General features: G+C 41.9%; 3 protein-coding genes and 1 long non-coding RNA gene across 7 annotated transcripts in view; 2 read left to right on the top strand and 2 right to left on the bottom strand.

Annotated features, from left to right (window-relative positions):
- Positions 1-13,947: 13,947 nt before the first annotated feature.
- Positions 13,948-43,023, top strand: hs3st1l2 (heparan sulfate (glucosamine) 3-O-sulfotransferase 1-like 2). 3 transcript variants are annotated; one of them, XM_040154417.1, is made up of 3 exons: positions 13,948-14,289; positions 37,267-37,667; positions 38,925-43,023. In XM_040154417.1, exons 2-3 carry the CDS (start codon positions 37,410-37,412, stop codon positions 39,588-39,590), a joined length of 924 nt encoding a protein of 307 aa, XP_040010351.1. In that variant the 5' UTR covers positions 13,948-14,289; positions 37,267-37,409; the 3' UTR covers positions 39,591-43,023. The 3 variants fall into 3 exon arrangements, with proteins under 3 accessions (XP_040010351.1, XP_040010353.1, XP_040010352.1); XM_040154419.1 differs by lacking the exon at positions 13,948-14,289 and adding an exon at positions 24,190-24,211; XM_040154418.1 differs by lacking the exon at positions 13,948-14,289 and adding an exon at positions 35,680-35,776.
- A 3,476-nt stretch (positions 43,024-46,499) lies between these two features.
- Positions 46,500-48,908, bottom strand: LOC120805670 (histone H2A.V). The gene is made up of 5 exons (XM_040156123.1): positions 48,757-48,908; positions 47,643-47,720; positions 47,408-47,521; positions 47,159-47,288; positions 46,500-46,940 (listed from the first exon to the last, which is right to left on the bottom strand). Exons 1-5 carry the CDS (start codon positions 48,757-48,759, stop codon positions 46,879-46,881), a joined length of 387 nt encoding a protein of 128 aa, XP_040012057.1. The 5' UTR covers positions 48,760-48,908; the 3' UTR covers positions 46,500-46,878.
- Positions 48,909-49,500: 592 nt separating this feature from the next.
- LOC120804746 (transcriptional activator protein Pur-beta) lies at positions 49,501-50,740 on the top strand. The gene has a single exon (XM_040154334.1). It carries the CDS (start codon positions 49,524-49,526, stop codon positions 50,433-50,435), a length of 912 nt encoding a protein of 303 aa, XP_040010268.1. The 5' UTR covers positions 49,501-49,523; the 3' UTR covers positions 50,436-50,740.
- Positions 50,741-67,587: 16,847 nt separating this feature from the next.
- LOC120805471 overlaps positions 67,588-72,089 on the bottom strand; it is a 6,105-nt gene continuing 1,603 nt past the window's right edge. Inside the window, exons 3-5 of one of the 2 annotated variants that reach the window (XR_005709553.1) lie at positions 72,005-72,089; positions 71,056-71,253; positions 67,588-69,121 (exon numbers count right to left, since the gene is read on the bottom strand). The exon at positions 72,005-72,089 is cut by the window's right edge and continues 28 nt beyond it. This is a non-coding gene — a long non-coding RNA (uncharacterized LOC120805471). The remainder of the gene's footprint in view (positions 69,122-71,055; positions 71,254-72,004) is intronic. The other variant, XR_005709554.1, reaches the window with a different exon arrangement.

Here is a 72,089-nt window from a genome sequence, read left to right as displayed (position 1 = left end):
ATTCTCGCACACACGAGGATGCACACGCATGAGCACGTGCACACGGGCATCGCGATACACATTCCTGACGCCACTGCACGCAGTTCCACGTTTGGACAGCTGGTGGTGGTAAAGCGCACAGAGGTGAGTCCGAAAAGACGACGAAGAAGACCGCAAGCTAGCGACTGACGATGTTAGGTATTCAGAAAACACAGCTTAGCAAGTGTCCTGTGAGTAAGGAAACACATCCAAGCACGTTTGTTAGATGTAAATGGTACACAGAGGTACTTTTTAAGTCTCGGTGTCAGCTTGTTGGTGGGCAGGAATTTCTTTTTCGATTTAGCCACCAGGCGGCACCAAAGGCAGAAATTTAAGTAAAACATTTCACAAGTTTTTTTTTTTTTTTTTGTCTTCAGGGCAAGATGAAATTATCAACGTGCAAAATGTGAGAGTGAAACCTATGAAGAAAAAAAGGAAAATAGTTGTATACATACAATTTTTCTCTTAAAACGCATTTACCTCTGTAGTGTAGCGAAGCAGGCCTACTGTGTTTGATTAAACTCAGGATAAAGAGGAGCACCACTGCGAAAAAGAAGCTGCAAGCAGCTGTTCAGCATTTAATCTCAGTCTCTGGTCGGCCGCTAGTGGATCAGCTCCAGATTCGCTCCATGAGGACGTCACGGAGCGTATTCTCATCCGTTTCATTTCCAGATTCGAGAGTGAGTGATCCTTGTTCACAAATATTGATTAAAACCAAACAGTTTTAATCCAAAGTGTTGAATATCAACAATGGGCACAAATCTGAAGCTCGTCGTTCAGCCCGATTTTGAGAATAGAAAGGCCACAGTTCCTTATCAGAGGAGTAGCTGCAGAGAAGGTCCAGCAGAGGAAAGTCATGTTTTTGGAGTCCATGTCGTAAGAGCTGGGTAGGTCTCTGTTCATGAAATAAGTGCTTGATCTTCTGTGCGCCTGGTTCAGAGAAAACACTGCAGGAATGCAAAAATAACAGTTCACGTGGCAGTAAAATGTTGGCTTAAATATTTCAAACGTTTTATTGGCCGCCTATTTTATCTGAAATCTCTGTAAAAACATGAATTGACTTGGGACTGGCTTGAGACATTTCAGACTCAGACCAGAAAACACATCGGTGCTGGATAAATACTGACCCAAAATAAAGGTTGAGAGGATGTTCTCAGCTGAAATTACGTGCTAGTTAGAATGTTTTTTAAAATCGAAACGTCTTTTCGACACAAGTTTAAAACATTTTCTGGGGTTGTCATAAATGTTGATCAAAAACCATTAAAAACACATTAATGAGCCACACGTTTCTTCATTACAATGAACCACTGTAGTTTACATTGAATCAATCCCACATACACCGTCCTGCTATTATTATTATGATTGTTATTATATTACTCAGCAGAGGACCAAGTTAGGACAAATCTGTGGCTGGAAACAGTCCCCAACCAATGCACCATTTATTCCTGTTAGAGTAACGCTTGCTAAGAACTACAGTAGCCAACTGTCTGAAGAAAGTTGAAAAAATGGCTAATCAATATATTTAAAAAATATATTAGTGATCTGTTTTTAAAGATTTACATCTCCCAATGGGAACCAATGGGCTCGAGTGTCACAGGCTTTGGTTAGGATTTGGACAAGAAACACATTGTTGGTTTTGGTCTTTTAATGGAATTTTCTGACAAGAACAAAAATACAGAATGTCGCCAATCTTATCCTGTAAAAATTTATTACACCACTGTCTCAGCGCACAGTTGGGTCTGAGGCCGGAGGATGTGTTTTTCAACCGCCCTCATGCAGTTGGATTCGGGTGTTATCCGGTTAGAAATTCAAGCAGACCACAGCGTTTCTTTACCAGCTTTTTGCTTTTAGGAGCCGTGGTACAGGTACGATATTCCATGACAACATGTGGAAAACGTGACTGGATTTTGTGCAAGGATAGTTTATAGCGATGTTCAGTGATTTTGTCCAGTGTGTCTAACATTCATCCATTCATACTGGCTTCTACCAAAGAAATTGCCCGATAAGCAGAACGAAATTCTTTTACCGTGTGGTCTGTGAGATCATCCAGAATTACTGGGGTAAAGTTTCATAGCACTGAGCACCACAAACAAAGTTCCTACCACCAACGTTTTTATCAAGGAGGAGGCAGACATCTCAGTGGCAGATGTTACAAGACCTCAAACAAAACAAAACAAAAAAAACATAAACTCATAATGACTTCATGGCCACATACCAGTGAGTATAAGAGAGAAAACATGTTTTAAGATTAAACTTCAAATTGTTTTTAACCTGCTACCCGCTTATCGCTCGACAGTTATAAAAAATATATATAAATAAATTATTTCTGTTAAACTAAACTTGAAATTAATAAAGACATTTTAAAAAGCTGACATGGATGACAAACTCTGTAAAGCAACATGTTTTAGGGGATTATCTTTCAGTGGGAATGTCAGTTTCACAGTTTTTGCACGTTAGTTTTGGTATGAAAACACACATCTGGTGCACTGACACAGACAGAAACTTGTTCAGTCCAAAATTAAGGCGTCATATTTAATCCCAACGGAAAGAGAAGCAAATGGACCTTCCTCCATCAAATACAAAAAGGGAATCTAAAAATGATGAAATAGTCTAAAGAAAAAAGGAAAAGCTGCAAATTTACAGTGCTGGATTTATAAATCTCAGATCATTTTCATATTTTTGAAATAAATTTCCACACTAAAAAACAACACCCCCCCCCCAACATCTGCAACTACACTGACTGAGAGCAAAGCTTAACAAAACCCCATAATAAATCATTTCAGTCTTTGTTTCCAGAATATGTGAGGTTGAACCCATGTGCTCAACAAAAACCAAGCAGCCGTATTTTCCCCTTTAATGGACCAGGTTTTCAATCAGTCTCTTCATTTAAATATGAACCACTCTGCCACAAATCTCTTTCTGTGGTTTACTTTTTCCATTACCACACAGATGTTGCTGCTTCCTGTTTTTCCACCGTGAATTATGAGTTTGTAATTCATACCAGTTTAAACAGATTAAAAGATTAAACTCCTGTCATCTTTTAAAAGATCTGAAAAGGGCCAAAGGGGACCAGGTTTGACCTGTACCATGGGTTTGCTGAAGCTTTAATGCCCGGCATATTATGGTACTTGTAATTGTGCTGTGGTTAATGTTGAAACCCGGCGGAGCAAAGTCCTGAGTGGAGTGAGCGAGTGAGTATTCCCCGTTCAGGTGTTTGAATTCACGAACTGAGAAAGTGCATGAGAACAGGTGGCCAGAAACTTCCCGAAGACAAAACAAAACACCCTACGGACAATCTGGCAGAGGAGCATTTACACACCGGTGCTAATGAGTCACGGTAAACAGGTGTGTCGGCAGGTGAGGTTAGCTAAACATGAAATGAGCGGGAGAAAATGAGTCAGAGATTGATAAGATGGAACATGAAAAAGTTGGACAACTTTCACAGGCGAGGGATTTTATCTTAGCTGTGCGGTATTATTCACCAACACCGACGTGTTATCCTTTATGTCTCCTACCTCTCTCTCCTCCATCCCCGCTCCTGTCTTTCCTCATTTTGGTCTCGCTAACTTAAACTCACCGACAGGCCGCCAAGACCCGGCGTGTGATGTGTGTGTATGCAGCGAAGCCTGAGCGGCTACAGTCACACAGCAGGCCTTCGTGCTCAGTTCTGAATGGCTGCTTGTATCAGATTTTTTTTTTTGGATGACAGTTCATATCTATTCTAGGATGTAGCATGTATACCCTACCAGCATGCACTGACAGCTATGTCAAGAAGACGTGTGTGTGTGTGTGTGTGTGTGTGTGTGAGAGTGTGTGCGCACGAGCGCGCGCGCCGAGTCTGTGTAGCAAAAGATGTCATGGCTGATTTCGTACCTACACCTCTGCTGCTTGTTTTCATACATATTTTTAGTTAAGGAGCCAAACGCACTCGCCAGCCTTGACTGAGCTGAGGTGTCTCCGCAGAGACAAATCCATACCAGTCACAAATCAACCTGGAAAACATATCCATGCACATTTCTCTTCTTTTTGCCGATTAAACAAGAGGACAAAGTAAGAATTGGGATTTTCAGCTGCAGTGAGTCAAGCAGGCTCCGCTGACTGATGGTGGGAGTCGGAGGTTTGTGAATTGTCCGCTGTGCCGACGTCCCAGGCCACTTCAACACAATCGGAGTATGTGTAACCTGTTCGCTGCCAAAAATGTCTCTTCCACTCTCCTGGGAAGCCATCGTGGCAGGTAATTAGCCTTAGACTCTGAGACTTCATTACCTTTGTGCACAGACAAGCTTACATTAACCCTGCTGCTGAGGTCTTATTTAACATGTATCTAGTCAACAGCTGGTTTAAAAAAACAAAAACAAATCGCAGGCAGTTGCAGATTTCTGTCTTATGTCACTTGAGGCCACAGGGAGCAAGGGGAAATACTGCTAATTCAGAAGGTCGATTTTCCTGCGGGCCCAGCCACACCAGCGTTGATGACAGTGAGATGTTCAGACTCACAACATCCACCTGATCCATTTTAATGAAACTGTGTCAATCGGTGGATTTGCTCACGAAGCCAAGCGAATTGGTCAGAGTTCAGTTTTGCTGAAGTCTGATGCAGGAATTCATGCCTCTGACCACTTGTCAGCGCAGACTTTTGAAGGACAGCACAAAGTTATTCAGAATAGAGGAAGCCATCTCATTATTTAGCTGTGTCGCACCACCAATAAAGCTCTGCTCTTACTCTGGGAACACCAAAGAATTTGGCTGTGCTACAGGTGTGACCAGAACTTTGACACTTGTGCGTATCCACGGGTTTGTTATAAGCCAACTTGAGCGTAAGGACTGAGAGGGATCTCCAGAATCCCGAATGGAATCGCATTCCAAACCATTTCCAAATGTGGTTTCGATCGTTTTTTTGCTGTCCAGATTTTTTAAAAAGCGGATTTGGGCTGGCAGTCTCAACAAGGCCTTAGCTGTGCCCTGCTCTCCACTCCCACACAGGTGTTATCAGTTATTCGGGCTGATTTGACCTCCTCCTAGAGGTTTCTCCAACCTGAACAGCAGAGTGAGGGATTTGTCAGTTAAGGACAGTCTGTACAGGTCCACAGTCCAGAGAGGAAGTCTAATCAGCCGAAGTAATGACTTGCATGAGTTTGCAGTGGATGTGCAGGGACTTTAAAGTGAGTGATTCTTGCTCTCCATAGTTTTAATCATACTTTTTCCCTTTGTACAAAGAGCCCTACACACAAACAGCACCAGTTTATGGCATAGTGGCCACAGCTGGAACTGCAGATCACATGAGGTGCTCTGGCCCAAAGAGACACTGTTTCATTTCAGTAATCTTTTGCCAAGCCTTTGCCTTGGATTTGATATTACATAGCATAATATTTAATGCCAGTTGCAAGAGCATTTAAAATGGAGCACAATACTATTATACTATGCAAATACTATTCAATGATAAACTGATTATTGTCATGCCTAAGTAATGTCAACGAGGGCACTGGATTTTCAGTAAATTATTGTAATGTGTGATCAACAGGTAAGTTCATTAGTGTCTTCAATAGCCGTCAAAATAAATAAGTGTATATGGCACATTTCTGAATGAATAAAACCAAGCCATCAGCACATTTAACACGAAAGTCTCTCCTGTGCGGCAGTCAGTTCTCAATTTTTTCACATTGCTGGAGACCTCCTAAAGCAGAGACCTGAAGGAGTGAGAGCCGAGGTCTGAATTCCATCAGAACCTCTCCTGGGACCTTTTCTCTACAGTCACGGCTCCTCTACTTTCTTGGCCTAGACACAAAGACTGCACACATCAAGAGTGCAAAGGTTTTGACGTCCCAGCTTGCAACTGTTGGCTAATTAGCCTGTGTTCTAGTTTGGCCTGTTGCAGCTAAATGTCTCATCAGCGGCAAATGAACGCCATCCTGCAGCTTCCAAAGGGAACTGAGAGTTGTGCTGGCCAACACAAAGAGAGTGTGGTGGCTCCAGGTGTGACCAAATGTTCATGGAGTGGGCTTTCTGCGCAGAGAGTGAGCAGCTGTTTATCTCACTACTTCAAAAAGATGTTTCTGAAATGCATATTATGTCGCTACAAATTAAATGAAGAAAATGTGAGTAGACAGTGCTCTGGTAATTTTCATGGCAACACATTATGCCCGTAAAACTTGCAATAACTTGACCTTTAAATATTGTTTTGATATCAGCATGAACATCATGAGTAAGCATGGCTTTAAAGCAGCTATAAGTGGTGGGGCAGTTTTTTCTCTACTAGGGGTTTGTGGGCCCCCTTTTGTTTCTTGCTGGGAAAAATGTTAGCCACGCTAACGGCATGGTTCGGTGAATGGCAATGTCGGTTCAACCGGTCCACTACTTTGGTGTAGACTGAAATACAATCTACAACTAGTGGATCAATTGCCATGAAATTTTCGTCCATGTATGAATCCTACTGACTTTGATAATCCCCATGAATTATCATCTAGTGCCACTAGCAAGTCAGAGTTTTTCGCTTATCCTGCAAAATCTCAACATCTACTAGACGGATTGGCGCAAGTTCTATCAATGAGGGTAGGCCAAGTAACAGAAACATCTTTCTGCGTAATGCAATGCAATTCAACGCCACCACAAACTACATCCTCTGAAATAATCATACAGGTGAATCAAACACCTCGCTAAGACAGTTTAAAAAAACTGAGCAGGATTTATTGCAGGACTGTCTCATTGGACTTAAACACGTGGTTCATGTTGTGGAATGGTCATAGATAATAGAAACAACAATGACTACGGGAAGCAAACAGTGGCCTCCCATGTGAAAGTCCTGTGTTTTGTCAACTCCCAACCTCCTTCTGATGTCCTCTGCCAGTGTGTACACCGGACACAGTACTGATGTGCAGTCAGGAGAGTTTTGACTCATAGCCCAATACACAATCAAAGGGAAAACAGACCTAATCTGGAAAAATACACTTTGGGTTGCAGTTCGACGAGAGAAATGCGAGCCGCCCCGCAGGTTTTGATTAAAGCCGAAGCTGCTCCTAAACACAGCTGATCAATGGGCAAAGTTTGGTGGAAAAAAAGCTCTTTTTACTCCCTCAGCACGTCCGTCTTCACGCGGCAAAGTTGAAGAACCACAATCGGCTGCCCTGTTGAGTTTATATTCCCGACGCTTTCAATGGAGGCAGAGGAGACAGTGACTGAATATTTTTCAATTTTAGAAAAATGAAAGACGTAACTTGTCCAGGTAAGAAATATCCGTCCACTGCTGTCAACTCAGTACTCCACCCCAAATCTGCCTGTTGAGTGTCAACCACTAAGCTCCTGTCTGTGGTCAGTTAGAGTTAATTTGGTTAATATTAATCCTGATAATTACAGATTTTTTAAAAGAAAAAAGTATCCAAACAACCATCGAAACACAAGAATATGGCTAAATTTGCTGCTAATGATAGAGCTTCAGAACATTGCGGAGGGGAAAAGCATGATACAGAGGAATGACCTTGATCCGGAAATGTGACCGTAGAAACGTCTTAAAAGGTGTGTTTTACCTTAAAGATTAGGTAGGTAGAAAGATGAATAGTAGAAATTTACCAATCATTTCTGTTGTGCTAGGATGAGTCATAAAAGCTTTCTGTTTCAGCTCTTTCTGTGTATCAGTTTATCCAAAGGAACAAAACAGTCAGTGGAGCAATAATAATAAAAATAAAAATGTCTTCTTCTTACCAGTGGTACAAAATGCTCTGAAGTACAATGAGCAAAACAATCACATTCACAAAAACAATGCAGAGAGACTTCGTCCTCCCGGCTACATAAACTCTCACACGGCGGAGCAAAAGACACATCAAAGTATTGTCATTACGATATGAATTTGCACACAAATAATATCACCATAAGCAAGAGTCCAATCAAAGGCGCAATCAGAGTACGCAATCAAACAGGAAACCAAGAAGGCAGCTGATAAAAAGGTGGAGCCCCTTTTGAGAGAAACCCAAAAGAAACAGAACGTGATCTGATATTGAAACAGCATAAAGGGTGGCGGCGGTCGAGGTACTGATTTCACCAAGAGAGGGTTCACACACAGTGTTCAACCAGTGTACTCAACTGAAAAACATGAAAAAGAGAAGGTGATATTGGTCACAAAGTTCTATGAACTCCTTCTATGAACTTTAGCCATATTCATAACCAGCTTTTCAATGGTCAAACTAGAAGGAATGATCAGAAATACTTCAGAGCTCCTTTTGTGAGCCAAGGTAAAATTAAAAAAATCAAGCTTCCATTCCCACAAACTGTCTTTTTACTAAGTTGGGAACTGTTTGTTTCCCTAGAACTCGTCTTGTCTGGCAGCACCGGCCCCTCAAGCTGTGTGCTGTGCCGACCAAGCTTCTTTTCTAATCCAATATCTAAAGTTTACCATTTGATTTATGGAGCTTGTTGATAGTGCTATACAGGGTATAATAAATTACCTTATGGCCTCCATTCAAACACGCATTAACTGTTTGGTTTTTTTGGGGAGGGGGGGCAATCTTGGGCAGTGGAAACAAATTATGAACACACCACAGACCTATTATGACCTTTTATGTCGATACGGTACATTTTTTTACCAAACAGTTGCCTATTTACACATCCAGAGAGCAACATTGTCATTGATTTGGAGTCGCGTTTGTGCCATCCAGCGAATGCAAGTCCAGTTTTCACCTTCCCTTAGCTTTGTTTTTGGTCTTTACTAACTCTCGAAGAAAATATCTAGCTCTCTAGCTGGTAAATGCCGCTGCAAAATCGGGGGACATTTCTCTGGGGGTTCAACACTACGAGTGACCCCCTTAATTGTTACCCAGTTTTTATATTAAAATGCTGATTATGGCTGCTCTACGGAGAAGAGTGAAGTGACAGCTACAGGAATGCCCACAAACAACAGTCTTGATAGTTTCCGAAACTCATTTCAACTCTCAACCTCACTTATTACACATTTTCATCCTCAGTGATTTCTTTAAACAGTTTCAGTCTTCAACAGCTTTCAAAATTGCATCTCAATTTATCTCAAATTAATGCAAAAATTGTTTCAAAACCTCACAATTTCTTCGACAATCGGGAGCAAATTCAGTGATTTTTGTGACGAGCATGATTGAACAAAAATCGGATTCATTTTACATCACTTCACAGTACACTATCCACTAGACATAGAAACAGTTGTCTCACAGGTTGAGCCTGTTTCACCACATTTTCAGATGCCGTTTAGCCAGGTTTTTTTCTCCCCATGCACACACCTCTCCAGCTCTCCTGCCGGTCCTTGACGGGTTATGTAGCTCGCAGCGGAGACGCAGAGTCGGAGTGCACGGCTCTGTAGTCGGAGGGGCTGCTTCCCTGTCCTGCATTATTAATACCTGATGTTCACAGTTGACCTGGCGCTCACACACTTGCCTCACCGGCCTTGAGTGGAGGAGTCTCTGCTTGTGTGTGTAGCAGAGAGAAAGAGAAATTATACCAGTGCTACAACCTCCAGATTGGACACACCACGTCCAGTTCATCGCGTGGAATGTCTCCTTTTGGAAGCAAATTGCTCATAAATGGCTTAATCCTTATCAGTGTCTCATAGGCCGGGTGTGTGAGTTGCTACACTGCTAATAGCTGTTAGTTTTGTACAATAAGCTTTGCAATTTGTTCTCGATAATCTGCCTTAGTTCAGCCAGAATTGTCAGTTCATTACTTCCTTAAATGAGACCAGTTTTATCCAAATACTCAGCCACCGGAGAAACCGGAATGTAATAAAGATAATTTTCCCTGAAAAGGAACAAACAGAGCAGAGTGGGGCTGAGCGATCCGTCACAAAGCCCTGTGAGAAAACTTCACTGACAACCATATAATGAGCCTCTGTGAGGATCTCCCACCATTTTATTGTGTCTTTATCTCCTCTCTCTAAACTGGGAGGGTGAAAAGAAGAAGAAAAAAAAAATAAGGGGCTGCAGGTTCGAAGCAAATTACCCATGCTTATTTATTCAGAGATGTCGCCTCATAGAGCAACCAGCCCCCTGGGTTTTCTCACAGGCCCGAGCAAGCGCCAAATCACTTTGCTGCTTGGAAGGAGAGAAAAATGACAAGGAATGAAAAGGGTAGAGGAGAAGAAAGAAAGAAAAGGGTAACGTTTTCCGAGAAGTTGTATAAAGAAGAGGGTTCATGTGACAGATAAGAGGAGGGAGATTACAGGTCATGGTGAGGGAGCAGGTCAAGAGACGGCAAGAGAGGAGAAGGGGTAGAGAGACAAGAGACGAAGCTCTGAACACAAAGGGAAGATTACAAAAAGGAAGGGAAAATTGTTTTTTGGGGGGAAAGCGATCAGAGCAGCAAATCAGAACGCAAGTTAACTCGAGCCTCGGAGAAAGGGAAATGAGAGGAGGGAGATTTGGGGGGAGGGTGGGGGTGGTGGAAACTAGCAAAGGAGGGGTTGGAGGGCTGGTTGAGCGTCTCCCAGGGGTCTCAGAGGGAGAGGAAGATGGCTCGGCGAGTGCACCCCCTGCGGAGAAACTCAGCAGGGGGTCAGCTTTTTGTTTTGGAGAGAAAAAAAGAAAACCTCTTCACCACCCTCGACAGCAACATGGTGATAACAGAGGCTCGTACACGCCATACTTCAGCTGGTGGAGGAGCTTTGTTCCGAGAGATGGGGGGCTCCAGCTAATTCGGTCACTCATCTCCCACCCCCACAGTCACACACACAAACACACACACACACACACACACACACACACACACACACACACACACACACACACACACACACACACACACACACACATACACTCCCTGCCCACACAATCCACACACATTCACTCACACAAATATAAATATACTCTCTGTAGGTATTGTTACGGTGACATGTTTCCCATTGTTTTGGCTCTGTACTCCAGCACGTTGGGAACAATACGAGCGTATCAGTCCACCTGTCTTTATGGGCGTTTTTAAAATGCAACTGCACATAAAGAAGAAAAAAAAAACTGTGGGTGGAAATGCCAGAAATTGGAAAAATGTTTTTATGCTTTGCTGAGGTAGAAAAAGTTGGTGTTTCGGTAAAAACGAAATGTGACAAAGTGAAATGAAAACATTTGCTTCCAATGAGGAGACGGAAACATCAGATCTGAGTCGAGGAATGAGGAGACCGTAACATCGCTCAAATAAATTCATGAAACAAACATAAATGTCGTATTTCCATCAGGTTTTCCACATCGCTTTCTATTCTAGTCTATGCGGAAATTATTTAACGAATGACTATGCCAACCCTACCTGTTAATGCAAGGAAATATAATACATGCTAGAAATTCGTCTTGTGTAAATATGTTGAGGATATGAGGATCATTTCCAAATCCTGGAAGCGTGAGCTCCTTAATACTGCACTGAAGCAACAAGGACGAGGTCGGGGTTATCGATTTGGTGTACAAGGTGCGGGACTTTGACAGCAGGGACTGGGGCAACTTTAGACAACTTTAGAAAGATCACAGTTTTGGTGGGAGATGGAAGAAGAACCTCGGCAATCTCATGCTCCAACCCTCATTTTCAATATTTAACCAGGACCATTAACCTTTATTTTTAAGCGTAATGTATATGTCTGGTGGTATATATTCTATTTTTTTCCTTATTGTCAACAAATCCTGTGATATAGATGATAACAAGTATTGTCTGTGCATCCGAAGCCCTATATATCTGACACCTCTCTGCCGTAGCGCTCCGATGTTGTCCAAGAACTATTTAAAACATATTAATGAGCCTCACCCTGGCTCTGGGTGACATGTTCCTTCATTTCCATAAACACACACACACCCGCTGCAGGAAATACTCACTAGAGCAAATGTGGGCTAATCACCAAAAAATGCACTTCTCCTCCTGCTTGAGCAACATTTGATAAGAACTACAGTGCCGCGCTGTGTTAGGGAACTAATTACCCTTTTGAGAAATGGAAACTATATATTTTTGATCTATTTTAAAAGATTTACATCTTCCGAACGTAAGACGTCTTATGAAACCAAGAGGCCACAGATGGGCTAGGGAAGTCATAAAGTATTGAAAGACAGACTAGAAGACTGAGAAAACGAGGAAATAAAAAGAAATATAGAATATCTCCAGCCTTGTCCTTTAACCAAGCGCTTCGAGTTGCCTAAACTTAACCAAAAAAATATTGAATCATGCTTTAGTTGAAAGCAGCAGATACCGTGGGGAAAACAAATGACACACGTCAACAATGAACAGTTTGCTCGTACATTTGATACGAATGTTTTCCCGTTATGTCGATAAAGAAAAAATGTAATCTGGAAGACAGTCGCTGATGCTGTCGAAATGAACTGCTTGGTGATGGGGTTGAATATGAGGATACAGTACTAATTAAAGGGTGTTAGAGATTGTTTACACCCACATTTGGTGAACACTAGGACTCGGAGCCCTTCTTGCCCTTCGGGGTGTTATGCACAGAAATGGTCCACAATCCCCAGACGCATGAGGTTGTGAACGCCCTCAAATTAACGCTGAACGTCTGCGCGTGAACCTCCTTCCCAATGTCTGATTTCAAGTACAATGGAACTGGAGCGCACACCCAAAACCACAAATACTCCAGGAGACTGTGCTCTACGCTATGTTCACGCACACCCACAAAAACACCCTCGCTGCTCAGCCTCCTGAGGAGCAGTTTAATGTGGATCTAGAGCGGATTAGCGGGATAAAGCTAAATTCTGTAATCGCTGTGATGGTCTTAAACAAAACTGAGTAAGGGTCTCCTCAAGGTTAAACCGATTGCTTCGTTTTTCAATTACCTGTCAGTATTCAATCAGGCGGTCATCTTTTTTCTCTTGCCTCCTGTTTTATTGCAAGATGTTCAGGTATTGATTTGGACGGCAACTTTGGCAAACTCTAGTGACCTATTTTTAAAAAAAATCTGTGACAGAGTCCTTACAGTTTTGTTTTTAAGGAACGAGGGAAAGTGAGAGTATTTTATCCTGTATTTCAAACAAATTGTCTCGAGCAGTCTACTATATTAAATTCACTAATTGTTTTCTTGATTCTAGTGCAGCAATCTGACCTATCGTGTCTTGTTTCGAGATGCAGTTTCTCATTTCTGAGAAATTCTTGATTGCAGGTTGATTTTACTGCGCTGGCATATTTTTTTGCCCTTGTTTTAAGAAAAAAGGGTTTTTTGGGATTCTTAATAGACAGAAATGACTTGATCAGATGGTGGTTTTTTTCTATATTTAACTGAAATGTTTGTGGATAAATCAAAAAAACAAAACAAAAACCAGGTGCTTGTAAGTTACATTCGACAACCATTAATAAGCAGTTTGTCCCTGAAATGATTTGAAAAATGAAAGGACTCATTATCCAATTAAATATCTTTGTGTATTCAGAGGCAGGAAAAACGTGGAAATGGAAAAATATTTTTTCACTGATATGAAGTCAAAAAAACACAACAGCTTACTAAGAGAAACCCTCTGGAGATATTTGGGTTTTTTTGTTGCCTTTGCGCCGTTTTGTGCCATCTCTCTGTAACTTATTTATGATTCAGCAGACTCACAGCGGCAAAACTTAAGGGGGAATACGAGGAGGAAAGACAACAAAAGAGAAGGTTAAAAACTGATCGGCAGGAGTCAAAATGGAGCAGAGAGGGAGGAGTGGAAAGGTTTTACTCCTTGAGTCCTTCAAGGTGATCGGATGAAAGAAAAGACCTGATGGGATGGAAATAAAAAAGACAAGAAGGAAAAAAGGAAGAGGGAGGAAGGAGGAGAGGGAGAGGGGTGTTTCCCTGAAGCAGAGATGTGTTTGTGTGTGAACTAATCTCTCTCGCTCTCTCTCTCTCTCTCTCACAAACACACACACACACACACACACACACACACACACACACACACACACACACACACACACACACACACACACACACTCCCTCTCTCCCAGTCACTCAGTCAGTTGCAACAACACGCTCACCGAGGTCGGCAGCACAAAGCAGAACCACTCTCTTACCAGCTTGCACACACACGCGCGCACTAACACAGACCTCACCACACCACACACACACACACACACACACACACACACACACACTGTAGCACACACACATACACACACACAAGCTCAGACAGTCGACACACACATCCTCAGCGACGCCCGAGAAGCTGAAGCAAAGCTGGAGGAAGGAAGGAAGGGGGAAAGAGGAGAAGGACACCAGGGAAAAGAAGAAAAGAGAAGAAGTAGTAAACGAGGAAGGAGAGAAAAAGCCTGGTGCAGATCCTGAGAGGAAATAAAGACACATTTTGGGAAAACATTACTCAGGTAAGACCTCATTTCATCTTCCCCATCCCCTCTCTGCTTATCTGTTTCTTAATAATAGCACAAAGAATCTGAGAAAACTGCTGCATAGTTTACATATCGGCCAATATTCACACAAAATGCAACATGTACTCCTTCGTTAAAAAAAACGTTAAAATCCAACTCCATGCTATGCAGGTTGACTGTACCTGCACAGCACGGGTGGGCAGAGTTAACCTCATTTACCCTCGCTCTCTAGGAGTTCGCAACCTCTCCTCGCTCCACATTGCAAGTTCACAAAATCACCAGTTTTTGGAGGCTTGTTTGTTTACTTTTTTTTTTTACCTGTGAGGGAGTACAGTTAAGGCGTGGAAGTGAACTTTGAGTTGCTTTAGTTGCTCTGAAGTCATAAACGGTGAACTATTTTTTTGTGACATAGAGAAAGACATGGTGCGAATGAAGATGAGCCCATGCTTTTTCGTGTGTGCTCTCAAACATCTTCTGGTTGGATACACGATGAGGGACAGTGTGTTATGAGGGAAGTGAAAGCAGAAGGAAACGTGTTTGAAAGGGAAGTTTTTTTGAACTCTAACCAAAGAGTTCCTGAGACTCTCAAAGACTACGGGACTCTTGCCCATCAGACAAGAGCTAGTGCCGATTACTAGTGTTAGGAAAGGTTTAACGCCAACATGGGCACTTGTTCGTTTTTGCTCTGTGGTGCCAGGAAATCAGAATGAGTAACTTTTACACATTGAAAAACCAACGTTATCTCGAGAAGAAGCCGAATGTACTCATGCGTTCAAACTGAGACTGTTTTCCTCTCGACAGAAACTACAGCGTCAGTCATTCGAGCCTAATGCCCCAAAACATTTGTTTTACTTTTAAGTGACAAAGACCTCTAGCGGCCGTAATGTTCCTTCCAACGTCGGTTTCTTTTAACCATGACCAGACGCGTTCTCTAACCTTAGCTGAGTGGTTATTATTGTAACCATGATGCTGAAGCTCTGCTAACCTCAACAAAGTAGTAATTTTAGCCCAAACCATGACGTCTGTCGACCCCTAACCAGGTCGTGTTTATGCCCAAGTCTCACCGAAACGTAACCATATCTTTGTCAGGTCATAAAAAGGACTTCCGGTTTTCCACGGCGCACAAACAATGCGTCCTATCTATAGGGGTGTCAGATCAAAAAATGCTTAAAAAAAAAAAAGGTCCATACCTTCTAAAATGTGTCATTCCAGAAGGCATGGACAACCGGCGTATTGTGTTGCTTAATTTGGAGGACGTGTTGCAAAGTCCAAAACAGAGATAAGTCTTTGTCATATATTTTATAGCGCTGTCCTTGACATTTTACTGTGTTTGGTCTAATGTGTCTCTTCTAATAATGTCAACTAAACTAAGCCAAGCTGTCTACATGCCTGCATCGTGACTTATCCAAACTGTGAACACATGGCGGCCAAAGCAAGGCAGTGATTCACTGCCAGCGCCACTTATCATGACACTCCCACATGATTAATTGGTCAGGTGAGCCTGCACCTTGAAGAACAATACCTGCTCTGGAATGTCTGAAGAATACGAACGGACTGTAAAAAAAAAAAAGGATGAAAAAAACCGGAGCAGATCCAGGTCAGAGAGGCTGCAGAGGGACAGAGGTGGTGTGTGTTGTGTTTTTGACCTTCAGTGTGTTCATGGAGAGTTGATGTGAGCAGAGGAGAGAGAGGAAGGGGAAGAGAGAGACAGGAGAGAGACGGAGACAGCAAAGGAATGAAAGGAGTTATTGTCTGGTTTGTCTGTGTGTGGGGGCCGTGTTTTGTGTGTCACAGAACAAACTGTGAGCAATCAGTGTCATGTGAGAGGTTAATGTTACACCAGCGCGTCTTGTAACAAAGAGATCACGTTAAATACCTGCGTAACGCCGCGATAATAACCATCCATGAACCATTCATGTGAATACATGCTGTTTTTTTTTTTTTTTTTGCAACTTTAGCTCTGATGCTGTGTCACAGAAAATTCAGGACTTACTGAGAAAAATCATGTGTTCACAGGCAGTCATGTGTTTTACATTACCTTTTGAAGAAGTAGAGGAGGCCCTGGATAGTTAGCATGAGCAGTGACTGGGCCGTGTTTTGCTGACTTTAAAGGTCGGACCCGAAGAAACGCACACGTCAACAGAAAATCCACGAGAGATGACGTCACGGTACTGACTTCTCCAAAAGAAATATACAAATCGAATATTGGGCATGTAGCGCCAAAGCCGTCATCAACAGCAAAAACAGAGATAATCTACCGTTATTGGTGACTGATTATCGGTCTCATGGAATTGTTTAGCAAGGTATGTATAAAACAGGTAATTAACTTTCAAAATGTGTCTCTGGTATCAATAACTTGGGGGCAGCAGAAAACAAGTTGTGAACACAACATTGACATATCGTGACCCTTTAAGTTGATGCGCTGAACTTTTTATCAAACAGCTGCTTATTTGCTCATCCAGCAGACACGGAGAGACTTAAGTATTCGTGTGGAATCATGTTTGTAGCCACACTGAGAAATATAAATTCAATATTCACTCTCCCTTTAGCTCTGTTTTGGTTTCCACCCACTCCCGAGCGAAATATCATATCTGGCTCTTCGGCTGCTTCACTTCCCTTCACCAGCCATTCGCTAACTTTGTCTGCTCTTTGGCGCTTGGAGTGTTTTTGCTGCAACAGTTTCCTTTCTACTGTTGAAAGCAACGTAGAGCTGAGGGGAACCACAGAGTCAGGGGGTTGATCCCTACGGACGAGTGACCCCTTTCGCATACATTCATTTTCAAATATAAAAAATACCGATTGCAGCAGCTTTGACTTATCGTTGTAAGCCACAGGCGTTGAAGCAGCCACAAACAAACACAAAGCGAAGGAAAGTAACATCGTTTTGTGGTGGAAATCCACGTCAAGTTTTTCCTGCAGAAAATTAACATCATCCCACCGAGACTTTTAGAGTCATCAAACAAAACCTGAAAATCCCTTCTCTGCCTCCATACAGAAATGTCCTTTTTCACACCCAAAAAATGATGTAAAACAGTGCACAAAGGCGCAATAAGACATCACTGTTGATATGACAACACAAGTGCAATAAATTTAAAAGCCTCATAAACCAATCGGGTCCACTTTAAGTGATTTCTGTTCTGAACGATTCAAATGATTAAAACGAAAGACACCAAGTTCAAGAAAGCAGCCCTTTAAGTGTCTCCTGAAAAAAAAGAAAATCGAAAAATGCCTCACGAACGCATTATGTATTACAACAGCAAAAAAAATTGTAAACTTGAGTTATATTAGACTTCAGAAAAGTTAAAGTGTTCCACTAAGACCAAAACAAAACAGGATCACAAACCGCCAAAGCAATTAAAACCACAGACTGTAAACAGGCAAATCAATTACAAAGTGATTAGAACATAAAACACCGTCAATAAAAGGCAGACAAGCAAAGCAGTAGCAATAAGCATTCCACCTTAAACCAATTTTATGGTTTTTCATTTATTTGCCCAAAACTGTTTCCTGTATACCACTGAATTGAATCAATTTGATTTCCCCAAAAAACTGATTAAGATTACATACTTCGGAAGCTTCGCTGCCAGAGCTTCATTGCTACAAATCCTTGCTCAGACAAAATCCTAATTCTGCAGAGAGCTGACAGCCCCTGGCCCTGAAGAGGGGAAGAACAGCAGGCTTTTCAACATTTGTGCCTCGGATACATTTTCTTTTAAAAAAACAAAGAGAAAGAGACAGTACAGAGAAGCATGGGGGAGGAGTGGCGAATGGAGAACGGAGAATGGAGGGTGGAGAATTAGGGACAAATCAAGCAAAGTTCGATGGAAATACGGCGAGACAGCGTGAGCAGGAGCAATTTGGATCAAAAGTAAAATGGATTTTTTTTTTTTTTTTTTAGAAAATTAGGAACACGGGACGATTTGAGAGCATGATAAGAGCCTGAGAGCAACACTGAAAAAAAAAAACAGTGTGTCAAATCTAGGGGCCACAGGTTTGACGTCTCTGTGTGTGTGTGTGTGTGTGTGTGTGTGTGTGTGTGTGTGTGTGTGTGTGTGTGTGTGTGTGTGTGTGTGTGTGTGTGTGTGTGTGCGCGCGTGTGTGTGCGTGTGTGTGAGGGGGGTCTCTGCCACCTTAGTAGCAGAGTACATTATGGCTGTTTGGGCACATTAAGGGGCATTAGCTGGTGGAGCAGCCCTGAATAATGCATGGCCTTTATTTATGAGCAGAGTGCATACGTCCTCTGAAGCGCACTGAACCGGGGCGCACACTCAGAGAAAGTCCTGCCTTTTTTCCCTCACTCTGTCACATGCTCATAAACTCACGAAATCTGGCAACCTCGCGACGTGCATATGCATATATTTGTGTGTGTAAATCATCGGACGTGTGTGACCAACTATGTCTGTCAGGCACCTCCAAATTCCCACATCGCGACATAAAAAAAGTGAGCAGCAGATGGTTGGTGCGCTCTGCTGAATGGTCCTCAAGTCTAGCAGGGCAGCCAATGAGCCCATTTAAATCTCCCAGAAAACCCCTTGCACACACTTACACACAAACTCATCCTATGCACCTACGAGAGAGAGTCATATTCCGGTGACTTCCGGCGATCAAAACTTTTAGGTGTAGTTTTTCCAGTTGCCTCGTCCGAGGGCTTTATCACGGTGTGCTGAATTTTTCCAGCCTCACCCGTAACTCAACAGTCTTGCTCCAAAGCGAGTTATCGTTTGACGTCTGCTCTCCCAGAAATGACCGCAGGCAGGAAAGCCAGAGCCGCATCAGATGCGTCATCAGCATGAGTTTATTTTAAACGTCGTAAAGGTGATTTAAGGCGGATTGGGGGAGGCTCCACTTATATATTACGGAGAGATTAATATGAAGTAAGCTTACATCTACTTTTTGTCAATCAAAATCTACAAATATCAACTTTTTAACATTGTCGTTGTGAAAAGCATAATGTCCATGTGCTCACAACTTGTGAGTTGACTTAATGTAGAGCTTTATTTGAATAATCTTTGAATCGTAGGCGACATTCTGTACTTTGAAGTCCTGCACCAAGAGGAAAGACTAAAAATGCTAAAAAGAAATACCATAAGAGTAGCAGGACGAATAGCTTGGGGAATTACACGACTGTTCGGTTGCTTTAGTGTTTGGGGTTATGTCTATGTGAGGCGCGTCGAATTTTGAAGCCCAACGTCCAATGGAAAAGAGTTCAAATCTTTAAGAAAAAGAGCTCAAATGTCTCTGTTCTCACACCTCAGGGAGTTAGAGGACAACTGTGCGGTTTCGAGGTCGAGGATTCAATCTTCAGGATCTGCAGGAAATGTGGGGGGGGTTGAACCTTATGAGGCTCTGTAAATTTTGAAGCCCGACGCCGAAGGTGAAAACTGAAAAAACCACTCAGAGAGAAGCTCCCGGTGCCAAGGGGACTTTGTTTGCATGGTGGGTTTGTTCAAGACCATTAGGCGCCACCGATGCGGGTCTGGTTCAAATCCTGCCAGTTTTCGGTACCTCGAGCATCAAAACCAATCCCGCTGGTGAGGGAGGCTGTCACAGGGAGAGGAAACAATGGGGGGCTAACGTTTTACTGCAACATGAAAGTGAAAGACTTGTGTATATAATTTGTTTTTACTATATATTTATTTATTTATTTTACTACGCAACAGCTGGGGACTGCATCGGTCCTGGCGCTGCATGCTTATCAATATATAAAATAAATAGATTCAATTTATCTGATGGTTAGAAATAGAGAATAACTCCGTGCAGCTGCAGTCACAATCATCAAGGAATAAAAGGCACAATTCCATTGTGGTCCTGCAACACACACACACACACACACAGCACAATAAAAACGTAAAACCATAACACGAATAGAGACAAAAGACATACCTTCAGTGGCACAGCCGAAATGTTCTCTTCAGGCCACTTTGAAAGATACACTTTGATATCATCCGTTTTAGACTTGATCTGCAATGCTGGAGGAACCTTGTGTGAAGATAGTTTGGTCCACTAAAGTTTCCTGCAGATCCTGTGGTTAAATTTTCAGACCTGTTTGCCAACACAGTGTACTGTATTTCAGCTCTGTTAATTACTTGATACCGCATTGATCCCTGGAGGGAATTTTCCTTTTGTTTTGCTCTCCTGCACATGAAGCTCGGAGGTCAGCTACGGAGCAGCCGTCCTGCGCCTGGCAGGGTTTCAGAGTCTTAGCTCAAGGGCACATCGGCATAACGAGACGTCAGTAAACACGCTGGGCTCAAGCCAACGTTTTTAGGCTGAAGGATGATCGCCCCACTCGCCGTGAACGAGTACGCCGCTCCCGCCACCTGAGTGGAATACAGATGCAGACACACCTAGAATAAGTAAATACAGTGTACTTGGAAATCTCAGAGAGTTGGAAGGCGTGTCGTTATTTATTATTTTTAGATCTTACTAAAAAATCCTGCCAGTGTTGTCTATCTATGACGTCTGTCTGCTATCTTTTTTTTTTTTTTTGGTGGTCTTCGTGGTGCGCTTTGATGTTTCACACGCTTTTCTAAACTGCCAAAAATCTGAGTAACGGCTGAAACACAAAATATCTCTAATTCCTGTCACTTTGTTCATGACAGAGGTCACATTTTAACAACAGTGATCGGTGGCAGCCCGGAAACTCTCACCAACATCTGTCGAACCCTTGTCGCGTCCTAATGATAGACGGCACCTCCTCTGCCCTCCTGCCTCCTGGTGTCCTGCCAATTAAAATCAATCAGCCCAATCTCCCACGTATCGACCTGCTCTGTACAGTAACAAAATCATTAGACTCGAATCCTGGCCAGCTCCCAAAATTTAAGAAAAAGGTATCAAAGCAAAAACAAAACAGAAAGACGCCAGAGGGAGGAACTTTGCTAGCCAACCTTGATGGATTGGATGGATTGAAGGGAGCTCAAATCAAAACAAAATGGGTGGCGCGCGGCGCGCGCGTGTGTGTGTCTCAAAAAAGAAAGAAAAGAGAGGAGCAGAGGACGCTTTTTTTTTTTTGCGGCATTGATGGATTGGAGAGAAAGTAGAAGGAGAGGAAATCAACAAACATGGCGGCGCGGCGGCGCGCGTGTGTGTCTGTCTGCGTCTGTGTGTGTGTAGTTAGTGATGGCTCTCATTAATTTACAGTTGAAGAGACGGCCTGAGGACTGTGTGTGTGTGTGTGTGTGTGTGTGTGTTGTGGTGTGACAGGGAGGAAGGAGGTAGGTTGTGTGCGGGGGTTAGTTGGAAGGAAATAAAGCCATTTAAGAGTCATAAAGTGCTTGGTCAATCAAAACCGCCCCCTGCTAGGCACCTCATGTCCTCCTCTTTGTGTGTGTGTGTATGTGTGCTTGTGAATGTGATGGTGTGTGTACACTGCGTGTGCATATGTGTGTGTGAATGTGAGAAAAAAAGAGCGACAGAGTGCACGTACGTGTTTCTGTGAATGCGGGAGAATGGGTCTGTGCATCCGCAGGTGGTTCTGCGTGTGAAAGTGTGCACGTGTTTCATCGCGTGTGAACGTGTGTCATTTGTGTGTGTGTGTGTGTGTGTGTGTGTGTGTCTGTGTGTGTGTCGAGGTGATGAGTGAGCCGGTCTGTAAAGCCAGTGGGATACTGTGCTCAAAGAGAGAAAGAAAGGGAGAAATGAAGAAAGGATGCGCCACCAGTGGAGAGCTGTGAAAATAGCAACAGAGCAGATGCAGGGATTAGAGTGTAATTTGTCCGGCAACATCACAGTCTGTTTGTGTGTAAACACATGTGCTTGCATTTGCACCTACGTCTATGCCTCTGCGTCAGAATTTCTGCCTAATTTGTAGTCGCTGCTGGACTCTGTCCTTTATATCCTTCCTGTTCTGCTTTCAGATACACTTTTTTGCAACTGCTTCCACTGTCAAATTCAAGAACGTTAAACTGAGCAAACAGCACCTTATCACACCGTTACGTCTGAACGCTCACGTATCCTCACGATCCACAGAACTTTCTTCCCTCATCTGTTGACTTTCGTCCTTTTAACACACTTTAAAGGTGTCATTTGTGAATGTATAATTGTTTGCCAAAGCATAAAGATGCAGAAATGATACCAATAGAGAGGAAAAAGAATGAGCATCAACAGTGAGAATGAGAATGTGATCAACCGAATCAAGAAAACACATTTTTAGCATGATGTGTCCTACAGTTTCACGTATATGTTGGACATATTCTTTGGAGCACGTTTGTACGAATATGTTAATGTAGAAAACCCAGAGACTGCACGTTGAAATTTTATTAACCCTAACATTTCATATACCAAACATACAAAATATGTAAAGCTAAAGCTAAAGTCACTTTTAGCAGCTAAGGGGCAGAAAAACACCAAAACTAGTCGACAGATACACGACCACCATCCCCTCCTCGACTTACATGGCTACAAAGTCGTTTAACATTAGTCTACTTACAAATCCAGCAGATGCAGGAAACGTTCCTTTAAGCCAAAAAACTTTGCTAAAAGAGGCTAAAAAGTTCAAGAGAGCTGCAGGGAACAGCAATAATTTGCCGTCAACTATTTAAGCTGCTCTTTTAAATTAAAAAGACCCATTTAACTCAGTGATAATTTCAAAATGTTGATTGATGCAGGTGCAAGTGCCTACCGGGAAACTTTATCTATTTACCAATAAACCGTTCACTGCACATTTCTGAAAACTATCCCAACACAAAGTTGTGTTTGTGCTCCACAATGAAAAAAACCACAAAAGACGGAAAAAATCGAAAGCTGATTCCAGCCTTCTCCGATGAGTCAGGACTCACCCATTGCTGCTTGTAATTTAACATTAAAGCTCAAGTAGGGAATTTTGACATGAACGCGCTAGCATGCAGCTAACAGCTGGGAGCGAGGTCGCCCGGCTGCAGGGTCCGTCTCTCCCGCGTAACCATCGGATTTTCCACCGAAGGCAAAGAGCAGTGCAATGATACCAGTGCTGTGTCATGTTATTTCACTCTTTTCTGATTTGCTGAATTCATGCAAAATGTCAGCTTGTAAAACTTGCCAGTATTACACATCAGAACTATATTCGGGGGAAACACCATAGGGATTTAGGACGTAAGGGACGTTTTGGCATCCTGACCAATGAGACTGGCGTGTTTTAGAAAAAGATCTTGACCTGTCAACAAGTCCTCCAACTTAAACAACCATATAGGTCACTTGTCCCTACCCTAAGGAGGAGCTTGACCCAGAGGAACGACAGCGACAGCTTACCGGACCTTTGTCGTCATAGTAACGATAATAAACATTGGTGAGGTTGTGGAACAGTCAAAGCTTGGCTGAGAACTACTTTAACTCAGTTTCACACAGGAAACAAACAATGGCCTCCTTATGTGAAAGTTCTGTGTTTTGTCGACCCGTCCGTCCATCCATCCATCCGTGTTGCTCTATATCTATACTACGCTGGACGTTGCCTTGCGATAAAACGTAACCATGGGTTGTAAAAACCTGCCTGCACAGACGACCCATGGGCTCGTTTTTTTTCCAGGAGGAGAGCCTCTGACTGGTCCAGCTTTCAAAAAGCCCAAACGTAGCTGCTACCCAAGGTATCTGCCCCTCTGTGTGTCTGTGTTGACTTCATGGCCCGAACAGTTGAGACACCGCTCAGACTAATCATCCATTTTGGACAACAAAGCCCCCAGCAGCCAATTTGGCTTATTACTGGCGCCATAGGGCACCGTTTGGCTGTAACACCACACCAACTGTGACATCATCTGTAGCCACCACCACCCTCCCTCCATCCCCCGATTCTCTCATCTTCTCTTTCTCTCTTTTTCCTTCCTTCCCAACCTCCTCACTTTAATAATCCTCAGCCCCTGGGGTCTTCTGCCCAGGTGAGAGGGATCTAAACAATCGTTGCCATGGTAAGCCGCCAGCAGGAGCCCAAACACACCTGATGATGCATCAGGTACATAATTTCTCTCTCTATTTCTCCCTTTGTTATCTCTTCGTCTGTCTTCTTTCTCCGACCCTCAAATCCTCCTCTTTTACATAAACTCCGTCTGATTTTTCCTCTCTTTCATTCTCTGATTTGTTTTTGTTTTCCATCTGCCTGTACAGTATGTAACCCAGTAACCCTGTAACGCAGTTCAGGACCCAGATAATATTTGGGCTCACTGGCCCGTGACGATATTGACCAGACACAACTTGCCCGCCCCCATCTGTCAGCTCGCCCTTGTTCCAGACACCCATATGTACACAAGCGTGACATTCACACGTACAGTGAACGACACTGAATTCACCCGAAAAAAAAAAGAAAAAAAAAAAGTTAATGGTGTCGGCTGCCCCTGAGCGTCTGACCTTGCCAATGTGCGACGAGGGGCGCACCCAAATCCTCCCATTGCTCATCCCCCAAATACCAAACACACACAATTGTCCTTCGGCCCCCGAGTCACCCCCTTTGCCACAGTGACGGTTGGGTTAAATCCACTCTGACGGGTCAGGCTCCTCTCACTGTCAGGCCAAGCTGTCGGGGCTACTGTCGCTGCGACAGAGACCACATATGTTGCGTCTGTAACTGTGTGTTTGTGTGTGTGTGAGCATGGGAACAAGGATGTTGGCAGTGGGATGGGGACGGGGGTTTGAATTAAGCAGGATGTGTGTCTTCTGTGACCCTGTGGTAAATGAAATCATTTGTTATCCCTTAGAAGAGTGATCATCATAAGGCGATCATCCACCAGCTCCGACCAAATTCACCTCCGCTGCATTAACTGTCCATATTTTTCCAGACTGTATGTTTGTTTTTTTATTTGTTTGTGTTTTTGATATTTATTATCAAGGTATCTAAAAACTAACATTACTGCTTTACAGCTTTCATTGAATCTTGGTAGAGGGTTAGGCCATGGATCAAGTAAAAGGCCAATGAGTTTTTTGGTGTAGATCACTCCTCTTATAAAGCAGTTAACATCTTTCCTTATAACTCGTACAATGTGAAACACAGAAGGAAAACATTTGCCTGGATTCTTCCCTTCCAGACAACTCTACTGGTTAAGCCACAATCATTCCCACCTGAACAGATTTTTTAAAATTTTTGCAGCCATTTTTGCTTTTTGCAAAAAGCCCCTTTATGACTCCTCCTTCAGATTTTAATCCAGTATTCACTAAATCTGGACACTCATATTCATGACATTACATGACATATTGTTTCACTGTAATTGGTTGCGATATCCTTTGGTTGTCTGCATTAAAAACAACTCAGTGGTCACAGATTTAACCCAATGTTCCATAAAAAATTTAGGTATTCTCAAAACTCAACATCATCCATCAATATATCGACTTTAATCTAGAGCTGGATCAACAAGCAGAATGAAAATTCTGAACTACTACAAAATGCACTGCATGGCCAAAAGTATGTGGACACATGAAAATTACACACATATGCCCTTCATGAAAATCTCATTCTGAAACTACGGGCATTAAGCTGCAGCTGCAACAGCCTCCACATTTCGGGGGAAGAAGCTAGTGTATTGGGCCACTATTGGACGATGAGGCTCGGCTCGCAGTCAGTGTTCCTGACTCAACCCAAAGATGTTGGATGTGGTTGAGGTCAGGGCCCTGTGCCGGCCAGCCAAGTTCTTCCGCACCACACTGGGAAAACCACCTGGCTTTGTGCACGTGGGCATTATCCTGTTGAATCAGAAAAGGACCCAGCCCCAAACTGTGGCAACAAAGCTGGTAGCACTCTATTGTCTACATTTTTTTGTACGCTAGTAGCATTCAAATTTCCTTTCACTGAAAGAAGCAGACCTAGACCAAAAGTACACAAAAATGTAATGACAAGAGCAAATAACGCTACTTGATGCTACTGTTTAAGTGGGATATTATGTCATTATGACTAAGAGGGCTGAACCCAAAAGTGCCGGGTGTGTAAACGTTTGTGAAACAGAAAGAAGACGATGGCTCATCATGTACCTGACTCAGGGGATGACCAAGCACAGCCAGGCAGGCAAACTCTCTCCTACACCTCTCTAAATCAAAATGCCATGTGTCGGGCACTCTGCCAGGTGGGCCATGTAAACACACACACACACACACACACACACAGACACACGTGCACAGGCAAACACCCCAGACACGCAGACATAATTGTGGAGTGTATGCCAGAAGCGATGCCCAGACATTCATGCCAAAGGCCCTTTTAATTACAACATCTCTCTCTCTCTCTCTCTCTCTCTCTCTCTCTCTCTCTCTCACACACACACACACACACACACACACACACACACACACACACACAGACACACGCACACACACACAAACACAGTGATAAAAGTGCATTTCCTAATCAGACTCCCCCCTGCGCACTTTGTGATAAAAAAAACAACAGTAAACCCCCACTTTTTCTTCTTGACACACACACACACACACACACACACACACACACACACACACACACACACACACACACACACACAAAAACACTAGGAGATACACTCGTGTGCAGTATTCGTGCTCCAAACACACACAGTGAACAGCCACTAGAGAGGAGAGGGAGAAGGAGCAGGCGCGTTTTGGTGTTTGATACGGTTGACCCAGATCTTGGAACATGCTCGGCCTAAGATGCAAAAGGGGGGGGGGGGTTGGAGGACAGGGGAGTTATCTGGGTGTTATGCATGTGTGAGTGAATACTAGATGAGGGGGCCAAAGGGTGGTGGATGGGTGTGGGCCGCTGGGCTGCTCAGAGAGTTTTTCTTCCAAAGAGTATAATTTGAAAACCAGCGGGGGGCTGTTGGGCAAAAGACGGACAGACCTCGGCAAAGGTCGGAGCGAGCCAGAGACTAGCGGAGAGAGAAACAGAGAGAGATAGATATAAACCGGCAAGTCAAGATCAAATCACATGACGTGAGGACAGGCTTTCGGCATGGCGTTCGGCGAGGTGTCTTCCTACTGTTTCTTACTACTGTATTTGTAAACTCGCCACATTGATGGCTCGGTGGGATTGAAAGGAGACGGTTACATTTATATGCTACTATTAACAGGATACTAAACTAATCACTAATACTCGGCACGTAAACTTGGCAGGAGGCTAGCAACCTGTATTTTTCACTTCCGTACTAGATAAACAATTGGTTTTCACTGCTAATGCTCACGTACAGTATTTTGGCAGCTAGTAGAAAAGAGATGAACGCGCATTGCTGTTCTGTACTAGCAAAAAATGATTAATTCTGGGTTCTGGGGTCACCTGAACTGTGACCGCAGGTGAAAGCTGACATGCAGTGAATAGGAATTTATATTTATTTATATTTGTTTGTTATCAAAGCTGATATTGGCACTATTGTACCACTGATTGAAATTTTTCATTATCCTGTGGGACAACAACAGTGTCCTGCTCCCCTAAAAACATCCTGGCGTGTGTGTACTTAATTTTGTCCTTTTTCTGCTGTAAATTTGAATGAAGTTGTCACGTCTAGGGGGAATTGATTAACGACAAGCCTTGTGGCAGCACCAGCTACTTACAAGACATAACATACACTGAGCGGCCTCGGTTGCCGACGCCTAAGAAAGGATGTGACCCGACCTGAACCTCGGCGAATTTGACTCGTCGCTTGCGACTCTGCAGCACTCCAACTCTCTCGCGTTTGTATTTTTTCTTACTCCGTCTTTTTCAGCGTCTGCCTCTGACTGGCTCATATTAGATAAAACCTGCCTTCTTGATGTTCAGCAACCAGTGGGACGGATGACGACCGTGTGACCGTGACGTGGAGAAACTGTTAAATACCTGTAGCATGGAACGGGATACAGTCACGTCGTTAACATTTCTGATTGACTGAGTGGCTACATGTATCTTGTTATTGAGCAGGCTAATCATAGCGTGGGGTTAACTGGGATACAGTAGGGATATTATGGGCAGTTGCTTGTGCGGGAGAGCCGTAGTAGTTGCAAGTAATCAATTATTTTTGCTAAAATAACTTGCAGCCAATGTGGCTAGCAAACAACAATGAAAACTTTAGTTTTTTTTATCATATTTGACACAATTAGCAAAGTAAGTGTGAAAAAATAAATATTGAACAGTCAAATACAACACTGTTGCACAATCATTTGCTTTGTGGACTTGATTTTTGCTGATCTTGGTGGATCATAGACTGTCTGTCAAGAAAGATGACAAAATCAGTTGTTTTCTACAAACAGTCAACATTGGTCTCTTTTAACCATGACCACGACTGCTGCTTAACCTCTGTCACTTAACCCTGACGTCGAAGTTTCCCTAATTTTAACTAGGCTCTTATTTTAACCCAAACCGTGCTCTTTCCCTCACCCTAACCAAACCTTAACTATAGTGGTGTCACACCATACAACAGTTATTTTTCAACAGGGGTTTGTAACAGACAAATGATATCGTCTTCCCAATGGGGGCGTTAGATTAGAACACGCCAACGTAGTGCGTCATTTGGAGCGCTTTTTGGTTCGAGAATATTTCTGTGTGCATGTCTACTAATGCTAAGTGTTGTACTTTTGCACATGATATTGTTAATAATGTCCAAATGAGCTTTGGCAGCACAAACAAAACTTCTGAGAGAGACGCAAAGAGAGAGGAAAAGGCTAATGTCAGACCTACTTGGACAGTCCTGTCTTCTTCTTTACTCTGAACCTCTCGGGAGAAGATCAAACCTTCCACTGTGGCTGGCGGCTTAAACATCTCTCTCCTCGGGCTCAGTACCTGGTGCAGGGTGCCTCGAACTCTTCACACAAATAGAGTGCCTGGAAGAGGCGAAGCTCCTTGACTTCAATAGAGACGGGAGGGTTCTTTTCACTCTCTCATTCATATCTTATGTGCCTTTCATCTCATCTATGAACTCTGAAAGACCTGGCAGCAGATAGGTCACTTTGTTGGGCTTAAAAGGATTTTTGTAATATACTGAGATGGGTAAAGAATGAAGCGTTGACTTGAGGTTCGGCTCAATCTCATGAGTATCTTTTCATTATTCATATGTTGTAAAAGATCACAAAACACCGTCAAATTCTGTTCATTCACTGTTCACTGCCCTCCATCTTTTCTGTGCGATAGTTGAGGAACACAGGGAAGAAGACCCGCGGTCGGTCCGATCCGGAAGCATGACCAATTCCCATCTCTTTCAGATGGCTTCATCTATTTTGATTAGAAGACCCCCCTCCGAGTGTTGGCCATCTCCTCTCCGGGCGGTCAATGCGAACGAGATGGGAAATAGGACCAGCCTTGTTTAATTTCCTTTGTTATTCTGAAAGGCAATCATCTCCGTGGCTGTGATGTATGTGTGCTGTAGTCAGCAAGCGTGATTGGTCGAGGGGGAGCGGGGTTCAAGAAGGTATAAGGAGGCAAACAGAACACAGAGAAACTGCGGCCGAAGTGGAAGTTTGGAGGTAAAGAAAGACAAATGACTGAGCAATTGAAGGTGGGAGCCGGCAAATAAAGAAAAAGGAAGGAGACCGGAGTGGGAAAGAGAGATGGATGAGGGGGGGACTGAATGGAAGACGAAAGAAAGGGAGGAGGACAGAGAGAGTTTTATCAGACTCTCGCAGCCTTGGTGATATGACAGGCTTGGCAGTCCAAAGCGTTTTCACCATGCCACCCCCTACCAGGGACAATTTTCCTTGCTGCCTTACACACACACCCTCCTGCAGAGCACACACACACACACACACACACACACACACACACACACACACCAACTGTACCTCAGCCCCATCCCGCCTCCCTACCGCCTGTCTCCTCCCTCCCTGCCACCCTGCGTCTCTCTGTACAGGATAATCCTTCCCCCACCCCCCAAATACCATCGCTCAGTAAAAAGATATTTCCAAGGGCCTGGATCGCAGGCAGTCGCATGCTGCGTACTTTCACAAAAGGCGCTGCATACATGCAGATGAGACAAGATACACACACAAACACACACACACCAAAAATTATAAGACATGGGGACTCTCCCAAAACGCAGATGACAGCATCTGCCTTTCACAGATAATTACACTCCACCCCCCCCCTTTTTTTTTCTCTCCATCTCTATCTTCCCCGGCTTGGCAAGATACTTGTGTTTGTCAATATGGAAAATTCACGCATCATTGGCAGTCCTGGCCCTGTTGTTGTTGTTGTTGTTTTCTCTCCCTATCCATGCTGGCTAATGTGAATCACAAGAAGCGATGAGCGGGAAAGACAAGGACTTGCAATGACTCATGTGAGCCTCATTGAGCAGCGCTAAGAGGCTAACTTAGAGCTCATATGGTGCCGATAATAACAGCCGTCCAGCCATTAAGTGGTGCTGATGGAGTCAGCCATTTTGTTTAGAATTTGTGTCTTTTACACCAACAATGCCGAGTATGAGGTATCTTAAAATCCTTTACAATCCTTAAGTATGGCTAATTTTAACCTGATTACAGACAATCGAGTTGTTTTTAGAGCAACATCTCTCCGCAAATCAAAGTCAAGCTATTCATAGTGCTGAAACTGTAGAAAATAAATATAAAACATAGGTATAGACAGAAAACACATACACATACCATAGTCATGTTTCCGTATAATTGTCAAGCGAATTTGAAAAACAAAGAAAAGAAAATGCAAAATAGGCACGTTAGTTCGGTGTTAATAAACTAGGCTCTGAAGGTGGCGGTATAGGCTATGCTATGCATGGCTGTAAAATTCTTCTTCTACGTCTCTAGAAGTGGCAACAGCTTATCAGTCATGTGAGTTGAATATTCGCTAGGTCAGAACTTGTTCGGAAAAGGTGTCTCCATTTCCCATTAGGCACATTGACTCTTTGTTCGGAGAAGGCAAAAACCACCTCAAGAAGGCACAAAAACACGTGCATAAAAATACGTTGCTGGAAGCACAGTGCGTGACAATAATGTGTATCCAAGTTTTTGGTTTATAAAATGTCTTTTTCCAAATTCAGTTGTCTTTTTTTTTTTTTGTTAAAATAAGTGCATATGTTTTTCAGACAATTTTCAACAAAATCTACTGTGCTGCACAAGTGCAAAATAGGTATTTGTGAATTTTACTGACATGTACAATATAAATATTATAACATAATGAAATGTTTTTGAATCAAAATGTTTTAGAAAACAGTAAAGGAAACTAAATATCCTTTTATCTCCTTGAAAAAGTTTCCGCTACATGTACACAGAGCTGCTTCTCATTTCCAATTCTTAAAGATTAAAAGTTTATTGACTCAAAAATATTTCAGGGCGAAAAGGTGTGCTTCTGTTTTATTTATGAGCAGCTAAGAGGATGCTGCGGGGCATCCCCATTAGCAGGGCGCTGGGGTTTGTTAGCAGATTCATACAGAGGGACGGATTCAACCGGCTCACGAAGAGTTACGGAACAGGCTGAGGAAACAGGGAACGAAGGTGAGGGTTAAAGGGGACGAGGGAAGGTGGAAGGGAAGGTGGGAGGAGGCGGAGGAGAGAGAGGAAGGTCATGAGGTGAGGTGGAAGCGGGGCGGCTGGACAGCGGGCAAATATGCCTGCTTACAGAGGAGTCACAAGGCACTCACGCAACCACTTAACACAAGACGTGTCTCACTGTGCACCACACACAGCTACACACAGACACGCAGACACACACACCTCCCAAAGGATCTCTCTCTCTTTGTCTCAGTTGCCAACAGACACACACATAAACCGTGATGTGATCGGCATCAGCCCACGTTTTGCCACTTCACATCAAAATAAAGACTTTAAGAGCTCTGAATTTGGCGTTCTTGCTGTTTGCTGCCAGCAATCAATGTACGCGAGGCACAGTTCATATGTAGGACAGTTGAAATTCGCAGAATTCACTGAGAAGCACTTAAATCACATAGGATACACTGCTGTTGTCGTCTGAGGCCAACGACAACAACACCGTAATCATGCAAAGCTCTTTGTCTTGGCAGTGACGCACTAACACTGAAAATGTTATCGGTCTGTATTCAGGAAATAATGAAGCAGGGCAAGGTAGTGAGTGGTAGCCAGTACGAGCGATGTAATGTCTCTGCGGGGGGAGAAAGAGCTGCTGTAATATTTGATTCAATGCACAGCCTGAGGTTTATGCTGCAGTTTGCAGTCTGATGATATACTGTATGAAATGATGATGGGACACTACAAGAACCAAAAATCATTTTCAAGCACGAGACACAACAAAACAATATGGTTTCTATTGGTACGGATATTCAGCTCATCTACTGGGGCTTACATAAAACCAAAAACACATTCTTAAGTTTGTCAGTTGCATTTGCTTCAATGGAAGAGTATCAGAGGTAAAACTGCAAATACTTCTAACGATGGCGGCAAGTTGTCCAAGCCTTTATGGAGAGATCTCATTAGCCACCAGTCCAACAGAAACTGTCCTGCATCTTAACATCAATTTGATGTCCAGTGTATGGATTGTAATTTGGTAGTGTAATATTATACACAATGGAGTGATAGCATACTGTAAGAATACTGACTCAACTCTCAAACACGTGATGCCCCAAACCAGCGTGGCTTCTCTTAGCCAACCCTGCAGATTCACAGGTCAAGGTTCACCTTTCCGTAACTTTGACCTCCACAGTTTCACTGTGTTCAGGATCTGCTGGGAAAGGTCAGAGCTTTCACCAAAAAGGCAAGCGCATTCCCGTGAATGAGAGACAGAGCTACTTTGGTTCGAAGAAAAGATACACAGTGAACTGTGTAGAGCAGTTTAGATGATGTAGGAAATATGAATGGAGTAATATATTCGGTTTTGCCACACTGATTGGTCAAAGGGTCATTTTAGTCTAGTAATTTAGCCCGACCGCAGTGAGTGATGACTGTGTGAGGCAAGCATTGTTGTGGCGATGTCTTGGAATATTTTGGAAGCAAATTTCAGTGGCTTAGAAGTCTGTTGGCCTCAATTTGTCAAAAGTTAAATGACTATATAGTTTCAACTTTTTTGACAAACTTGGATGTCATTATTTTTCATGCGTTTTTCGAGGGATGGCAGTTTCAGTCATCTGGTTGTTGGGGCCGATACTTTGGTCCAGACTGAATATCTCAACAATTATGAACTGCCATGAAATTTGGTGCACACATTCATTCGGGCCCCCCGCAGGATGGATTTATAATAACTGTAGTGGTCCCTTAACCTTTCATGTCCAGTACAGACGCATACCTGCAAAGCGAAAAACGTTTCCATCGGCCTCGGCTGCACTTCGTGTTTGGAGCTCATTACCGAATGTTAGCATACAGCACTAACAGCCTAAGCGAAGACGGTCAGCATAGTAAACACTAGAGCTTCTTAGCATAAGCATGTTAGCACTGTCATCGTGAGCATGTTAACTTGCCAACATTAGCATTTAGCTCAAAGCCCCGCCGTGCCGCACAGAGGTAAAGGCTTTTAGTAGCTTTTACAGGATTTTAGTTATTTATTAATTCATTTATTTATTCATTTTACATATATCTGCCTGTGTGGCTGGTGTTACCACACCTGGGAGAAAAAAAACCAAACTTTTCAGTTCATAAAGTGCAGCATTTCAGTTGTCCACCACGGCTTTGTGGTAAAAAGTCAAAGGGGATAAAACAAACTTCAGCTCTTTTCATAATAAAATACAGGCGGCTGGTCTGGATTTTGTGGATGTAAAATCAAAATCATAAGACTTTCAGAACAGACAAGCAGTAGAAACCATGTAATTTTCTTGGTGGCCGTGAAAATGTGCATGGGTTTCATGTACGTCACACACATACATTTTTAACATCAGCTGAACTGAAGCGACTTGACCATTGTTTGTCTTTTAAATGTGACTCTCAAAAAAAAACAAAAAAAAAAACACATTCAGTCTGACTGCAACTCTGTAATCATAAGTGAAGAGTCACAACACCCCTAACAACCTACATTAACAAACAAGAACCACACACCACTGTACACGGAAACTCCCATACACAGTTAACGAGGGATGGCAAAGGTTGCAACATCAATGACGACAATGTCACCAAGCCAGGGGATAGCACAGAAGGTCGGGGGTGCAGGGACGCTCCCTGAAGGTACAATTAGCGCTCTGCCACAGGAACAATGCCAGACAGGGTTCCTGCTCTGATTCGGAACATTGTTACGCTTATTAATAAGTCAGTCGCATCAGGGCGGCTTCGGCACAATGACAACAGCAACAACGGGAAAAGCACCGGGACCAGCAGAAAAACAAGAGAAATGTTTTAGTGTTGCTAACAACTGTGTGCTGTGTTAATTTATAAAAAAAATGCTCACTGTCGTCACTGTAAAAAAAACTTGTTTTCAAATTACAGTCGCAAGCAGTTTACGGAACATTGTTGGTGGTGTACACTGGCCCAAAGCAAACAGTATTTTACAGCTACACGGAGATAAACAGTTGACAATGTTTCAGCTCTCACGAACTTCACAGAAAACGTTGAGATTATTTTTAAATTTCTAAAAATCCAAGAGCAAATCATCTTTCTACATTGCACAGGGTGAAATAATTCATCTAAGACGCCAGCATACCAACCTCTCCCTACAAAGCAGCTTTAATAGACCAGAATACAAAGCTGCCACAATGTCCAATTTACACCCGTTAGCCATTTACAGCCATTTTTATACATGATCCCTGATTTTCAGAGGCTCAAAAGTCATTTGGCAAACCAACATAATCATAAATATAAGGATTCTTTTTAATACTGGGATGAAAATCTTTTGCAGTCAATGACTGCCTGAAGTCTGGAACCCACGGTCATCACCAAATGCTGAGTTTCCTCCCTTGAGATGCTCTGTAAGCTAAAGACTGTATTTGTACAAGTCTTTAGCTTTCACTCTTCAGAGCTCATCGATGGTTTTGGTCTGGACCATTCCAAGCAATATAAGCTTATGTCAAAAGAAGCCCTGTCATCACCCTGGAAACAACAGCACGTGGTTCAGCAGCTGATCATTTATGTTCGAACACATCGGGGTCTACACGCATTGCTCAAGGCCAAGCCGTTGTCTAGGAAGAAGAGAGTATTTCACTGTTCACTGTCTTTGAATAAATACAATGCACAATATTTGAGCATTGTGCGGCTTAAAAAAAGGAAATCACAAACATGCCCAGAGATGATGTTGGCAGATCATGTGTAGCTGATCCCAGATTTTTTTTGTTTTTTTTGTTTTTTCTTGCAGCAGATGACATGATATTTGATGCCCAGCTGAAACAAAGCCGTCTTGGATGAAAGATCAGTTGACTCCTTTAATGCATCTTTGAAAATGTGTTTTTTTTTTTGGTTTTGTTTTTTTTACACTTCAGAAACATTCTGAAACATCAGCAAATACAGATTAAACCCAACACCAGGAGACATATTCCAGCATTCAGACATTCAGGATTCACTGCACCATGTCTTATATACTATAAAAGTGGTTCAGATGAACTCAGAGGGGTGTTAGTGCTCCTTGGGGAGACCCTCAACCTCATAACAGCATTCATTTTAAATGCATCTCCTCTCTGTTTGCTCTGGATCTAGATTCATATTTTAATATCTGCTGGCCATCATCACATCACAGCTTGATATTCTGGGCTGAAACCACCGCTGCTTGGTAAGAGAATTTGTAAAATTGCATATTAGAGTGCAGAACCATCTCAGACGTATGGGATCATGAAATAGTCAAGCAAGCATGCGTAAACGGAGAAACTGCTTTAGCTATATAAAATGAAATGAAAAGAAATGCTCTGAGGCCGCACTCCTATAATCTCAGTGTTGCCAACACTGCACGCCCTGCCGACAGGAAACATTTCAGATTTTCATTCTTTTTGTGAGGAGGGATTGTTGATTTTATTTGGTCGAGAAATACACAGATTCACCCGTTCTTCAAACCTGTGCATCCTCCAGACATCTGTTAGTGTATTTGTATCTTTCACTTGCAGAAATGCAGATGCGTTCTGAAAATTTCAGAACACGAGCAACCCTTTCATGAGGCACCTGGGTTGTATTGTATATAAAATATTGTTTGGATCTAACGTTTTTATTAGATCGCTGTCATCACTATCATATAACTATTGCATAAATCATTATTATAACCCAGCGCTAGTATTACTGTTATGCATAACAGACAGATTACATTGTAGTCTGCTTGTTTTCGTGAGGAAAGCTATATTTTTAGGTAAATTATACCTGAATCTTTTACAGCTCTGGTTCGAGCACTCTGGCCAAACATCTACTGTACAAACAAACAAACAGCTGCATGTGAGTAGTGGGTTTTTTGCGGAATGGAACAAGTTACCAAACAGTAGTAGAGAATCAAAAAAGTGCTTAAACTTTATGAAACAAGTTCAGATGGACCTAAGGCAGAAATGACTATTTGCATATGTTTTTCTATCTGATGTTAGATCTTAGCTTTCATGAATTTTACAGATGTTTGTGTTCTTAAATGTATCTGCACTGTTGTAATTATTAGCTATTACTTGTTTGTGCTTGTTGGTTACACTCTTTGCAGTTATTTTGTTTATATTATATTTTGCAATATGAACCATTTAATGATATGATTGATAGTTTTTTCATTGTTATTGATTAGGTTGTGTTGTATTAAGATCAGCTGCTTTGTTTTATCTATTTTTAATTAGTTTGTTTTGGAACTTATTTTCAAAGTGCTATCGGTGTTTTATTGGGGCATTTTTTTAACGTGTGGACCCCAGGAAGATTAGCAGCTGCTATGGCAGAGGCTAATGGGGATCCAATAAAATAAACTTATTAGAAAATAACTTATGAGGATGGTTGCAAACAGAAGATTTATTTTGTTTGTTTGTTGTTAATTTTTATGATTTGACACTGTAATCTATCTGTCATAAAATGTGTCAATACGTTGGAAATAAATGTGATAAAAAACATCAGAGGTCTCACTTCAGCCCCCTGGATTTTTATCCTGCTGAATTTTAAGAAGTTATAATCGATTTACATTAAAAATGACCTCATTTTGCTTGTTTAGCGGCAGCACTCTTGCCAAATGAATCCATTTTCCAATACAGTGTGGTTGAGTGAGACAGAAGAAGTGGGCAATAACCTTTATTTATTTATTTATTTTTTTCACAGCTCATAGGTTGTCAAATTGAAGGGCTCCCTCCTGAGGCCCCCTGCTGACTGATAACAAGCACAGATCCGGACAAGTCTGGGAGCTTCATGAGTGTGTGCGCGTAACTTCCACTCCACTTCTTTGTGTTTCTGTGTGCGGCACCATGCTGTGGACAGTGCTACTAGCACTCCTGGTGCTTCTGCTGCTGCAGACTCAGCTGTCTGTGTGCTTAAGAGAATTACGTACTGGGGGTTCGAGCTCCCCTGCCGACTCCTCTTCATCATCCTCTTCCTCCTCCTCTTACAATGCCACCCAGCAGCGGCTGCCCGGAGCTGTTATTATTGGCGTGCGGAAAGGCGGCACCAGAGCCTTGCTGGAGATGCTCAACCTGCACCCAGATGTGGAAGTTGCAAAGGCCGAGGTAAAACACGGTCACTGTTACCTAATAATTCTACTATCACCAGAGGTGGAACGTAAATGAGTGGATTTACTCAAGCACTGTACTTTAGTACACTTTTGAGGTACTTGTACTTTACTTTAGTTGTACCATCTTCTGTTACTTTATACTTCTACTCCACTACATTTATTTGACAGCTGTAGTTAGTAATTAGTTTTCAAATTAAGATTATGCGTTTTTAAAAAAAAACAAACAAATGGTCAGTTAATTAAAGACAACACATTGATAAAGATTAATCCTGCGGTTCCCAACCTTTTTGGCTTGTGAGTCATTACAAAATAAAAACAAACAAAAACAGTGTCTCCTTTTTTAGATGTCTATGAGTTGTTAGCAGTTCCACCAAAGAGACGCTTCAAGGACGAAAGCTAACCAGTTGTTTTGGCAAATGTACGTCTGGTGGACTTTCCCATCTCCATTAAAAGAGCTTTTCTAAAGAAAAATCCGCCAATGTTTCCATGCAACCGGTCAGTCCCAAAAAGGGGTTAATATGAGGGTAACAGCAGCACGGTAATGAGAACTCCCAAGTCCTAAGGCCACCCTTTACACCTGTATGAATATACTGTGTCAGTAATTGGATTTTAAAAGTCAACCAGTAGGCAATCAGCTGATGCATCAATGACCCACTGATCCTGAATTATAAATGAACTGCAAATAGCTGATGCAAGCTGATCAGCTGATGCAGGTGTGACTCGAGTGCTCTACCTGAACAGATTCAGTGTTATAATAGCAGTTTGCAGAGGGATAAATGTGCTTCACTGATGTAGGTATTCGGGGGACTGATGTACTGCAGTTACCGTAGTATTTCCCCAGTCAAAAACTGTGTCATATCATATCTCCATCAGTGCAGAAAGGCACGGATAAAATCGGTCGGCTGAACCTCCAGTATGTACAGTTTGTGGTGTTCTTACAGTATGTGGTTATGAATGACTACAGGCCTGTCCCGAAGAAGTTACACAGAGAGAAATTCTAATGAGGGTAGTTCGAGGTGAGGACTGCGAAGTTGGAAAACTCACGCCAAGGAATACTGTAGATTGGTTTGGACAAGATGGGGTGAAATAAAAAGAGTTGAATGCCTTTTAGATGGTAAAAAAAAAACCTACGAATTCTTTCATTACTAATAAAGAAGAGTTTTCTCAAAAAAAGTGACATAAAACTAAACAGCCAGTTACCACTTTTGCTTCATCTTCATTAACACTGATCTACCTTCTGTCCTTCTGTCAGGTACACTACTTCAACGTGGAGGAGCACTACCGCCGAGGCCTGGCCTGGTACCGAGCCCAGATGCCCTTCACCCTCCCTAGTCAGCTGACAGTGGAGAAAACCCCCGGCTACTTTGCAGCTCCTCAGGTTCCTGCACGTATCTGGGACATGAATCCCACCGTCCGTTTGTTACTCATCGTCCGTGACCCGGCCGAAAGGCTGGTCTCCGACTACACTCAAGTCCTCCACAACCGCCTGACCCGCCGCAAGCCCTACCAGCCGCTAGAGGAGCTCCTGCTCCACAAGGGCCACATCGACCCTGAGTACAAGGCGCTGCAGAGGAGCCTGTACCACCAGCATTTGGCTCGCTGGCTAGAGGTCTTCCCTAAAGAGCAGATCCACGTGGTGGATGGCGATGCACTCATTCGGGATCCCTTTCCTGAGCTGAGAAAGGCAGAGAGGTTTCTGGACCTGCCGCCCAGGATCAGCCCCAACAACTTCTACTACAACACCACCAAGGGCTTCTACTGCCTCCTGTCTGCCGGACACGACAAGTGCCTGGACGAGTCTAAAGGCAGGCCACATGCGCCCCTGAGCACCCAGGCCTTTAAGAAGCTCTGTCGGTACTTAAGGAAGCCCAACAAATTGTTCTTTGAAATGGTGGGGAGGTCGTTTTCCTGGTGCTGATCAGTGGTGAACGGCAACTCTGGTGATGCCAACAAATTCAGGGACTCAGAGGGAGAAAGAAAACTGTTGTTTTTGTGTTTTTGTAGGTAGATGAGAGGAAAGAGTTGAGTTCTATTAAAGTTATAAACATCCCTTGTTGTTGATACCTACTCAGGTATAAATGTGGCCAACAAGAGTGGCACATATGCGTGTGAAGATATTTGGAGAATTTAAGCTGCTCTTTTCGAACACGTGGCCAACAAGACTTTTACCATGACCATGCTGGTGCCTCCCCGGATAAACTTGCTTGATGAAGCTACAACAACTGTGCCATACAAAGGGTTTGAAACTGAAAACACAACCAACTACTTCTTAGTGCTTATTTCTGGGGTGTTAAAATAAGATGTGCAGACTCTCAAGTGATGTAGAAGTAGAAAAGGGGTGAAAAGATGGTTGAACTGATTTGTTGCACTATGAACTCTAAATGTATAAAAATCGAGCGGCAACGTAGACGATTTCAAACAGGAACCAACTCCTTGCTTTGGTTTTTCTCAACAGATGTAACTTGCTTGTGTGTTAGTAAAACGTTTTAGTTGAGTCATTCTGTTTACTTAATTGTTTCGTTATTTTACTAAGCTGAATTTTAAATGTTCAGTGAATATATCTATGTTTTTGTTTTTTTTTTAATCTCTTTTGAAATTAGCCACATCGAAAACTTGTTTTGGTTTCTTTTTACCGTCAAGGGCAATGTAGTACTCTCACTAGTTTGTTTTTCTTTGTTTTTTAAAGATGTTCTTCTAATAAATGTGTTCAGTCCTACGTCTCCTGCCTGAACCCACCCTACGAGGTTTATAGGGTTTGAAAACATCAAACATAAAGACACAGGGATAGACAGTCACTGACAGGCCCCTCTGAAGGCTCCTCTCTCTCCTCTCAAAGTGTATGAAGATGTTCCCTATCACTGTCTATCTGACATGTTCTTTACACCGAGGATCAAAGCGAGCCTACGCTTCTTTTCATCACTAAATTATACCTGTCAAGGAATTACCTCCAGTTTCACCACCACACTGTGACAAATCACACCCGTAGGTCACCCGAACGACTGTACGTGTTGGAATACCGACTTTATTCAAAGCCAGAATGGATTTCTTACCTTCATTCGCTTAATCTGAAAGGACTAAATCAGATGTGACAGGTCATGACGTGGCCTAGAAAGTTGAAACCGTAGAATTAAAGGGTAGGTGGGCTAATTTTTTTTAACCCAGACATTGCTTTAGTTTCATGTGAAACTCTGCTGCAGTCTCACTTACCCACAATCCACTAGACAGGGTGTAAGGTTAAACGCAGTTGAATGGGGCACTTGTTTAAGCCTTCAAAATTAACTCTAAATCTGACCAGGGCTGCAACTAATGATTATTTCCGTTATTGATTAATTAGCTTATTATTTTCTCAAATAATCACTTATTTGGCTTATAGATTATTAGACAACTGTGAAAAAGGCCAATCCAAATTTCCTGAAGCTCAAAGTGACGTCTTCAGATATCTTGTTTTATCTGACCAACAGTCCAAAATCTAAAAGCATTGCATTTACAATGATATGAAACAGAGAAAATTTCACAACTGGCGAGCTTGAACTAGGGATTTTTTTGGCTATGTTGCCTCAAAAAGTACTTAAACGAATAATCAAATTGGTTGAGTTCAGCTCTAAATCTAATATGAAGAAAGGGCTTGAAAAATACCAGAGACATTTTTTAAAATTGGATCCAGTCTACATTATTTTAGAATTGCATGTGTTTGACCAGCATCTGGCTAAATCATACTGCTGTGCAGGGGACTTCTGACTTTCTTATTGATTGCAAGGATGGACTTGCTGGATCTATTCCTCAGACAAGCATTAAGGCTACATCATTGACTTTCTCTTTTCAAAAACAAGATTTAATATTTTTTATGACGACTTGAATAATCTCCTCATTAGTGTTTGAGCCCAGAGAGAAAAGCTTCGGCAGTGGTGTTTAGTTTGTCAAAAATTGATGAGTAAGATTCTGCTTTGCATTATTATAGATTATGAAGGTCTGAGCTGAAGAACAGTGAACGTGTTCTTTAAAACTGCAGTCATCGATTTTTGACCACTCTGGGGCAGTGTAACAAACAGTAGACACAAAACTGACATATTTTACAATGTTGATATGGTGAACAGGTTAGCGAACAGTTGTCCTTTCACGTCACGGTCTTTTTTCATAGTTAATGTATAAATATTGATTAGTGCAGCTGCAAAAATCCCTGTCATTGGTGTTTTGACACCTCCTGCATTCCCAAAGATCAAATGTCAATTACAATGATCGGTACTGCGACAAATTCTGACTGGGAATTCTTATTTTAAAGAACTGAGTTTCTTCAGTGACGGCTTTTTTTGTTTTCAACCAAAATAGCTATCACTGTGATGCTATCTACACTTTTTTTTTTTTTCTTCTATTTTTTCCAGGTAGAAGATCTACAGTAGCAGACGTGAGGTGTATGAAATTGCAGGTGCTTTCAGGAATGGATTACAGGTTGAATCACAACTAGAAGAAACCCGTTGAACTAACATTTCTGTATTATTACCTTAAACACAGTCACTGTTTTGTGGCACGCACTTCAGGCATCTCCCGTTCGCTGCAGAAGAGAATAAGAGCTGAAGGCTGACCTCTAGCTGTCACCCTCCCACTGTCCTCAAGAGAAAACTGTAAAGACAGAGAGATGTAAGGATAAACAAATGATTCTCGCTCTTTGAAGATGTGAGGCAGCTGTGTCTTTCATGTGTTCCTGCAGAGGCTCGCACTCATGTGGACAATACATCTGATGTAACATTTGATCAGTGAAATCTGTATCTCATGCGTTGGGGTTTCCGAGCTTGCAGCAGCCTCGTAACTAACTTTGTCTCGACCTGAGATTGAGTCTCAGCATCAGCTTTATTTTAGAGGAAGTAATGATCTCATAGAGGGGTCACGTGCAGGATTAAGTGTTCTGTTTTGGTGTCACGATTGATGCTAGTCAAGCACTTGTCCTGGTCCTTTCTTCTCTGTGGTTCCCAGAGATGGCCTGTCATTGTGTTCAGCCATAATATCTGTCACTGCTCAGACTGGGGCCACTCTGATCTTCCTGTGTTTTTATGACGGCTGGTCGGCCCACAACTTTGGTCTAGGCTTAAATATCTCAGCAACTATTTGATGGATTGTCATTAAATTTCATACAAACACTCATGGTGTCCAGAAGATGAATCTTAATGACTTTGGTGATCCTTTGACTTTTTCTCGGGCACCACCTTGAGGTAAACAGTTGAGGTTTTTGAGGGAAATGTCTCAACAACTATTGAATGGATTGCCACGAACTTAGGTACAGGCCTTAATACCCCCCTAAGAATAAACTGTGAGAACTTTAATCATCATTATCTTTCCACATAGCCCCATTATCCGGTCAAAATCATTCTCTTCAGTATTTTGGTTTATGAGTAGATACCTGCAGAACTCATGACATTCCCACCAGCCTCAGTTGTACTTTGTGTTCAGTGCTAATTGTTAGCAAATGTTAGCATCCTAGCATTTTAGCAAACTAAGATGGTAAACACTGTAAAAAAAAACATTACACCTGCTAAGCATCAGCATGTTAGCAATGTCTGTGTGAGCATGTTAGTATGACTAAGTACAGCCTCACCGAGCCGCTAGCGTGGCTGTTGACACATACTAATGTTTCTGAAACAAACAGCTGCTGACGAAAAACCCTTTTTCTGAGAATAGAGCTACCATACGGCAAATGCAGACACAAATACAGCAAGGCAGCAGCAGCATCCTGTCCGACCTGATTTCGACGTTGTGTCCCTCTTCCGGTTAAATCTCGGAAATACGTCTGGACAAAATGTACATACTAAACCAGTGTGACTCAGATCTGAGATTTACTCACGTTAAGAAAAGTCCCACTGTGGGGCCTCAGGATGCTAGTGGAGCTAATGCTGCTCTTGCAAAGGTCAGTCCTGTTAATGTCGTAATAAGATCCTCGCCGCCAGCGTTGGGCTGTGAGCCACCACGCAGCCAAAACGGCATGTTTTATCATTTAGGGGGTCATTACACATCTGAGTAAGACATGAGTAAACAAAAGTGGAAAGTGGCTGTGAATGTTTTTGTTTTTTTTGTTTTTTTGTTAAATACACCATAGTTTTCTGTTCCTGTCAACCTCAGAGCCACTTGTTCTTCTGCAGTCTCATTACTCATCTCTTCCGCATCGTTTCTAGCTCGGGGATTTAAAGAAGAGATTTTCTGGCACTTCAACTAACGAGATGAGCATGAAGCTGAGGAGAAGACCATAGTTGGACTCTTTTTAGGTTTCTGTCAGGGAACAAAAGTTGATTAGGCTTCGTGTAATTGATTGTGGCGGACTTCGTTACCTTCAGACAGTGCCGGGCTAGCTCTTTCCCTGGGTCCAGTTGTAATGCTAAGCTAAGCTAACCGGCTGCTGGGTGCAGCTTCATATTTAATGTACAGACATGAGAGCGAAATCAGTCTCACCCAACTCTTCATCAAGAAAGCAAATGAGGGAATTTCACGAGATGTCAATCTATTCCTCTTATTAAATTTGTCAGTACCTCTAAGCACTGTGTTATTCTGAGCAAAAATGCCAACTTTTTAGAAAAGGCCCCGGTTTTTCTTGCGTCACAATAAAGATAATATAGATTATCTCATGCAGGCGTGGCACCTGGGTGACTGAAATTCAGATAACTGAACGTTCACATCCTTGTGCTGGACTAATTTTCATTTGCAAAGTAGAGGATTTCATGACTTCTCCCACCACTGTTCCCTCCCCAGTTACTGACTGAGGTACGAATGATGTCCTTGTTCTTAAGCTGCACTCCTGCCATTTGGAAAGGCTGTAATGTTAGAGCAAAGTGATGTCTGTCAAAGTTGAAGGTCAGGGTGTTTTCCACAGACATTTGAAAGCATCACCAACAGCACCGCTGCCCTTCTATCCCAGTGACACAAATGCGGCAAAGAGAAAGATGAAAAGCAAACGGAACAGCGCAACTGACATATTTCAACCTTGAATCGCAGACACTGGGAAGACATATATATAAAGTTTATCACAAGATTCTCACAACAAGCAGCTGGACTGACCTTGTCCATGTGAAACAGCCACAGGACACAATGGGAACGTGCGAGTTGTTCAGATGACTGCAACCATATGTGAGGCAGTTCCTGTGCAGTTCACTGTCAAAGCCCAGTGGAGCTGTGTCAAACCTTGTCAAAATAAGAAAACACATTTTTGAGTGGAGAGGGACTTTAATGTAGCTTCACTCAAGTGTTATAAGGACCAGATACGAATACAAACTGGATATGTGAATCGCAAACTCTTACATACTGTATGTCTTAGGCAATTTCAGTAGAATCTTGTAAATAAGTGATTAAGTTAAAAAAAACAAAACCCTAATACTGAGTTCATTACAGTAATTTGACATGATTCTATTCCACAAGAATATTATATTTTATGTTCATCTCATTTCTGTAACCCAATCTTTTTCCAGCTAAAGAAAACCTAATGCCACAGAAATATCAAACATTCTCAGTAGCATGTTTTAGAAAATTGCTGTCAACAAAATATTGTCTCCATACAGTACATTCCTTAATAAATGCAAAGCTGTGGTAGGTTTGCCTCATTGAGTCTTTCCTCAGAACTCCTATATCCCTTCAATATTTTTGTAAAAAATCAATTTTGCAGTTTGAGGCATTTTTATCATGCAGATCTGGTTGGCCGAACTAAGAATATGATATGTGAGTATTATATGCCATGTTATATTTCAATGTTCAGCTGCTATTGACCTTTAAGGGAAGGAAAGATGCTGTTGTGAATGTCAGTGACTCCCCCTGCTGGCAGGCTTTGAACCTGCATGACAGATTCTGTGGTGAGACTGCTGGACATGACAGAATAATGAGTGATTATAGTGTAAATGAAGCTACTGTTTACCTAGTTAAAGATTAGGTAGTCTTAAACTGTAACTTCACACAAATGAAATAGCCAGTCTGTAAGACGTGAGATGCTTTGTTTTCTAACTTTTAAGGTAATGTGAATTCACTCTTCTGCATTTCAAATTGCCAAAATTCACTTGGTGCAACCGTTGCTCCCACCTCTCTGGCTGATTTTTTTTTCTATAGAAAAACCTTCAAATTTCTTAAATATATAAAAATGTAAGGGTTTAAAAACCAAACTGAAAACCATATTGCAGTTCTGCTCATGTATTGTTGGACAGTCATAGCACCTTACATATAAAACTTACAAAATTCATACTTCAAAAATAATTTCAAGTAGTTGTTTCAAACCAAGCCAAGGACAACATGCAAATGGTATTTATTCAAAGATAAAATACGCAAAGTAATTTCCCTGAACACATAGCTTTTTAAAAAGCCTCTAACCTCTTTACTTGAAAAATGTAGACTTTAGGTAGGGACATTTCAGTTTGTGCATACATTTCGGTACTGCAGGTAAATGTCTGAAGCACTGTGGTTCAGACCAGCCAGATTTAAAATCTTCAACCGATCCTCTCCAAATATCGGGGTACCAACAATATCCAGTAGCGATACGAGGTTGACAAATGGCAGGACATTTCTGCAGGACCAGTGTCACTTGGTCACAGCAGCCGAGAGTCACACTGTCAAATGTGCAAGTTTAAAACTTTAAACTGCTATAAACATCAACACAGAACACTGTAGCAAGCGGTCGCAAAAAAAATTTTTCAATAATTTTTTTTCATTTTGATGTAAAAAAATTCAACTTTTAATACATCACTATTCTTGTGCAGTTCAAAAGATTACAGTAAGTCAAAAGGAAAATAAGCACCATCTTACAATTAGCTGTTGTTACCTAATTTGCTTTAATAAAAAAAAAAAAGAAAAAAAAAAACTAATCTCCTTAAAAACTTGTATTATAGTAAATATTGTAACTTCAAGAAAATAACCACAAAACAAGTTTTTTTTTTTTATATAAAAAATGGTTTAACAATTTCTTTTTCAGTATAAAACATTACAGAGTCCCAGGCCAATCAAACAAATCCACTTTGAAATAATCATGAACTCCCCAGTCAAACGTTCTACAATAACATACGAAGGGTGTTTTTTGTCATTAAGGGTTTTTTTTTTTTTTTAGCACTTTACTAGTTATGGGAAAATATAACAACACAAAGCCTAACAATCACTCTTCGTTTGCTATAATATTAATAATAAAAAAGAACAAATGTGAACTCCTGGTCCGATCATAGCCCAAGCCCCGAAACTTCTGGTCAACATGGCATCTATGCAGTCTTCTGCTGGCCCTTCTTCCCAATGAGGGATTTGTGGATGTGAGGAATGACACCTGCAAAAAATAAATAAATTAATAATAATTTTTTTAAAAAATTGGTGAGATGAAATGTTTCATTCAAGGGCAGCTGTGAGCAGATATGTGTAGTACAGAATCAGCAGCCCACAATGAATAAGGGAGTATAATGCATATGTAAAAGGGGGGGAAAACGCTACACAAAAGATGGAAAGAAAATAAACACAATTCATCCATTTGCAAAATTCTTAGCTCACCTCCTCCAGCGATTGTTGCCTTGATAAGGGAGTCCAACTCCTCGTCACCACGGATGGCAAGCTGCAAGTGACGGGGAGTGATACGCTTCACCTTCAAGTCTTTGGAGGCGTTGCCCGCCAACTCTAGTACCTGTGAATAAAAGTGACCATGAACAGACATTAATGCAAACAGCAACATCTCGCAGAAACAAAGCAACACTGCATAGTGTGACATCCAGTGCCACTGTGTACACAACTGGGGAGGCTTACTTCAGCAGTGAGGTACTCAAGGATAGCAGCACTGTACACAGCTGCTGTTGCTCCTACACGACCGTGGCTGGTTGTGCGAGTCTTCAAGTGCCTGTGGATACGACCCACTGGGAACTGGCAGAAAACAGACGCGAGACAGTGGTTTAAGTAAAACAAAGGGACCAACTCTCCGCGATCAAGGAGCATGGCAGGGAACATATGAAGCACAGCCACATGTGAGGATTGAAAGATTTACCTGCAGCCCAGCCCTCTGGGAGCGCGACACTGCTTTTGCCTTGGCTTTGCCACTGTCTTTTCCTGCTTTGCCACCAGCCTGTTGTAATGGAAATTTACAACAGGGAACAATTGAGAGCATGAAACTAGATAAGTAACAGAAGCAAAACTGGGGCATAAATGTGTCAGATTGTGGTGTCAGGATTTGCGCAAGAATAGGAGGTGCATAACAAAGGGTAAACACCACAACACCATGTTATATTTTCAAATAAACGGCCAGGGATTCTTACAAAACCTCATAATAGCTTATGAGGTGGTTAGATTTCAAAAAGTGAGAAAGTCACACACCGCATTAGGAGTTCAGCGGGTAACGTTACAGATGCCCGGTTAAACAGTTATCGCTTTCCCGCCAATCCAAAATAAAACATAACAAATCAAAAGGCGGCAACGTAAACGGTTGACGGAAATTACATGCCTACAAACTGGAAATAAACCGATTATGCCGGCGAAACTAATACCGAGCTATTCTGACAAAAACATGAGAAGCTGTCAGCGGGCTGCTGCCACCGACCCCGCGGACAGCAGAAAACAGACGCGCCGCTTTAAGACGGTCGGCGTTTAAGTTTTCTTTCACGTATTTCAAAGGAAAGAAAGTTTACCTAACAGAGTCACCCAGGCTCACAGAAATGACACAGACGAGTTTACTCCATTCCGCCTGTTTACAGACTTATTATCAAAGGCTTATTATGTACTAACCAACCGTTAAGCCAATGAAATAGCTACACTTAGCTTGCTAATGCTTGCTATTCCACCTTTCAGAGGCTACACCAAAGTGTATACGTCTAACGAAGCACTCCACTTCTGTAAAAGAGGAACTATCCGAAAAAACACACTGCAGCAATTCTTATGTTACCTTTAACAGGAAAGCAACAAAACTTGGACTTCTCACGCTAGTGTTAATGCTAACGTGTTTAGCTGACAGTTAGCTCTTTAGCGAGCTTTGTAACCACACAGCTTCTGGCCGAATTTCCACTGTTCAAATTTAAAACAGCACTTTCTACAGTTGCGCATTAATTACAGTACAAATACATCAACAACCCCGGTAATGCATTTCTCATCAGCCGAAGCGTACATACCATTTTTACTTGTCGTTATTTGATTGTAGAAGTGAGTAGATAGCAAACAATTTCGGCTCCCGAAAGCAAAGAAACAATAAACCCTTTCGCAAATCTTTTGCTTGCGACCCCTCGTGGGTGTCTTGAAGGCCAATCAGAGTGTGCGTTGTTACTTCGAATCTCTGTTTCGACCAATCGCCAAACGGCTTGCAGAACGGTCGCCCATCCCCCACCCTGAGATCTTCGTGCCTGCCTTTGCGCACGAAACCAACAAAGTAGGCGGGACCGTGTGCGTGTGGAGTGTCCTTCCAGGGGCATCCATCCCAAAAATGTACAAAATTCATAATCAAGAGGCGGCTGTTGGGATTAAATCTTGAAATTTCATCACAAGGGCACTGATAAATTCTTCAAACGAAAATAATTTTGGACTCACTACGTTAAGAAACTGGTTATGCCAACATTAAATTCAGCAAAGGACCAATCCTCCGATGTATATTTTCGCTAGACATGAGTTATTGCTGTACTGAGATCCCTTATGGATTGTAAATACTATATATACTCGAATGTCATCCAGCAGGCGGTTACGTTTCGTTGATAGGCAGGAGAATTGGCGAATGAGAACAAAAGAATTCTATCTGATGTTGTAATTGGCAGCAGCAACGGCCAATCAGAACCCAGCAATCAGCGTCCGGTTTCCTCCGCGAGCTCGGCTAGCAAGGCGCGGGTTGGGGGGGGGGGGGGGAGTGGGGGTCAAAGATACGCAGAGAAACGGGCTGCTGGTGGCGAAGATGGCGGATGGGGACAGTGGCAGTGAGCGCGGTGGCGGCAGCGGAGGGGGAGGAGGAAGTGGGTTCCAGCATTACCAACGGGAACCGGAGACCCAGGAGCTGGCCTCGAAGCGGTTGGACATTCAGAACAAACGCTTCTACCTTGATGTGAAGCAGAACGCCAAAGGCCGGTTCATCAAAATCGCCGAGGTCGGTGCCGGGGGCTCAAAAAGTCGACTGACCCTCTCTATGTCAGTTGCGGCAGAGTTCCGCGACTACCTGGGGGATTTCATAGAGCACTACGCCCAGCTTGGGCCTAGCACCCCGGAGCAGATCGCACAGTCGTCCGGTGGGGATGAGACTGGGCCTAGACGGGCCTTGAAGAGTGAGTTCCTAGTGCGTGAGAACCGAAAATACTACCTCGACCTTAAGGAGAACCAGCGGGGTCGGTTTCTCCGGATCCGACAGACGGTCAACCGAGGCCCCGGTTTCGGAGTCGGAGTAGGTGGCATTCCCGGGGCTGGCCTGCAGGCCGGACAAACCATCGCACTCCCGGCCCAGGGCTTAATAGAGTTCCGCGACGCCTTGGCCAAATTGATAGACGACTACGGAGGAGATGAAGAGGAGCTGGCCGGCGGCGGAGGGGCCGGGGGCTATAGCGAGCTCCCGGAGGGCACCTCTATCATGGTGGACTCCAAGCGGTTCTTCTTTGACGTGGGATCTAACAAGTACGGAGTTTTCTTGCGGGTGAGCGAAGTGAAGCCCAGTTATAGAAACTCTATAACAATCCCCTTCAAGGCGTGGAGCAAGTTCGGGGGAGCGTTCAGCCGCTACGCCGAGGAAATGAAAGAGATCCAGGAGCGGCACCGGGATAAGATGTACGAGAGGAGAGCCGGAGACGAGTCGGAGGGCGACGACGTGGACGACGATTGATGGAGAGGTGGCTACTTGTGATGAAGCTGACAACATGATGCAAAGTCTGGAGAGAAACAGAGAGAGAGGAACGAATATTCTGTGCATGACGAATCGAACTTTAAAATGATAAAACAACGGAGTAAAATAATAAGTATATTTGACTGAGAAATTACTGTCTATATAAGAGAATCATGTCCTAAAGTTTAGGTGGATGTAATAGCTAAATGAGTGCGGACTGCAGTAGTCAGCTCCTGTATGAGATTCCCCATTGATTTTTATATGTGTGTGTGTGTGTGTGTGTGTGTGTGTGTGTGTGTGTGTGTGTGTGTGTGTGTGTATATATATATATATATATATATATATATATATATATATATATATATATATATATATATATATATATATATATATATATATATATATATATATATATATATATATATATATATGTGCATGTATATATATATATGCATGTGTATATATATATATATGTATATATATATATATATATATATATGCATGTGTATAGATATATATATATATATATGCATGTGTATAGATATATATATATATGCATGTATATAGATATATATATGTATATATATATATGTATATATATATAATATGCATGTGTATAGATATATATATGTATATATATATATATATGTATATATATATATATATATGCATGTATATAGATATATATATGTATATATATATATAATATGCATGTATATAGATATATATATGCATATATATATATAATATGCATGTATATAGATATATATATGCATATAAATGTATGTATATGTGTATATACATGCGTATGTATGTATGTATATATGTATGTATATACATGCGTATGTATGTATGTATATATGTATGTATATATGCATATGTATATATATATATATATATATATTTTAGATTGTCCATTTGATAACCTCACACATGTAGCCCAGCAAATTAAGTTTGACAGTGCTTAAGAAACAGCAGTAGGTTACCAGTCTCACTGCCTGGTTGGTATCCAATGGTAAGAGCTCACCTGGTGCTGACCTTTAGTCTGTGCGATGATAATAAGGAAGTGTGAAACATGTGACATACTCAAACCAGCAGGTGTGGTGTGGGAGTGAGACAGAGCGCCTGCATCACTCGCCATGGCTGTGTGTGTTTTCGTCTGAACTGACCTCTAAAGAACGGCTTGCCCGGACAGCTCCACAACACTCAGAGCCACGGTCTCAGCTATAGGGGGCATCCCTGGCATCGCAGGACATCCTCTCAGCCCAGCGAGGTCCCATATGGTGATCTGTTACAAGCACATGACTCATTTGGATTCCCTGGACAATCCAAATGAATCCAAATGACCTCCTCCTCCATCCCCTCCTCTCCCTCCTGGGCGTCCCTCAGGTGCTGACCTCCTCCTCCAATAGCTGAAGTGTGGTGAGGCCTGCTCACACGTGGTCTGTTGTGTCTCAGGGCTGGTAAATCCCATCCGTATTTTGGGGTATATCAGCATTACCTTTGCCTGTGCATCAACCTCAAGAGGTATCTGGGTGCAGATCTGGTCAGCCAGTTGCTGCAGTTGAGACGTCTGTGGCAACTGATGATGTCTCTCATGATGCAGGGCCACATTTGACCCCCGTGACCTTTTGGTCAAAGGGGACTCGGTGAGCTCAGGCCTCTAGCACTGGTCACGATTTTTCGACTTAAATCTTAATATTGCCGGGCTTGAGCTATGGTCTCAAGGGAACTGACCTTGTAGACTTATTTAGGGTGCACCATTTGGATCCTTTAATCTTGAACTCAGACCATTATTGACTGAAGTAATATTCAGTCTGATTGTAAGAGAAATTAGGTGCTTTTGGAAATCAGAAACTCACAGCGGGGCCGCTGTACCTAAAGAAAAAAAACTGAAAAATATATATACTGGAAGAGATTTACTTACTAAAAAGATCAAGTATAGATAGAATTATTTTTCAAAAGAGATATATTGAAATATGTCTTAGAAATATGAGACATCTATTAGATAATGCTGCCTAAAGTGGCTTATTTAAAACACTAAACTTGGATGCAACTGTCCAGGGTGATATTTCATACCTGCTTTTTTCCTAACATTTCTTTTATTCCTTAGAGGAAATTAAAAAGAGTACAACAAATTGATAACACAGTATGTTATAGCAATTTCTAGAAACAACTTCATTGAAGTAGTTTGTCAGCAAACACTCAGCACTCCAGTTCACTTTACAGAGCATCGAGTTGTCCTCTTGTGTCACTCCACCCGTTTTACCATGTTTTGTCATAAATTGGCTTTCCATCAGTTGCCATAAGACGCAAACGTAAACACCTGCAATCATCAACATTTTGTCTTTAGTGCTCCTTTTTAAAATATGTTCAATTTTGCATGCCTGCTCTTATGCGGAGCTGCCTTGTGTTCTTTTCTTTTGCATACTCTGATTGCTGTATGATGGTATTTATCCATTTTTGAGAGCGGTTTCAAGTTTTATTTCTGTATTGCAATGGAAAAAAAAAAAAAGTTTAAAGTTTACTTCTCAGCGTAATAAAAAAAAAATAAAATAAAAAAAAGCCACAAATTTCCCGTACTTGGGGGAATGTCACTTTCATTGTCCCACTTCCTTTGGTGTGTAAACCTCTCGTTGAATTTTTTTCTTTACCCACTTCAACACAGCAGAGAAATGCCATATGAAAAAAATAAAACATCTGGGAGCAATAGTTTTTTTTTCTTTTCTATTGATTAAATATACTATATATAATATTACACATGAGATTGAACTACATCCTTCTTCCTGTACTGTGTTACGTGAAATGGCAGCTGTTTCAGTCATGTGTGTTCTGCTGTAATATTCTACCAAGTTCCTTTCAACGAGAAATAAAAAAGGTTTTTGCTCAGGAGAAGTGTGGTCTTTTTATACTCCTTCGAGGTGGAGGTCACTGTATATTTACAGCATCGGTGGAACACAGTTGTAGTTTTTCTTGATACGTTTTGTGAATCAGTTTATGTTACGATTAGTGATTAATCTTCAGATTATTTTTGCATTCTGTCCATAAAATGTAAAAACTTTCAAGGTGACCTCTTCATATTGCTTGATTTGTCAGACAAACACCAAAATCCACAGATATTCAATTTACTATCATATTACATTGAGCAAACAAGCAAATAAGAAGAATCTACAGCCAGTGAGTTTTTGGAATTTTTTCTTAAAAACAGCTTAAACAATAAACCAATTATTTGCAGATTCAACATATTTCTTATATTATCTTTGAGAGACTTTTATGTAATAATTACTATTTGCTGTGAGGTATGAAGATGTCAATCAGTAAAGAGAAGTATTGAATTTAAGTAGAAGGAGTAGAAAATACAATATTTCCCTCGTAGCGGAGTAGAAGCGGAAAGTATCATAAAATAAGTACCTCAAAAAATGAACTTAGGGGCAGTATTTAAGTAAATGTACTTACATTCCATGACTGGAAGAGGACGACAGAGCTGCAAACATGTTACACCTGATAAAACATTTTCAAGCTCATCATTAGCAAACAAACTAACTCTATACAGTTAGTTTGAAAGAAGGGGGAAGCGTGATGGCCCATTTTTAATGTTTTAAATTATTAAGACCCCAGTGTCCTGAAAGATTATCTATAATCTATAATAATGCATAATATACGATATTATAACATATTATGCATTAATATGTTATGGATAATATGTTTACGTACAAAACCCACGTTTTGTATGTAAAACCAAAGTAACATGTAACTAAAGCTGTTAAATAAGTGTAGTGAAGAAAAAATTACTGAACCACACTGGAGTAAAAGTATAAGGTAGTCGATAACGGAAATGTACTTAGTTATCTTTCACAACCACAAAAAAAATGAACGAAACAGAAAAAATGACAAGATAAAAATCCCAAAAACATAGAAGGGTGAGTAGGTATATCAAAAAAACCTGCTTGCAATAAAAGATCTGACTTTGAATTAAAATAATGTGCTCATGTGTAGTGATAAAACTGTGGCAGTCACTTCATGAATGAATACAACCACTGCACAAATACATGAAATAAATGTGATTTTATTTATTCTTTCCACAGAAAGAAGGATTTCATACGGAAACTGATTGGCACTCTGCATCAGCTAATCTACTCAATGAAGAGATTACTACTTAATTTGAATTATATTGTATGTACCTCTAATCAACAATACCCTAAATGAAGGCCTACACTGTTCTCCTCTCCTCCGAGGACACTTCACCTACCTGAAAGTCTAACGGCCCTCATCTTAAAATGAACAGGGGTGTCTAGAGGCTGGTGTATCCTTCGAGGTTTTTCCCGGAGCCTAAAAATACCCTGGCGTATACTGACCTACACGGTGCAGGTCAACAGGGCAGTATGTGAAAGTCCTGACGGGGCCCGTTGCAGGGTACTGTTTTATTTTAGAGGTACAGAAAGTTACCCAGCTGTTTGCAGAAACCCAAAGCCCAGACAAAGGAAAGATGATTCACAGAAGAAAATGTCAGGGGACTCTGTCAGTGCCCCCCAGCGCACCACAAAGGAAAACTTCTGCTGATGAAACAGAAAAACTGACTGACTGTAATTGTTTTTTCACAGCTGTGGCGCTTAAATATTGCTTAATCTGGCGGCTGAGTTGTTTGCCATGGATTAGTCTGGAGGAAGTTACTCCAGTTACTGTACTACCACAGCTGTGAAAAAAACATCAGGATTTGTCATAAGCGTTGCGTAGGGAGAATTTCACAATCTTTATGCTGAATCATGTGAATCACGGCGTCATCAATACGATCTGTGATCCACACTGCCCTGTGAATGACCCTAAATCTACTTCACATCCTCTATTTGGAGTCGTGATCCAGCTGTACAAGTAAAGTTCATTTCCTGCAAGCGCACATGCACCCATTTCATCCACATGAACGAGCACCGCCCCCTGCTCCCTGCGTTGCACGTAGTCCCCCTCTGACCTCTCTGAGCGCCGAGTGAGGAAGTGTGTGAGCAGAGAGGCCACACGAAGCGGGACAGAGCACTAATGTGTTTGCGTGAGAGAGAGCACAGCTCAAGGGCATGTAATACCCCGGTGAGCCGGGTGCTCGTAAAAGAGGGGATTATTTCACATGGCCCTGGCGTCCTGACGGCCTGCTCCAGAGATATGAGCCACGCTTAGCTCCCCATCCATCATTCAGATCAGGCGAGGGGTGAGAGGTAGTGAAGGCTGTGGATCTGTTTGGATCTATATGAGGCGGTGGGGTGTTGAATATACCTGGTGTTCGACACCCTGCCGCCCACAGCCACACACGCTCAATCTATCCGCGCCAACGTGCTGCCAATCAGTAATGCGCGATGACATGAGGTGTTGTTGGGAATGGTAAATGGAAAAGAGAGAGAGAGTTTCAGAGGAAACACATCGAAGCTCATTGTTGCAGTTTAAACCCGTTTTCACATGTTGCAATACACCCAAAAGTTGTCATGTTTCCCACCCACTGCTCATCACACTTTACAGAAACTTAGGCTCCCACGTTTTGAGGTCAGCTCAGAAAAGCTTCGACAAAAAAGCGGCGAAAACACAAATGAGCTGCTGATTATGTGCTAAAAAAAAAGCACATTTAATGCATAGAGATCAACAGAAATAAATGTGTTAAAAGTAAAAAAATGAAATCAATGTGCGCACAAAAAAGTAAAGAGTACGGTCTAGACCTGCTCTCTATGAAAAGTGCCCAGAGATAACCTCTGTTATGATTTGGCACTATATGAATAAAATTGACTTGACTTGACTTCAGATGTTTCAGCAAACTGAGAATGTTTCCAGAATGCATTGTACGAAGTCGAGGGCATCTCGGCTCACTATGCTTACGACAAAATCACTTCTGCTTCCAATTGACCCTTTACTCGATTTCTAGTCTGTTCTCCTTCAATACCAGGAATTCAGTTTCCCACATGGGAAGTCAAGTACACAATATGGTTTGCAAAGAGACTAAAGGTTATGTTTGCAGTTTTTCAAATCTGTCTTAAAACAATAGTCAGGTGCCCGCACAAACATTGCTGTAATCATTCCTCCTGTTAATAATGACCATTAAAATATCCCATTCTAATGTGCTTTCTATGTGCTTTCTGCAAAAATGTATTCAAACGTTTATGTGACACGACCCCTGAGTATTCAGCAGTTAGACAAATCGAGTGGTTATACTCCAAAGTTTCATAACTTTTCATCCAAAATTCCCTCTTGATGTTACTATCCTTCTACTGCAGCTCACACACTGACCAGGGAAACGCAAAGAGGGAATATTGTACTAATAATATTTTAACTTTGGTCAATACCCACAGAACTTGACTAACTCAGACTGCTGAAACCTCATATTATCCTCAGACCAACTGTCGAATCCCAGATCACTTGCACTGAAAGCACAATAGAAAGGGGTCTTTCATGGGCAGTATGAACAGGAGGAAAGATTACAGCATGGAAAAACTCGATTCATTGTTCATACGGACGTCTGACTATCTTTTAAAGACAGACTTGTAAAAATTGTGAACCTATCCTTTAAATTGGTGAAGACACCGCTCCAAGAATACTTTCCGAAATAAGTTTGTGTTTTCTGCATTTTAATCTCAAGATTTAAAAAATAAAGGTTAAAAAATTCGGGGGGAAACGCACAGGTGCTGGCTTGCAGGTAGGGTTCAAAAAATTAGAATGTAAAACAGAACACTCACAACTCTGATCAATTTTATTTAATCTTATAAAGATCAATGTTTTGGCAAAAAGCCTTTTTGATAACATGATAATTAGCTTAATAATAGGAACAGTTGGTGGATTACTAGGTCATCCTCCAGACAAAATGTCATTGCAATCTGTTTGACAGTTGTTGAAATTTTTCAGTCTGGTTCAAAGTGGCATCTCTTCCATCCATCCCATATGACATGAACACAGCACCAGCCAACCAGCCAAAGCCAGCCAAATAAAAGTTACTCATAATGATTAATCTATCAGCAGCACCTTTGTTAAGTATGTCGTGATGCATCTGTAAAAAAGGTCCATGGAGCAACACAAACGCAGCACAAATGTGTTGGACAACAGAGACAATAGTTAATTTACAAATGGGAATATGTGAGTACATTTGCACATTTCACATTTTATTCTTGATTATTGCAGATATTTTACACTATAAACTACCAAACTCTGGGAGATGTATTTTGAAGCGGCTTGGAATTACAAGGCAGGGCATGATTAGTTTCAAATCACGGCTTGAAATCCAGTTCACTGTATAGTGATTCACTGCTTTTCGAAGCCCGGGAGCGATATGAAACATGACCTTTTCTGATATATTCATGACCCGGCATTCACTGAACTGTCTAAGAGGAAAAGTTCATTCAACCTAAACGTGTGACATCGTAGCGCTCCGTATCTCTCAGAAATAAAATATTTCAAATGGGGGCTGTTGCGTCCTGTTGCAGAGAGATGTTGCTACTTGGTTCAGACTGGGGATATTCACAGGCGTTGGAAGGAACACTTTGACGATCTCTTGAGCCCAGCCAACATGTTCTTTGAGGAGGAGTTTGAAGACTCAGGAGAAGCCTCACTCACATCTCTGGCAGAGGTCTCTGAAGTAGTCTAAAGCTCCTCAGCAGCAGGGCACCAAATGGGCATGAGATTCACCTGAGATGCTGAAGGCTCGGGAAGTGGTTGGGCTGCCTTGGCTGACATGCCTCTTCAATGTCACATGGAAGTTGTGGACAGTACCTATGGACCGGGGTCGTGGTTCCCATATTTAAAAGGGAGGACCGGAGGGTGTGCAAGAATTATCAGGGCATCACACTGCTCAGCCTCCTTGGGAAAGCTTATCCTAGGGTGTCGGAAAGGTGGCTCCGACCAACTGACGAATGTTGGATCCAGGAGGAGCAATGCGGATTTTGACCTGGGCGTTGAACAATGGACCAACTCTTTGCTCTTTCAGGGTTACTAGAGGGGTCATGGGAATTTACAAATGATCTTTGAATTGCATCGGACAAAGGACTTATCTCTGTATTTGTCTTGTTAGATCTTAGTGCTGCATTTGACACTACTGACCATCACATCCTATTACAGAGACAGGAACATTTAATTGGAATTAAAGGAACCCCTATAAGCTTGTTTAAGTGTCTTTGCTTGGACCAATTCTATTCAACTTATATAAGCTTCCTTTAGGCAATATTATCAGGAAACACTCCATAAACTTCCATTGTTATGTAGATGATACCCAATTTAACTGTCAATTAACACTGATGAAACCAATCAGTTGGCTGCACTTCAAACATGCCCTAAGGACATAAAGACGTGGATGACCAGCAACTTTCTGCTATTAAAGTCAGACAAAACTGAAGGTATCGTACTTGGCCCCTAACACCTCAGAAACACATTATATAATGATATACTTACTCTAGATGGCATTGCCCTGGTCTGCCCTGAAGTTCCTTTAAATCCCACATAAAACAAACTTCAAGACTGCCTTTCTTCACCATGTAACATTACAAAAATCAGGCACATCCTCACTCAAAAAGACAAGTCTCTAAATACTCTCCAGCTGATCCAGAATGCTGCAGCACGAGTACTGACAGGAACTAGGAGGAGAGATCACATTTCTCCTGTGTTAGCGTCAACGCATTGCCTCCCTGTAAAATCTAGAATATAATTTAAAATCCTCCTCCTCACCTGTAAAGCCCTTAATGGTCACGCACCATCATAGCTCACAGTACCCTATTACCCCACTAAAACACTGTGATCCCAGAACGCAGGCTTTCTTGTGATACCTAGAGTCTCCAAGGGTAGAATGAGAGCCAGCGCCCTCAGTTATCAGGCTCCTCTACTGTGGGACAATATTCCAGTTTGGGCCCGGGAGGCAGACACCTTCTCTGCGTTTAAGAGTAGGCTTAAAATCTTCCTTTTTGATGAAGCTTATAGTTAAGGATGGCTCAGGCTTGTCCCCGTAGTTATGCTTTTATAGGCCTAGACTGCCGGGGGACTTCCCATGATGGATCAAGCTCCTCTCTCCTCCTCTCCTTCTCCATCCATACACATTCATATCCCACTAATGCTCATTACTAGCTTGGCTTCTTCTCTCTCTCGTAATTTTGTGCTTTCTCGTCTCTCCCCTCTCTCTTCCTGTCGCTTTCTGCAGGTGTTCCTGCCTCCGGAGCTGGAGAGTCTGGATCAGTAACTGCAAACCACCTACTGCCCCAATGATCTTGCTCAACTCCCACTGCTTGAATTATTATGATTATCATTATATTTAGTCAAATTATTATTTGTCTTATTATTAGCCCTATTATTATAATTATTAGTCTTATTATTATTATGCCCAGAGATAACCTCTGTTATGATATGGCGCTGTATAAATAAAATTGAAATTGAATTGAACTGATCCGGGTGCCTTCCATTCATCCAACTGGTAGACGGCCCCAGGGTAGACCCAGAACACACTGGAGAGACTCATCTGTCCTGAGAACGCCTCGGGGGTCCCCCAGGAGGAACTGGAAAAAGTTTCTGGGGAGAGGGACGTCTGCCCTACCTTGCTTAATCTGCTGCCACCGCGACCCAATGGGTAGACGGATGGATTGAGTGCGCTTCCCTCTGCTCTAATGTCAAGGACCACGATATCGTCACAATAAAAAACTAATCTTGCATAATCTTGATAGTGTAAAAAAAAACCCAGAGCTTTAGTTGAACAGCATCCCTGATTCAGCTGATTATGATCTGTAAAATTCGGACATGGGAAATATCAAAAGGGTCAGCTCTTCCAAACCAATCAGTCATCAGTTTGACATCTAGTGCAAACCCGATAATGCCGATATGTATGGTTAAACATGTCAGCTGTGAACGCCTTGTTTAAAGGAATAGTTTGACATTTAAGGAAAAACACTTGTTCACATTCTTGCTGAGAGTTAAATCAGAAGACAAATGCCACTATAGTGTCTGTGTATGTCAAGTAAAGTTAATTTTATTCATATAACAGAAAATCACAAATTACAAATTGGCTTTAAAAGTTGTCCGTTTCAGTCGGACATACAGTACCTAAGATGCATCTGCGATCTAGTGCTTTGTTCATGTGGAATAATCAACAGAATCATTATTCATCAGAATAATCAGTTCAGTGAACAAGGAAGTACTTCAACGTGCTCATCTTGAGTGAGTAAGCATAAGGAGAATTGAGACTGGGGTACCCTCTGGGTTGGTGAAAGGGTTTTCCCTCCTGCTGGGTTTCCTGCTTAGCCTGCCTGATAAAATCCATCAGTAGCTGGTTTGCAAATCCTAAATACAAAGGCAGGAAAAGGTAGAGGGGTGAAGAGAAAAGTAAATAAGTCAACGAGGACAGAGCTGATGATGAGAGGAGGGTTGAGGAAGATGATGTAGAGGTAGGTGTCACCAACCAAGGAGATTGGATGCATCGAATCTGGACCAGAGCAGACGGGGATCCCATGCCTGCCGAGCAAATATTCTATGGTGGTGAATGAGGGGCCTCTGAGCTATTTTTAGCCCGTGTTGCCATGTGTAAGGAATGTTCTCTGCTGCGCGCTCAGGCAAACTGTACATTTTCTGCGCGCATGAGACAGTGCCATCCTAATCCTTGCATGAGGGGAGGAAATGATCAGCTCGATTCCACAGAACTGAACTGCTGAGAGATGCAGCACAATGCACGATGCACACGCACACACAAACACACACACACACACACACACACACACACACACACACACTCACACACACTGTTTAGTCTAACAGTCTCTCTTCTCTTCTTCCTGTATTTCAACATATATTCAATTCAGCTGTCATGCTTTACTGGCATGACACTCTTTCTTTCTCCATATTTCTCTTTTCTTTGTCTGCTCAATCGGCACTATAGTTCCATAATAAAAGATACTAGGTTACAGAAGTGATCTGGGGGTGGCAAGATAAGCACCTGCCCCTCAATAAAAGGGTCCCTAACTGCTCCTAGTTACATCTTTTATTTTTTTTAAATCAATCTTCATTCTTATTGTATTTATTAATGGATAGATCACACAGATCACATTTTATCCTCCATTTATAAGGCGATAAAAAATCCAAACCTATCACAACACCTAGACCCAAATAAAAATGTCCGTTCCAAAAAAAAAACCTAAAAATAAAAATGACAACAATGATATAGAATCACACATTAATACATAAACTATTGTTCGCAATAATTTTATTTTATCCAGTTATCCCGAGATATGACTTAATTACCTTGTTAACTCGGAATAACAGAGTTGTTTGCTTATAACGGGATCATTTTCTTGTTATCTCCGGAAAACATAGAAGTTGAGTTCTCAAGATACAGACAGTATATCACAAGAGATATGGAGATGATTAAGTTCTGATCTCGAACAAACAAAATTCAACAGCGAAAAGGCTAAATGTATTCCGGCTTATTTGATTCTCAAATAAACCGGAATACATTTACATTTAACATTTTCACAAAGTTCCTGAAAAGTCCAACAACGCTGAAAAGATCCTTCCTATGCAAAATTCTTCTTCAAAAAAGTTTTTAAAAAAGAAAGAGACGTAAGCATTAACAATCAGTAATGATCTTTCCTATTTTAGCTTGGATATACATACTCCAAAATAACTGGTAATTTATTGCAAAACCCCAGCAGGTAACGTATTTTTTGTTCCACCTCCCGAAATTACAGTTAATAATAATAATTTCCCCGCGTCATTGACTCATCTGTGATGGCAAAATTACATTCTTTAATAAACATTAGCGAGAGCGGCAATTCCACCTTAAGGCCACATGTGGACAGCAGAGATCAAGTGATCGGGGTGCAGCTCGCATCACACAACCTGTTCGTGTCACCTGCAGTGAGGGAGGTCACTGAGGGCTGAGGACTCCGAATGATTAGGGGGTCTCAGAACCTTTCTTACAGTGTCAGGGGTCAGTGTCATTGTTGAAAACCGCAAAAAATTGCTAAAATACGATGTTTCAGGTCTCGACAGTGTTTCGCTCTTCAGGTTAATTATTTAATTATTCAATTATCTAGAGTTTGTCCTGTGGCGCTTCCCTTCCACAGAAGTGCTTCGAGGAAAAACAATAGTTCCCACAGGGCTGCATGCAAATGGTTTAGAAAGATATGTTTCAATGCTGTGGATGTCGAGCAAGTTTTGGATATGGTAACTTAAATGCGTCTTATTATTATGCTTTCAAGATATGTCTCAGGATAAGAATAATGCCTCACAACACATATCCAACTTAGCTAAAAGAATGAAAGAAGAAAGAAAGAAGAAGAAAGGATTGCTTCTTCCTCTCCCTTGATACTCCTTCGCCTCCAGATCAACCTCCTTTTTCACGTTCTTATCAAACAAACTAAGGCGAACTCAAACTTCTGAAGACTGTGCCAACTATCAGCTTCACCCTCTGATGACATTCTGATACAGGAATTTGTTGACCGTTGAGTCATGACAGAGCTGTAAAACCAGAGCTCCACTTACTAGTAGAAAGTAGTCTTGAGTAAGGCCCTGGTAACATTTATAAAAGACTGGGAGTTGCAAGCTGATATCGCCCACGGTTTCGTTCTCCTGATTGATTCCAGACTGCACAAGTATTGCGTTACCATCGAGAATCAGGGATGTAGGGGAAAGGGGTCTGCCAATAGACGTAGTACGGTGGAGGAGTTGCTGAACCTTCAATGACCAGAGCCCGTCAGCACCTTGAAAAAAGAAGAGGACAGCCATCTGCGGCACAGCCGGTGCAGTGCGAATGGCCTCTACACGGATATGGCTGAAGAGGGAACAACGCTGTCCACCTTTCCAGCTGGACACAAGCAGGCTCCCCTTCGAGAGGGATTGTGACGATGAGTCCAGCTCTAGGGAGTAATGTTTGTTCACTCAACATCTAAAGCGCTCCAAATGGCCAATATAACCTCTCTGCACTCAGGAACCCAGCCATGGCACCAGCCTTTCCCAAAGTTCTAGGAGAAAGTAAAAAACAAAAGCTGAAAGATAAGGCTTCTCATGACCTCGGTGCAGGTTTTATCTTGCCACAGCAATGCAGAATGAAATGTACTGACATGTCATGTGATACCACGGTGATTATCCATGCCCTTTCTCTTCCCAGCAAGGCCCACATCTCAAACAGAATTCACTGTGATCCTTCATCGTTCTCCCTGCACAATGTCAGAACGGTCTACAAGTCTAAGTAAGTACACAACAATTAGAGATATTAGTCTTATTTATTGAAACAACTTCAATATTCAGTTCATGCAAAACAGCAGTATTTCATTTTTAACACTCGGGAACAGTAGTACACAACACTGGCACACTATCGCCATAGGAAGTTGTAATATGGGAATATTTTCTGAAGGGAAATATCTTGCTCTTTGGCTGTTGGATGTACAGTTTGTGTTGTCCAAGCAGAACTGGTGTGCAATTTAATTAGGGGCGAAAATCTTATTTGTTGTTTTGAGCTTTGTTGAGGAAATTCACTGGTCACTCTCCCTCCTTGGCGAGACATCACGGTGACTCCCTACACGTGCACACGGGCTGACGATTCGAAGCTGGTGTGACAGAGCTACATCTAGTTCATCAGGCTGAAGGTTTTCATCCCTCGTTTCATCATCCATCCATCTTTCATCATTTGACAGAAAGGGAAAAGAGTCAACCAGTTCTGAAGATTATTGCTATACAAATACAGAAATGGCAGCAATGTGGGCACCCGTTACAAAATTCTTCAGTATGAAAGACTGGAAATATTCAAGCAGGAATATTTGCTGCTCTCAGTGGAAGTGCTACGATTTAAAACTGGCTGTATTGACTTTAATCAACCCATTTTCTGTTGAGTTAAGTCAATTTCCGTTACTTACATCTGACGGAAAACTGATTTTTTTCTCTTTTACTACCTTTAAAATCTTAATCTGACTGAGATATTTGGGCCTCTTCGAATGGCCTTCCGGGACCTAAATCAGAGACGACTAAAACCCTAAAACCAATAACTGTGCCTAGGATGGTAATGCTGCAAAGTCTGGCCTGGCTGCGGTAAAACAGGCACACACAAGTCACGGGGTGTGAGAAGAATAGATTTACTCATCTGTCAAAAAAACCGACAGGAACATGGCTGAGGCATTAGCCATAGCCCTGGTGTTTCCTGAAAATCTCAGCCAAGTGAAATAAATCAAACCGCACTATCGTCCTTACAAGTGTGTTGTTTTTGTCAGCAGTCTCCAAAAACAAACGAAAGTGTTTTCTGATCTGATGCCATTATTAATGGGATTACAACATTTGCCTTGGCCTTTAGAAACCATCGCAAATGCCTGTTGATAACGTGAAGCTGTGTTATTTTATTTCTCAACTCCTTTGGTCAAGGCTTTGTTAGGCTTGGACACAAAAACAACTGTGTGTATTTATTACCAATCAATAACAACTTTTTATTCACTTAAACTAGTTGATGCCAGCGAATTTTAAAAAAAAACATTTTCATTCATTTTTTTTTGTAGGCTTAAAAGTTATAACTCCTCCATTACTTTGTCAAGTAAGGAAGAAAGATAGTAGGAGACCACATTTGCAGTGGGTGTTTTTTTGCACGTCAAAGCAGTGCATTGTGTGTGGTCTCGCATTCCTGAAAAAGAACCAGGACACCATTCTGGATATACAACGATTTATTAAAAGAAAACACACACACACACACACACACACACACACACACACACACACACACACACACACACACACTATTGTTTTTCAATCCAGTGCAGGTTATTTAGGTCAAGCATGCGTCTTCCGGTTCTCAGAGGCAACAGCATGAAAACTTTCCGAAAGGCGCATCGTGTTCTCTCCCTTCGATGTTTGGCTGAAGTTATTGTCATAACCAAGGCCATTCTGATAAAAAAATAAAACCATCATTGCTGTAGTAGCCAAGGTCAAAGGGGGTGGCTGTTTTTGCGTCCCCAAATGCCCCAGATTGTTATCTGTGTGCTAGAAGCCGTGGGCGTACCCAGATAAAAGTGGCTCCAGCCCAGGACCTGCTGCTGTTATACCGAAGGCTACGTACAATGTGACCTGAACCAACATGCCATTTCTGGACTAAATGACTGAGGACAGGGGAACGAGCTTCAGAACGGATATGACATCATGCACAAACACTTTCAGTGATAGTTTCTGCAGTCTCCTTGGCCAGGCTTCAGTAAATATTTTCAGCATGAGACATCAGGGGCTCCTGAACACTTTCTTCACTGATGGGTTGACCAACAATCATCAAATATGTATTTATATATATATATGTATATACACACACACACACACACATATATATATATACATATATATATGTTGATAAGTGTAACTGCACAACAGAAGACAATGGGGTTTTTACTACAATGCTTTCCAACTTTCACACAAGCAGTCACGTGATGTAAAACACAAACAAAAAGGAGGAAATTTCTACTACTATTCATCAGCTTTTTCTACATGATGTAAGTGCAGTTGTACTACTGTTGAAAAATGACTCATATTCACTATTTAAGGTCGAGGTCTGAATCAGGCTTGTACTAACTGGTATGTTTTAATCAAGCTGATGTGGGAAATTTATTTTCATACACTAATGAATGTGGGTTATTTTTTTTTTGTTTTTTTTTTGTAGATGTGAAATTGTAGTTGTGTTCAGTAAGTTACCGTTAAAAACAGAATCTGAGAATCCAGCCGGGGGGACTGCCTAGTCATTCTCATTTCCTTTCTCATAGTTTGTCTACATTATCAGCAGTGGTGCAGACATCAAAACGGCGGCCAGTACCAAAAAAAAACGTTGTCCAAACATTAGTACAGTAGCAGATAAGAACGTTCCTGGCAGCTCCAGAAACACTTCTCCCAAGGTTCTCATAACAAGTGAATTATATTAGTTCAACACAATCATATTTGCGCATACACAGCTTAATAGCGATAAAGTTTGCAGAATTAGAAATGGGAGAGCAGAGACAGCTGTACAACATAACAGAAACACCAGATGATACAACCCACTGGCCTTACAAGTACAGACGTGGTTTCTCGACATTCTGTTTTCCCAAGATGGTTACCTGAATTAATGCCATTTAGTGTGTGGGTGTGTGTGTGTGTGTGTGCATGGAGGACTTCTTGCAGCTTTTCTGGATTTGTCATGAAAGGAAAACTGAAGAGTTGCTCACAGCTGGAAAGAATTGAAATAACTTCTGGGTAGTGATGAAAGAAAATCTTGGAAAAACCATTAAGGTTGCACGTTAACTAACATCCAACGCTGTATTTATTGTGTTAGTGTATATTGCCTCGCTTTAGTGATGTTTTCTCCATTTTATTGTGGTTATTTATTTTCTCTTGTTCATCCTTTTTTGTTTTTCTTATGTTTGTTACTATCCTGCCTGTTACATGTTTTGTGTTAAATGCTTTTATTGTGAGGCACGTTGTAACTTTTCTTTTTTAAAGTGCTCTTGTACATAAATAAAACTTTACTTCATTGCCGACGGAGAGGCAAGCAAAAGATCTGGAACTAGTCAAACCAGCATTGACGTTTTCATTTTTTTTTTTTCTGTGCTCTCATCCATGCCTCATCACTCGTACATCTGAACACAACTCATTCTCGAAACGCTTCATCCCCAAACAAAAGTCTCATTTGCATGGACAGTGGTTGTCTTTGCTAAAAAAAAAAAACTAAACCAAAGGGAGAAGAAGATCTAAAGTCACTGTCAAAATATATCAAGAGATCAATTTTAACCTTAATTCTACAATAAACTGAGCTTTGTCCGACAAGTGTCAGACAAGTGTTGGTAAGTCTACCTGCACAACAAAAGACAGAGGGGTTTACAATTCTTTCCAACTCTCACACAAGCAGTCACGTAAAGTAAAACACAAACACAAAGTGTGAGTGAAACAGCTCTGCTGGGAGTTGGTCTCACAGAGAGGCTTTATCGCTCAAGATTGTATTTGTTGAAGTAGTTGTGGCAGGTTGAGATGAACCAAAGGTATTTCTTGCGTGGTGCGGCTGAAAACACCTTAGAAATCAAACGCAAGCAGATTGCACCTGAGATGTTCTCTGCTCATATCCAGAGCAAAGTATCAGGACAGTATTTGGGAACAGAGTGAAAGTGAATCCAGTAACAATCTAAACCTGCTCAATAACAGCTTTCTAAAAATAATCTCTCTTACAGGATTACTCTTGAAAAAATGATTTATTAAAAAATACATACAAACACATTTATGTATACGTAAAGCTTTTCTTTTCAATACCAGCAAGGCAAGTCATGAAAAGGCCATTGACAGTAACCACTGACATGTATTCAACTTCAAAGGGGGCATTTTATGGAAAACATAATTCTCTTCAGTTTTAGGGGGATTTTGCAGTTCCAGGTGTTATCTTAATGCTGTTTAAGTAGGAAGTTGCTTCCACTGTTCATCCACCTTTTTTACATGATGAAAGTGTAGTTGTACTACTATTGAGAAATGACTGACATTCACAATTTAATTACTAAGTCAAGGTCCGAATCGGGCTTGTAAACTGGCATGTTTTGATCAAGCTGGGTCGGTATTCCTGCCAGCCAATCACTGTAGAGGATCGTGAATACTGTTAAATTAAAGTTTGAGTACAGATTGGTGCGTAGCTCTAGCTAATCGAATAACTTTTGGTCAAAATAAAAATTTGGTTGAAAAAAAAAAAAAATCCCCAATCTGCATCACAGACACCCAGTAGTCCAAAAAAAAAAGTAAGAAAACACCCAATTCCCCTCTTAAATACCCACACACAACAGTTTCACATTAAATGGTGACTCTACCAACTTGCACAGAAAGATGAGCTTACTAAGATATTGAAGAGGCCTGTAAGACAAGAGGCCTGTCTACTAAGGCTAAGGAAGAGGCCAAGAAAATGAGCCAAGTGTATCATTGGGTTCAAACTTTTAACAGACAGTCTAAGTTATAAACTGGTTAGTCAACAAAAGACCAATTTATCAGAGTTCACCAGCAGCAAAGGTTTAACAAAAAGAAAATATCACATTACAGTGTGGGAAGTTTTGCATCAAGCATTTTTGGAGCTTGGCCATGTTAGGAATTAAGAATCAGGATATCTCAGCCCCTGCTGAGTCCCCTACCTTTATGGCGTACAGTAGTTAAAGCTGGAGTGCGGGACTTTTACATATGCCAAACGACTTCACACAATACTGATTAAGTTAATCGGCGGCAGGTAAATGCCTGTATTTCACAGTATACTTGGGTTTTGAATCTTTTGTCTGTGGCAAAATTGCCACACTGTGCACCTACAGCGATGCCTCCTTTAGTCAACCAGCAAGTTTGCCAGAGCTGAAGAGAGGAGCTACCGCAGCGACGGAAAGGGAGGCGGCTTCAGCTGGGAGTATGGCGGAGCCTATGGCGGAAAAACCGAGGATAACTCCAAGAAATGTTTCTGATGCTCCATATAAAAAAAGAAACTTAGCGTTTGTAATTTGTGTAATTACTCTCACTGCCAGAGGGTGAAGACAATGGTTCCGCACTGGTTTAATCGAAAGAGTATGCCCTTATATTACCAAGGACACAATTAGCCACCCAAGAATGACAAATTATCTCAGTAACTCAGTGGTGTGTTGGGTCCAGAGCTGGAGCAGATCAGGTAGAGCGCAGAAGAAGGAGTCCACCCCCAGTAGGGAAATCTTGAATTATGTACCAGGTGAAGCTGAGTTGGTGGTGGTTGCCTTCTGTGAAACAAACAACAGAGAGAAGGAAGGTAAGGGCCAGTCTCTGAATAAACAGAGGAATGATAAACCAGAAACTCAGATATTGATTACATGGAGGAGACATATGTTTGCATTCCAATACACTAAAATAAGATGGTTAACCCAATTAATATATATGCTTAGCATCATCATTTAGCTCAAAGGACAACTGTTTTCCCGAGTCTTCTTTGACAGTGACTTTAGATTCTGACTGTTGGTTGTGCTCATGCACCTAACAGCAGTTCAGATTATACAGCCTTCTTAGAGTCTTTGAGTGGGGCCTTGGAAAGGGCACCACCTGAAACCTGGAGGGGCGTGATTAGGAGTTATGGCCTACCTGATCTGAACTAGAGTGGTGGTTTGTTGTTCTTCTGTGCTAGCCAGATATCGGCTATAAAAAAACACCATTTTCAAGCATAAGGTGGTTCATAAGTGTACTTGGTGCCAGATCACCCTAGGCCTAGGTTCAATGATTGACTTTGTGGTCGTGTCATCTTATCTGATATCTGTAAGTTTTGACACTCAGGTAAAAAGAGGAGCAGCTCACCACCTGTTGGTGAGTTGGATCAGATCGCAGGGGAGGCGGCCAGACAGACCCGGCAAACCCAAATGTGTAGTGAGGGTGAACTGGGAACATCTGTCCAAAAGGGCCATGAAGGGAAGCCATGGAGAAGGACTTTCGGTTGGAGGCTCTGGCAAACCACCCAGCATCTCAGAAAAGGAAAGCAGGGCTTGGACCAGGCTGTTTTCAGTACGGGTGGAGGCCTGCTGGCTCGGACTGAGGATATCGTTGGGCAGCGGAAGGAACATTCTGAGGAACTCCTGAACCCAATCAACATGTCCTCTACAGAGGAGGCAGAGTTTGAAATGTTGGGGGAAGTCTGACTGATATCTGCGGCAGAGTGAGGTAGTTAAGAACCTCCTCAGTGGCAAGCTGCAAAGAGTGGACGAGATTCGTCCCTGAGATGCTGAAGGCTCTGGACATTGTTGGGCTGTCTGGTCTTACAGGCCTCTTCAATATCATCTGGAGGTCAGGGACAGTGCCTGGGTTGTCCCTTGTCACCAATCCTGTTTGTGATCTTCATGGACAGGATTTGAAGGCGCAGTCAGGGGGAGGAGTGTGTTCGGTTCAGGAGCCTCAGAATGGCATCTCTACTATTTGCAGATGACATGATGCTGTTGGCTTTATCAGACCTTAACCATCACCATGCTCTGGGGCGGTCTGCAGCCATGTGTGAAGCGGCCAGGATGAGGGTCAGCACCTCCAAGTCCAACTCCGAGGCCATAGTGTTCTGCTGGAAAATGTTGGATTTCTCCCTCCAGGTTGGAATGTAGTTTCCGCCCCAAGTGAAGGAGTTTAAGTACCTCGGGGTCTTGTTTACGAGTGAGGATAGGATGGAATGGGAGATTGGCAGGCGGGTCGGTGCTGCATCAGCAGTTAAGTATTGTACTGGACCATTGTGGTGAAGAGAGAGCTGAGCTGAAAGGCAAAGCTTTAGCTGTCGATCTACGTTCCGACTCTCACCTATGGTCATGAGCTTTGGGTAGTGAAAATATGACATTGCGGATACAAGCGGTTGAACTTAGTTTCCTCCGCAGGGTGGCTAGGCTCGGCTTTAGAAACAGGGGAAGGAACACTGACATCAACGGGGAATTCGAGGTGGAGCGGCTGCTCCTTCGCATCAAAAGGAATCATGGGAGGATGGACAATTCCTCCCTGACAGGTAAAGATTTTAAGAACAATTGAACACTGACTGTAAAAGCAGTCAGTTAGTTGGTTTTTCCTTTATTATTGTATCTGTGGCCACTGTCAGACAAGTACTTTAACAACAGAAGACATTACAATTAAAGACAGACCTCGAACATAAAAGCAAGTACAAATAAAAAAATTTTTGGTTAGAATAAGGAAAACATACCTCTACTTATATCTTTTCATCTGTGATGTAAGCACACTTCTGATCATCATTACTGATATCCAACAAACTGCCTGAGAGGGTCAGGTATAGTTTAGGGTTGATCACAGATACCAGGCCGTAATACTTGTCTCCATTGTTTATCTTCTCAAACCAGTTAGATTCAGATAATGAATCGGTACTGTCAGCCAACTGTGAACACTGAAAACACAATGAATAGCAGAGTTTTGTTCCCATTTTAGGCAGAAAGAAACCAGGTGTGAGCTCATACAAAAATATCAGTTTTTCAGGTAGTTTTCTTTAAGTTGCCATAATCAGGGCTTTTAATTGATTTCAAGTGATGCTGTACCCAAAATCAGTCTTTTGAACTAGAAACGCTAACAATCCTGTAGGATTGCTGGCGTGTTACAGTGTAATCAGCAACTCCACTGTTCATCTATATGTGGATAGCCATTATGTTCCAAATACATTTTTTTTCATCATGTTATGGCTTAACAGAGTTGAAAAGTTGCATATTTAAATTCTCTCTATTTTATGTACCACTTTACGTAGAAACACTGTACTCTCCCACTTTATGTAGCAATCACATACACATCTACATTTATGTTATGGCCATCAGCTATGGCTATGGACAGGGGAAGCCAGTCAAAGGCAGGAATCAGAGCTAGTGTGTTGTAAAAATGGAAAGAAAAAAAAAAAAAATTCATGAAAGATGCCTTTGCAAATTTAATGAATTCAACAATCGAAAATGGGGGTAGAAAAATTGTCCCCTAAACTAATACAGTAAATGACTTGGAGGAAAAAAAAACGCTAAATATAAATGTGCTTCAACACCAGTTGATTTCACTGGTATATTACACGCTTCTTCGTGCTTTTATCTGATCTGTACATTGTTTTTGTACTGAGAGCAAATACACTGTATATACGGTTATTATGTAAGGTTTATATTTACTTCCAGTTTCCCTTCTTTCACATTTGGTGAATAGAACTTAGATCCATCCGGGCAGCTGAAGGCAATCTGGTTTTTCTCGTTTATT

The sequence above is a fragment of the Xiphias gladius genome, chromosome 19 (genome assembly GCF_016859285.1).
Source record: "Xiphias gladius isolate SHS-SW01 ecotype Sanya breed wild chromosome 19, ASM1685928v1, whole genome shotgun sequence".
Taxonomy (NCBI): Eukaryota; Metazoa; Chordata; class Actinopteri; order Istiophoriformes; family Xiphiidae; genus Xiphias; species Xiphias gladius.
Note: the sequence above shows the minus strand (reverse complement) of the source record. Positions and strands in the feature narration are given on the sequence as shown.

Bases quoted from the DNA above. Each gene is read 5' to 3' on its own strand.
- LOC120805670 (XM_040156123.1), bottom strand. The intron at 47,522-47,642 runs GTAAATCTTTCA...GTTTTCTGCCAG, and splicing joins CCCAGAGGGCTGGGCTGCAG to TTCCCAGTGGGTCGTATCCA. The intron at 46,941-47,158 runs GTGAGCTAAGAA...TATTTTTTGCAG, and splicing joins GGCAACAATCGCTGGAGGAG to GTGTCATTCCTCACATCCAC.
- hs3st1l2 (XM_040154417.1), top strand. From the start codon at position 37,410: ATGCTGTGGACAGTGCTACTAGCACTCCTGGTGCTTCTGCTGCTGCAG. The intron at 37,668-38,924 runs GTAAAACACGGT...TCCTTCTGTCAG, and splicing joins TGGAAGTTGCAAAGGCCGAG to GTACACTACTTCAACGTGGA.
- LOC120804746 (XM_040154334.1), top strand. From the start codon at position 49,524: ATGGCGGATGGGGACAGTGGCAGTGAGCGCGGTGGCGGCAGCGGAGGG.